The sequence below is a fragment of the Beta vulgaris genome, chromosome 9 (assembly GCF_026745355.1).
Source record: "Beta vulgaris subsp. vulgaris cultivar EL10 chromosome 9, EL10.2, whole genome shotgun sequence".
NCBI lineage: Eukaryota > Viridiplantae > Streptophyta > Magnoliopsida > Caryophyllales > Amaranthaceae > Beta > Beta vulgaris.
The window spans coordinates 51,090,372-51,144,268 of NC_079210.1; the positions used below are offsets into that span (position 1 = coordinate 51,090,372).

General features: G+C 35.3%; 3 protein-coding genes, 1 long non-coding RNA gene and 1 other non-coding gene across 7 annotated transcripts; 4 read left to right on the plus strand and 1 right to left on the minus strand.

Moving 5' to 3' along the window:
* Positions 1-6,364: 6,364 nt before the first annotated feature.
* Positions 6,365-10,677, plus strand: LOC104904599 (cytochrome P450 734A1). Its single transcript, XM_010692892.4, has 5 exons — positions 6,365-6,835; positions 7,492-7,715; positions 7,975-8,216; positions 8,336-8,759; positions 9,958-10,677. The coding sequence occupies exons 1-5, from the start codon at positions 6,532-6,534 to the stop codon at positions 10,381-10,383; spliced, it is 1,620 nt and encodes a 539-aa protein (XP_010691194.2). The 5' UTR covers positions 6,365-6,531; the 3' UTR covers positions 10,384-10,677.
* Positions 10,678-11,648: 971 nt separating this feature from the next.
* On the minus strand, positions 11,649-23,457 carry LOC104904600 (uncharacterized). 2 transcript variants are annotated; one of them, XR_791624.4, is made up of 5 exons: positions 23,318-23,457; positions 17,240-17,307; positions 16,709-16,758; positions 13,334-13,422; positions 11,649-11,956 (listed from the first exon to the last, which is right to left on the minus strand). It is a non-coding gene; the product is annotated as an uncharacterized LOC104904600 (long non-coding RNA). The 2 variants fall into 2 exon arrangements; XR_008967588.1 differs by lacking the exons at positions 11,649-11,956; positions 13,334-13,422 and having other exon boundaries at positions 16,207-16,758; positions 23,318-23,456.
* A 60-nt stretch (positions 23,458-23,517) lies between these two features.
* On the plus strand, positions 23,518-23,589 carry TRNAH-GUG (transfer RNA histidin (anticodon GUG)). The gene has a single exon. It is a non-coding gene; the product is annotated as a tRNA-His (tRNA).
* Positions 23,590-31,970: 8,381 nt separating this feature from the next.
* On the plus strand, positions 31,971-40,117 carry LOC104904602 ((6-4)DNA photolyase). 2 transcript variants are annotated; one of them, XM_010692896.4, is made up of 14 exons: positions 31,971-32,506; positions 34,032-34,103; positions 34,282-34,362; positions 34,634-34,813; positions 34,908-34,976; positions 36,632-36,718; positions 36,865-36,963; positions 37,038-37,121; positions 38,170-38,256; positions 38,355-38,426; positions 38,523-38,636; positions 39,055-39,142; positions 39,239-39,334; positions 39,704-40,117. In XM_010692896.4, the coding sequence occupies exons 1-14, from the start codon at positions 32,078-32,080 to the stop codon at positions 39,892-39,894; spliced, it is 1,749 nt and encodes a 582-aa protein (XP_010691198.2). In that variant the 5' UTR covers positions 31,971-32,077; the 3' UTR covers positions 39,895-40,117. The 2 variants fall into 2 exon arrangements, with proteins under 2 accessions (XP_010691198.2, XP_010691197.2); XM_010692895.4 differs by having other exon boundaries at positions 31,973-32,506; positions 34,905-34,976.
* Positions 40,118-41,451: 1,334 nt separating this feature from the next.
* On the plus strand, positions 41,452-48,244 carry LOC104904603 (cytochrome c oxidase subunit 5b-2, mitochondrial). Its single transcript, XM_010692897.3, has 6 exons — positions 41,452-41,845; positions 41,964-42,049; positions 42,157-42,207; positions 47,061-47,127; positions 47,255-47,334; positions 47,919-48,244. The coding sequence occupies exons 1-6, from the start codon at positions 41,695-41,697 to the stop codon at positions 47,979-47,981; spliced, it is 498 nt and encodes a 165-aa protein (XP_010691199.2). The 5' UTR covers positions 41,452-41,694; the 3' UTR covers positions 47,982-48,244.
* Positions 48,245-53,897: the final 5,653 nt, after the last annotated feature.

Below are 53,897 nucleotides of genomic sequence, written 5' to 3' on the forward strand. Positions count from 1 at the left end.
TCAATTATATCAAACACTAAGAACATTAGATTGCCACTACAAAATGAATGGAAAAGAGGATTAGGTATTTGATGATCTAATTGGATTGTGATTCTATCCTTTTACTTTTGTGGGTGATGATGAACTAAAACATCATTAAACAAGATAAATTTATTGGCTTTACCTACATCTACATGGCATGTGAACCCCCTAAAAAAAAGTGAAAGCCCCACCTCTTATAACCATAATCCAGGAGTTGGCGGATAAGAGAAATAAATTGGATCCAAAATAGTATTTGATGTGAGTGGTAAAAGGTCCTTTCAAATATATGGACCCAACATGTCTTGGGACTATTAGGACAAAGATTTGGGGGCGGTGCCCTAGCGTGGGACACCCTGTTGCTTAGGGGCTTCCAAGACATCTATTGTCATTAGTCACCAAGTATATTAAACTCATCCTTTCAACCCCAAGCTAACGCCTAGAGCTACTATATTTTTTCTATTTTGGCAATCATTTTATTTCTTGTTAATGAGATTTTGATCTTGTTATATCAATTATCAAGATAAGAGATAAATACTTTCCTATTAAAGATTATTGGATTTGTTGGCAAGACGGTCTTAAAAATTTTGAGCCGTTGTGCTAATTATAAAGTTGGGCCATATATATAAAACAATTATGCATAAATTGTTAAAATGTGATTTATATATATCATAAAATAAGCATTATTATCATATTGTCGTAAAAAAAAGATCAAATTTGGATAATATGACTTAAATTTGAGATTTTTGGGCCCTCTAAAAGACGGGGTCCTGTGTTGTTATTGGTCTCTTTGCACACCCTAATAGACTGCCTTGTAATTGTTGGTATCCCTGTCTATATATCTCCTAAAGGAAATTAGCGATGAAATTGTGGAGATAGCAAATGGAGAAAGGAAATAGAGGTGTCTTAATTAATATTTTGTATATTTTTTTAGTTATCTCATAATTAAAACAATTTGACTTTTACATTTGTTCGTGCTCAACTTTGAGTATTTCTCATATTGTTCTATGTTCTTTAATTTCTTGGCAAAGTAATAAAAAGTTATTGGGATTAAAGTGTATATATATATATGATAGTAATTTGGTATAGAAAAAGGATTGTCAAATAATGTTTGTTAATTGTTAATTGATTGAATACATAAACTGATAGCTCATTATGTTAATTATTTGATTTATCTAGTTAATTATACATATGTTAGTTGTTTGTGTTGAAGTATCTTCACACAGTTTTCCACTTCAAAATGTTCAGTCCTCTCTAGCCAAAATTCTACCAGTTTTTCAAATTTAATTTTATGGATCTAATCAAATTTTCCGATCTTTTAATTACAAAAGGACCAATATCTGATAATTTGACTATTATCTATTATGAGTCAAAAACCTTAATTTCATACCATTCCTCAATTAATCTAATAAAACCATAAATAAGATTCAATCAAGAATCTAAAAACAGCTGTGATAGACCTAATCTAAGAGGCTCACCACTTTACTTATATTTAAATTAACCTTCAATTTCCTTCAAAAAAAAATATATAATAACCTTAAATTGTGAAGCAAAATAGTAACAATAAAGTAAAAACAAGGGCAAAATAAAAGGGTTTAAAAGGCAGGAAAGAAACGTGAAAAGATGGCATGAAATATTTAAAGACCCACTTGTGTGTAAATGTTCCCATGTGCTAAATTTTAAGAGCAACCTTCCAAAAGTCCCCCCAACTCCCATAGTGCTCCCTCTCATCTTGAATCTTTTAAAGCATAGAATTTTAGACATTGTGGATGCTCTTACAAACTTTCACACATCTTTTACATTTATAATCTGATCCTTTGGTCCTACTATTTCTTTTGTCTTTTTTTCTTCTCTCAAAAAGTTTGTAAATTATATTATTACCTGGAAAAAAAAATTGTAGACACGTATATTAGCATGAATGAGTTGTTTGTGTTTTTCTCGATCCACCATTATGTACACTTTGAAGAATTGAATCGTTGTAACTAATAAGCATTTTTTTGACTTTTGATGCTAACTTTGTTGAATTATACATACATGATCTTTACTTTTTGTTTAATATCATACTAAGTAGGGGTATATCAAGCACTCATTGGTCTTATAGTATGGTTTTTTATCTTACCGCTATGAGATTGTCAGATCAAATTTCATTAGAGACATTGTATAGTGGAGAAAAGAGTATAAGGAACCTATAGCCTTGAGGGCACTGCATGCATGTGTAATTAAATTAAATCAGGTTGATCTGTGTAAAATTATGATTTATTTTAGAACATTTTTTCTTACCAATCGAAAAAAGTATATGTATGTGTATTTTAAATTATATCCCAACAACGTAATTTTTTCAAGATGTCATGTTCCTACTATAAAAGCAACATTGGAGACTTATTTTTCTCTATGTAAGATGATAAAAATGTGGAAAACTCTTGGACCTACTATCCTCAATGAGTTGTAAGTTGTACTCCGTAAGTTGTAACAAGGGATCTATTCTCATGGGGTAGTAGGGTGAGGGATTTTAAATGGACTAGACTTTTATAGGTGATCGACTCAGGACTCATGTAGTCATATGTACCAATGCAAAAAATAAAATCCCTCCATTATTTTTTAATTGTAATATTTTTTTTATTTGGACGTTTTATATGAATTGCAATATTTTCTTATTTGGTAATATTTCTCTCTATTTCCCCGGTCACATGGATCGTACTTTTTATCTATCTTTTCTTAACATAGATTTCTTAAAAAAACTAATAGGGTGTGTTGCAATTACTTTTGAACGGAGAAAGTATATAAAGTAGTTCCTTTTTATAAAAATAGAGCGAGTTCAACATGAATTTCTTTCAATCTATAAATTCTAAGGACTTAATAAGTAAATTTGAAGCGAAAAAGATGGAGGTGGCTATTATAGTTATTAGTCCCATATAATGGGACAAGGATAGGGGAGGAACTACTTTACTGATACTAATGTCTCTTTAAACTATATAAAATGGGACGAAGATAGTAAATAACAACTTTACTAATGCTAAATTTTCTTCAAAGGGAATATATGACAGAAATTGTATGGATATACATATACTAAGGTTATAATCTTTGTGGCTTTTACCTTGCTATAATATGTGGCCTGGTGAAGGTGATAACGGGATTTGGGAAAGGAAGCTTCAATAGACACTAGTGAAAGTTTGGAACCATCGATCAGTTTTTTTTAGCGTGCACCTATCCGTACAAACATGTTAATTGATGATTAGACTAGGATTTTTGAATAAGAAGATTTTATGATTATCACTCTTGCTTGTAGATTCGACCTTATTTATTATACTACTAATTTAGTAGATTAAGTTATAAAACATAACTTTGCACAGGTTTGACGATAACCTCACCTCTAAAGACAAAATTTGTAATTTCATCTTGCAATCACAAGAAGTTATGGACGAAAAGCATGTGTGAAACAAGAACTTTCGTTGTACTTTCGCACCTATATCATGACGTTGTCCACTTTCTTGAGTGAAAGCATTGTTAAACATGCACGAAAAGGTTTCAAGACATGTATCAAAAAGGTATATATAGTGATATGGGGTCTCCTTGAGGCTCGAGAATGGTAAAAAAGTTGGATTATTTATCCTATTTGGGAAGGTGGAAGAAGAATTGTTAAACATGCACAAAAAGCTTCCAAGACATGTATAAAAAAATACGACGATACAGGGTCTCCTTAGGAAAAGTCTCGAGGGGAAAAGGAGGTTCGAATTTGTCCCAATCGGGAAGATGGAAAAAGAGCGATCCATATATAGGTCATAAGCTTAAGGACTTCTCATCAAGTTTGTGGAATAGGAGGTTCTCCCATACAAGGATAAAGGGATGACAATGCAATAATATTGGTCAAATATTGGTAAATTTAGTGCTTATGGACTTCCTTTAGACTTTTAGACTCTCTTTCAGACTTATTTCATTACAAAATTACAACAAAATATTATCATTGTGCTTCTAATTCTATATTTTCCATACTAATATGTCATTTACATGTGTCCCTCCGCCACAAATTTTGGCTTGATGGGTGCGTGCTTGAATTGGTAGGATCATTTCCTAGCGCTTGCGGTTGCGGCTTGACAATTGACATGGTTAATATAGGCACAAATATAGTGTTTTCCCTTTTGCTTGGTAATACTGAAACTAGCCATAGAAAATTGCATATTAGATATATATTTCAAAAAAAATAGAACTTATTAAACTACTCCCTTCATTCTATACTATGATTTTTATTTTTCTTAGGTATCCTAAAAAATGTTCCTATTTCAAATCTTTATACTTTAATTATGCATTTGTTGTCATCCTATTGGTTCAGTTCAATTCAGCTCTGGACAATACTTTATTCTCACATATCACTGTTCATTTCATTTCAGTTCAGTTCAACTGTTTATGCCGGAAAAATACAAGCACTTAGGGCATGTTCTCTTCGGCATAAAACAACTGATCTGAACTGATCTGATCTGAATTGAACTGAACTGAACTGAACTGAATTGAATTGAACTGAACTGAAATGAATAGTGATATGTAAGAGTAAAAGTATTGTCAAGAGCTGAACTGAACTGATTTGATCTGAACTGATCTGATCTGAACTGAACTGAACTGAATTGAACTGAACTGAACTGAAAATAAGCTGGGGAGAACAGGCCCTTTCCTAAAGGGCTTGTTCTTTTCGGCATAAAACAGCTGAAGTGAACTGAACTGAATTGAACTGAATTGAATTGAACTGAACTGAACTGAACTGAATTGAACTGAACTGAATTGAACTGAAATGAATAGTGATGTGTGAGAGTAAAAGTATTGACAAGACTCAAGAGATGAACTGAACTGAACTGATCTGAACTGATTTAAACTGAATTGAATTGAACTGAACTGAATTGAATTGAACTGAACTGAACTGAAAATAAGTTGGGGAGAACAAGCCCTTAGAACTGAAATGAATAGTGATATGTGAGAGTAAAATATAATTCCCAATTTAGTTACATCTAATATTTGAGACTAGCACAATTCTTAACATACTTGTGTATAATTTTTTCTACTATTTCTTTCTACAATCATAATAGTGGTGCGATGTGGATAATAAATCAATCGATAGCAACCAATATAAAATATAAATTATCAGGCAAGACAAAAGTTATGAAGAATTTTGCACCAAAATTAAGAGATGTGCATAATTTATGGGATTTGTTGTGTGGAAATAAGGTTGAGCTTATATTCATTAAGGAGATTTACAACCTATACATAATACAACCAGTAGGAACTAAACTAGGAAAAAATAAGTTATACAAGGAAAAGATAAGAGAGAAAAGGTCAGTGAAGATATACAATTATATCATATACATAATAAGAGATGATTACGTATCATGATTTATATTATTTCCTATACTACCTCCATACCTTTTTAGTTGCACAATTTGATTTTGTGGCATTACACCTCCAATGGCAAAAAAAACCCTCCCCATATGGACTCTCTCTCCTCAAATGGGGCTCCACATGAGTGGGGTTGGTTCCCCATTTAATGAGGATGCTCAAGTTTTAGGGGAGGTGCCCAAGTGAAGAACAAATGGGGAGCTTACACATGGCGGGTGAGAGAGAGAAAAAATATTGGTGGGGTATGGGAAAGTAGGAGAGAGAAAAGATAAATGGGGAGGTAGATGAGTGGAGGTATGTGTTTCAAATTTGAGTAAGGTAAAATGAGGAGGTAGTGGAAAATGAGGTGGACAAATAAGGTGAGGAGAGAGAAAAAATGGGGTGCCCCATGAATGGAGGTGCTCTAATATTCATCAATCAATTTTGATAAGCTATCTTGCATTATTATATCAAATTTTTATAAGTTTTGCTTACACCTAAATAAGAGATATTAACGTTTAAAGAATCGTCTCGATAAATATGAAAAAGCAAATGGTGCAACTAAAAAAATACAGAGGTAGTATTTTTTTTATTAATATTAGTAAATTAAGTCAGCCCAAGGGCTAACTCCTACAAGGATACTAGCTTGTAGGAAACACCAACACATTGGCTGGTAAGACCCCAACATAATATAGGGGTAAGGATCGAAGTATCGAACTCTTGACCTTAGGAGCCAAAGGGGAGCGCTCTACCCATTTAAGCTAACTTCTATCCTTAAAATACAGAAGTAGTATGTTGTTGCTAGTTTGCTAGTTTGCTACTATCAAAAACATCCCCACAATACCAGGGCTATTTTTGTCTTTTCACTCTCCCAAAAAATAATTTCCTTCAAAAATTACAAAAATTTGCCCTCACAAGTTGACTACTCTAATGGCGGCCTTTATGCCATGCTCTATATAAAACAAACAGAAAAACATTTCTTCTTCATAATCATACCTTCTTCATTCCTTCTCTTTCTCTCTCTTCTTTCTCTCTCTAACATTCCAAGGCAAAAAAAACAAGGGGAGTTAAAAAAAAAGCTGTTTTTGTTCCCCTTACTTAAGGAAGCTAAGCAACAGTTACAAAAAAAAAAATAGTACACAAGAGAAAAAAAATATGGATCATGAAGAAGGTAAAAGAATGATAATGAAGGGTATATGGCCAATATGGGTAAATGTAGTTATACTTGTAGCAATAACAGTTGCAGCAAAGTTAGTAGTTCAACTATGGTGGAGACCAAGAAAAGTTACAAAACATTTTTCAGAGCAAGGAATTAAAGGTCCTCCTTATAATTTCTTCATTGGAAATATGAAAGAATTGGTAGAATTGATGCTTAAGGCTTCTTCTCAACCTATGACTTTTTCACATAATATACTTCCTAGAGTTCTTCCTTTCTACCATCATTGGAAGAAAATTTATGGTAATTTTATTTTTCCTCAATTCCTACTCTTCGTTTTTTTGTCTACACAAGGTTGCGTACATCTGATCCCCTCGTATGGTCTAAGTGAGACATACATCTTTGTGTTTTCAATACTTGTCATATGGTTTTGTCAAGTTAAAAGAAAACAAAACTTTTGATCAAAAGAAGCCAAAATATTGATCATACTTTTGATTTGAAAGGATGGAGGGGTCTCAAATATAGATGAAGAAAATCCAATTATTACATCCCAACTTTTTTTTTGATGCCAAAAAAAGTTTTGTTTGTTTGTTTGTTTCTTCTTTGTATGTTGTTGCATCAAAACAATGCATAATATTGAGAGGAACTGTTTTTTGAGCTGTCTTCTTTCTATACTACCCCTCACTATCATCATAATAACATTATTCTCTTTCTTCAATTCTCTTGTGGTGGTTGTATGTCACTACTTCCTGTTTCTTAATTTGCTAACTAGTTATCTACCATTTTTAACCTACATGATCAACTAATAAAATTTCCTTAGTGCAACTAATTAATTAGAATTATGCCATTTTTTCTTAGACTTTTAAATTTATTTTTTCCATATATGATATTATCATATGTATACATACATATATAGTATATGGTAAAATTAATTATTTTTTTTTGGAAATTGTCAACAGGTGCAACTTACCTAATATGGTTTGGACAAACTCCAAGGCTAACCATAGCAGATCCAGGTCAAATAAGAGAGATTTTCTCCACGAAATCAGAATTTTATGAAAAATATGAATCTCACCCACTTGTAAAAAAGCTTGAAGGTAATGGTCTTATATCCCTCAAAGGAGATATTTGGTCTCATCGTAGAAAGACCATTACACCCATCTTCCACCTCGAAAATCTCAAAGTAAGTCAATCACATAAATATTTCATATGAATTATAATTGTATAGAGTATGTACTTCTTCCGTTTTATAATAAGTGAAACATTTCTCTTAAAAAGCTCTCACATAAAAGAGAAAAGTATTTTACTTATTATGGAACGGAGGAAGTATGTAACAATAATGATCAAATATAAAAGATGAGTAGTATTATCATACATGATTTACTAGTGTACTCCGAGAAGTATATATTAACTGTTGGTTAAATTTGGCAAATGTTGCGCAGTTGATGATACCTATAATGGGAAAGAGTGTGGCCCATATGTTGGACAAGTGGTCCTTGATGTGTAAGTCAGGGAAAGTTGAACTAGAAGTCTCAGAATGGTTTCAAAATTTGACAGAAGAGGTTATTACAAGGACTATTTTTGGGGGTAGTTATGATGATGGCAAGAAAATTTACCAATTACAAGCTAAACAAATTGTGTTTGCGGCCGAGTCCTTTCAAAAGGTGTTCATCCCTGGATACAGGTAATGTATTTGCGTTATAGTTTTATTACTGCTCTCAGTCAAGCACGCTTAACTTTTCTTAAAAAAAAAAAAAAAAAGAAACACGCGTTTTATGTTCTTGTCCTTTATTTCGTTTGCAGATTCCTGCCAACGAAGAGGAACAGGACGACGTGGAAGTTAGACAGGGAGATCGAGGCGTCATTAATGAAGCTGATTAGTCAGAGAAAAAAGAGTCTTCTCGAAAATCGAGAACGAGGATTATTGGAGGAGGTGGAGGAAGAAGAAGGAGAAGAATGTTATAGAGATTTATTGGAGGTTTTAATAGAAGCAAGTATAAACACAAAAAAAGATAGTAGGAAAATGAAGATAAGTGAGTATGATATAGTAGAAGAGTGTAAGAGCTTCTTTTTTGCTGGGAAACATACAACTTCAAACTTGTTAATATGGACAAGTATTCTCTTAGCAATGCACCCTCAATGGCAGCAATTGGCACGTGAGGAAGTTATGAGGGTGTGTGGAGCACGTGATATTCCAACCAAAGATGATGTTTCAAATCTAAAGACGGTAAGTGATAAGTGCTTCCCCAAAATTATGCCCCCATTTTTCTCTTTTTCTTTTTGTCAGCATGCATTCTTGTCTATTTCTAGGAGGAAAAGAAGAAAATATCCAAGATAAATATAAAATTTTATTTATTTATTTATCTTATAAAGAAAGTACTTATAAACTTTACTCTAAGGCTTTGGTTGGTAGGGCGTAGAATATTTTTATGTAAAATGATTTTCAAGGAAAACAATTTATAAGGGAAAACACAATTCCAAAATTAATTTTTCGTTGTTTGGTTCAATATAAGGAAAAAAAATGAAAGAAATGTGAAAGAAATTGTAAGGAGGTAGCTAGTGAGAGGAGTGTACAAGAGAAATAAGGAAAACTTTTTTCCCTTCATTTTGAAGGGAAAATGATTTTCCATCATTAGGAGAGCAATTTTACTCCAAGAGAAAATGGTTTTACACTCTTTTGCCAACCAAACGATGTAAAATTGAAAATAGAGGAAAACAGTTTTACAGGAAAATGTTTTACGCCCTACCAAACAGAGTCTAAATGAAAAAGTACTTAAAATATAGTAAAAAAAAAAAAGGGTCTTTGGACTTTGGCTAGTAAATATGATCTTAATGCTAATTATCATTTATTAACTTGGTATATTAATATACTACTAGTAAATAAAAAACTAGGTTATAAGCCAAATTCTAATGGTCTAAAAGATAGATATGAATAAAGTGTATCTTTTAGATGTCAAATTGTCAATATATTGTATATAATTTTTCATTTTTGTTTCTATTATATATAATAAGTAAATTAAGGCGATTTTTTTTTTGTATATAAAGTTTAGGTATACATTTCTATCACTATGGTTAAGAACAACCTAGTCGATGTCATTATGTTGATCTCATGTGGGAATAATCTTCTAAAAATGTGTTCATATGACCTCATCAAAAGAGTTGCTAATCTTTTTCTACTGCTTTCATACTATAATAGTAATAGAGTGTTACTTTTTTCCATAAGTTTTACCCATAACAAAATTAAATCACTCCAAATTATAAGATCGCAATAATAAAAATCTTACATCTATACGCATCTTGTTTTTATTTTCTTTATAACGAGTATAGTTTAATAGTAAAAGTGTGATTCGTTTTATTAACCCTTTTAATAGTTCTTTTCATAGTAAATGAAATGACATATTTTCTCTATAAACAAATCTATGCAGTTAACAATGATCATATATGAAGTCCTAAGACTCTACCCACCAGTGGTAGCAACAATCCGACGGGCTAAAAAGGAAGTAGACCTTGGAGGCCTAAACATAAGAGAAGGAACCGAGCTCCTTGTCCCAATCTTAGCCGTCCATCATGATCCCACAATATGGGGCCCCGACGCCTCGGAGTTCAACCCAACCCGTTTCGCTCAAGGCGTGTCTCGGGCTGCTAAACACCCGACCGCTTACATGCCATTCGGGCTCGGGGGCCGCCAATGTATTGGACAAAACCTAGCATTGTTGCAAGCCAAGTTAGCAATAGCCATGATCTTGCAAAAGTTTACCTTTGAGCTATCCCCCAATTACAAGCATGCACCCACTGTTTTAATGCTCCTTTATCCTCAATTCGGAGCCCCGGTCATATTTCGGAGCTTGTAAGACCCAAGATCCGACCCTAACGTACGTATTTTTGAGTCCTACGTATAAAATCCCCACATTACATCAAACTTACAAAAACATCTTGGCTCCACTTTCTTTGATTTTTTTTCCCTACCCTCTTGTGATTGTTTTGATGATTTGCTAACCCTTTTGTTACACTAAACCGTATGTGAAAAATCTAACAGTAGAACTTTTTTTTCATTAACATTTTGTGTCACTCATTGTAATTAAGTATATATATGTATACATTTGCTCCTGACTGACACATTGTAATATATGATAATTGTTGGAAAATGTAAAATGTGATTTTAACAGTATGTTTTACGCATCTCTATCTTTTCCATGGGAAGAAGCATTCTATCTTAGAATATCCCACTTTTATTTTATTTTTTGGATGACCAATATCCCATTACTATCGGCAATCCATATAAAAACCTAAAATTAAGAAAGTGTATATATATCATATATGACTTTTTCAAAAGGTAAATTAATCTTGAAACTTAATTTCAACAAATTATTAGTCAAGCAGTTAAACTTCCAAAAATTGCTATTTGTTTGTTTAATTTCTTAGTATTAATAGTACTCTCCAAGTCTTCATCCTACAATAATTTAAACACTTGTCATCAAAGTATTATGAGAGTTATCACAATTGATTTATCTATTGTTATTTTAATTGAGAAATGTGAGAAAATAATCGAGTGTTTTCATTATGGAAAAATATATGTGAAATGAAATAGTGGGTATAAGGGGAAAAATGTTCGAAGATCAAGGAGATACTAGCCCTTGCTACATAAAGTAGCTATTTGTGATGTTTAGAATAATTATTTAGTGTATCTAAACTAAGGCCATGGATCAAATTCTCTTTACATCACTATTTTTGTAGCTTCCTAAAAAAAAGCAAAATAAGGCATTCTAAAATACAAAAATTATTAAAAGAGACATTCTAATTTTAATATAAAAGTAAATGTAATCACTAAATGAATTTAAACTAGTCACCGAAAAAAATTAACCTAGTCACTATTGAGCTAATTCTCTTTTTAATATTGGGTTACTATTGCCTAATTTTAATTTAAAAGTAGATGGTCTTTTACAAGACAAACTCTTCAAAATAAAGACTTGTTCACCCCAACTTATTTTCAATTTAGTTCAACTCAACTCTAGACAATACTTTTACTCTCACATATCACTATTCATTTCAGTTCGATTCAGCTGTTTTATGCCGAAGAGACCCCCGATTAATTTTACCTTTCTGAGAAAAAAAAATGTAAAAAAGAATAATTCGGTCCTTGATACTCAAAGAAATGTGGATAGACATGTGAATTTGACAGAATCCTTGAACTCCATATATATAAGTGGAAAGAGATATTCCAAAATATAGTAAAAAAAAAAGTCAACGCTCATAATATAATGGTCATGTACACAATAATGAAAACCCCCCTAACTCCAAAGAGAATAAAAGATGTGTTACGTTGATGAATGATGATGCATTAGAAATTGACAATTAATATATGAAATGGAAGTAGGAAGTAGGAAGTAGGAAGAAGGCTGAGTCTTCAACGCGTAAAGAGCCTAACTGCACAAAGGGAACATCACTAATGAGGCCAGCTTATCATGCCAGATGAGATAAAACTATTAATATAAGTCATAAGATTTGTCATTAATTATACAATAACAATAACAAGATGATATTAAATATATTTCATTATTATAGAACATCAGCAGCTAATCATCATCTAATACTGTTTTAGCAACAAGACATCAAACACAACTTGCATGCTTCAAAAACTATTAGTTAAAAAAAAGAATTGACTTTACAATTAACAAGGGGTTGCAATTGTAAATGTAGTAGGTGTCTTAAGATTATATGGAAGGGACATGAATCTTATTAACATATAATGATGCAGGGAAGTAGGTTTCACATTTTTATTGTTAGGATGACAAAAAGGAGAGCACAGCTATTTTTATCAGATAATGTCTAAAAATATAGTAATAGTAATAGTAATGTTTGAGGAATCACTTAGTCAAAAGAGCACATGATGTCACATTAACCATTTAAAACTCATAAATCAAGGATTGCATATTATCAAAGTTCAGAGCAATTGTAACGTAAACCATAACAAGTAGTACTTGGTCTATTGGTAAAGAGAGCATCCTTCCAACCTCAAGGTGGGTTAAATCCCCACTAGAGGCACTTTGAGGGTAGGGATTTCCCTTACCCTTCCACCTTACTCTCAAGTGTCTAGCTCATTAATACCCGAACGGGGTCCGGGCCACTTCTTACCAAAAAAAATAAAAAATTGTAATGTTAACCATTATCTCCCTCTCATTTGGATGGTGAACAGATTAATAAAAGGAAGAGATTCAGATATAGAGGTAGTATCAGCAAAATCTTGTATCATAGTCCCTTTGTTTCTTTCTAGTTTACTCATTTTTACTTTGGAGATGAACTAAGGAGAAAGTACAAAAGTATGAGAAAAAAACTAAAAAGATGGAAAAATAAACTAAAAAAGTAGATTAAAATATTAAAAAGTGGATAATATGGATGGAAAAAGAGGAGAAAGTATATGAGACATATTACCAAGAATATAAAGAAGCATTAGATTAAAAAGAAAGCGACCAAAAAGGAAAGTGTATTAAAAAAGCAAGTGATACTTGGTGTTAAGGTCATGAGATCAAATCCCAATAATTAGCTTATCCTTTCCCCACTATTCCAAAATAATCTGACCTACTAAACTGGATTGGTTGAAGTGAGAGAAGTTTCCGTCCGATAGAGTCTTCTCCTCACCACAAAACAAAATGAAGAAAATAATGTGTATATCTAAAGATAGATAAATTTAACCATTAAAAGTTCTAACTTTCAAACTTTAACATTCTCTAATGCTTTCCTATAGCAATCTAATTAAATTTCTGGTGCAACCCTTATAATAACATACATGACGCAACCAATTACCTTTCAACTAATATCGAGAAATATGCTATCATTTGTATTGAATATCTTCCATAGCAATCATTCAGAACTTCTGAGCTGATCATAGAGACCTGAAATTTTTAAGTGAAGAGTAAAATGAGAAAATTGGCAGAGCTCTCAGCTGTTTAGGGCCTAATATATGTATCAATATGATTAAAAGTTCATACATCAGCTCAGCATAATGTCATTTACAAAAAATTTAAGGACAAAGCATCATGTGCGTAAACCAGTAATTGTAACACAAATCTCAAGGGAAACTGCAAAGGTTTCATTTCAAAACAAGCATTCTACCCTTGACCTTGTAAAAGAAGAGGATAATTATACACTAAAAACACCATAATTTCGTACAACCAAGAAACAATAGACGAAAGCTTTTTACCATGAAATCCACAGCATGACAATAATGTCATTTACATGATTTAAGGACAGAGCATCATGTGTGTAAACCAGAAATTGTAACGCAAATCTCAAGGGAAACTGCAGAATTCATTTCAAAACAAGCATTTGATCCTTGACTATGTGAAAGAAAAGGATAGTTACACACTAAAAACACCATAATTTCGTACAACCAAGAAACAATAAACGAAAGCTTTTTACTATGAAATCCACAGCATGACAATAATCAGTAACGTACAGGTCCAGTAATTGCCATTGCCAGGTTTAGAATCAAAATCAATCGAAACATGAAAAGGATTTCTTGAAAAGTAAAATTACGATTTCGATATAAAGCATAAATAATTTAATAAATAGCAGTACAGATATCAAAATGCATATATGGAAGAATGAACAAGTAAATAAACATATTGACACAAAGCACAATATGAAGGGTAGGTTCAGCTAGTTCTACGAGACACCAGTTGTTGGAACAACAATACCCAGGTTTTCCACATTGTAACTTTCAAGACAATGATCTAGAGCTTCAAAACAACAAAGTGCTAGTTGTCTCCCTGCTTGTTAGTTAGCACTCTACTATGTTAAGTACAATAATGTAATTGGTTAGCACATATACCAATTAAACAGTCAGCCATGGTGCATGCTGGAGAGTTAAGCTTTTAATAAAATCATGCCAGTCTTAAATTGCTTAATCACATGAAGATAAAGCAGATACACAGTCACACCATAGAAACTGTCAAGTTTCCTTTGGAAGTAGGAACAACTTTCCCTACTTTTAAAGCATTATCATATATTACATTAATCATTTTGTCAAAATTGCCTTCTAACAAGGTGCAATTCAAACCGTACGCGTGTATGCATCAATGCAGCACACATATATTCAGCATGATAATTCACCCAACTCGACACCGAGCAGAAAAAATGAATTGAATGCCATATCTAAATCTATGTTATTTCACTTAATCATTGATGACTTTTTAATAAACTTGGACATTCATTTTAATATTTTTGGAAGATTATCATTACGACTCTACACTCTACAGAGATGGATCGATTATTTTTAGCAGGTCTTTAGAACAAAAGATGAGAAAGCAAAAAAAAAAAAAAAAAAAAAATTGATTCATAAAAACAAAAATCAATCTGCATAACCAATCGACAAATTAACCCGAACCCAAACTCTACCATTACACATCCAATCCAACCATGAGTTTGCCATCTAGCTCTCTATTGTATAACCCTTATCTGTTGCTTTGATATAATTCCCAGTAAGGACCACATAGGAACTCTAACTGCAATATACCAGTTTCCACGCCACTTTTACTTCAAACTACAGCTTAAAGCTGATTCAGTATATCCATAAAGCACCATAAGATAAGCCACATCCCAGCGAATCCACAACTAACTAAGATTTTCCATTAAGACAAAATGGAGGAAGCTCAATGTAGATGACTCGAGAGTCTTCATTCATTGTGTTCTTCCATCTTTCTGTTTTCCACAGTGAACTTGACATTACCTGGCAAGATAGCCAAATCTACCAACAATGTGCCTTCTGGGACCACGAGGTTTCTTCTTTATGATTATTCTATTGTCCTTAGAAGCTGTTAGAACTGAATACTAATTGATGGTCCCCAAAAGGCATGTGGCTAGGAGATCTACTCTCTGTCCTACTTGTAAAAAGAATGTAAAATCTTCACTTCCATTTAATGAACTAGAACTAGAAGCGTAATGGGTAGTTAGCTCCTAATTCCTACTTATTTAATTTCCTAACCAGCCTCCTAGCTGCATACAGCTTATCTTAACATCTTTGATAACAATGGTCTAAATTATACAAAATGTAATGATGAGCGCCAATTCGGCAAGAAATGTGCAGCTTCTGAACTTTCAGTATCACTAATATACTGTATGAGTGACTACTTACAATCAAATTGCATAAGAAAGTAATCAGTAACAATGACTCTGATACTAGTATTCCCGCTTGTATAAACAAGTTATTCTATCAGTATGTTAATTTAAAATTCAAAAATAAAAATAAAAAAGTAAATGCTACATCAATACTGACTACAGGGCATTGAGAATGTGATGTTCTTTTTTGCCTACACGTCTGTAACCTGAATTGAGATAGACTAACAAAAAAAATCATGTAAGCTGCAGATATATGGACAATTTTTGCTAAGCTTTATGAATGATAACAACGAGCGGTAACATCATCAGTATTCAGAGTGTTCCCTAAAACTCCAATGTGTCAGAAAACATATACTTAGCAGCGTCTTCTTATCCCTTTGTTTACCAACATCTTTTCAATCAATGTTAACATGAAATGTATGTAGCCTAAACAACGAGCCTAACCCAAATCTTATCATATGCCAGCTTTCAGTTGAATTCCAAAGCACTATCCTAATCTTCTAATCTAAAGCACCTTCGTGGTCTTCTGACAAGACAGTAGGCCATCTGATGCACTGAACTATGCAAAACAAACATCAATATCATTCAACTTAGATAGTTTAGTTTCAACCAGCGCAAGATACAAGACATTTTCTACAAAGTTATCTTTTTCCTGGTCTTCCAAAAAAGCTCAATCTATTACTCCTATTACCTAAATTTCTCCTTTACCATTAAATACAACATTTGACATTATATATTCATTCTTATTATCTATACCTCCAAATCCATTGTCAACACTTCAAATTAAAGGCATCGAGGATCCATTATGTTTCACTCTGCTTACTGATACAGCAGCTACTAAAACTTATCATATCTCATGAGGGGTAAACTTGTTCCAACACTCCCTCCGCAAGTTCAAAATTTAACAACTTAATTCAATTGATCTTGCTAAAAGACAAAAGCCTCAAACTTTCCCTTGAATCTTTCTTTCAGTATTTGCAAAGGAATTACAGGTCCTAGCAATTTTAAAAAAAAATCCACCAAACGCACGCATCCATTAAATGTTAGGAACAGGAATGTAACCTCTCATGTTACTTGAAAGCTTGGAAACAAAGGAATACTTCTTCTGCCTTCTGCAATATCATAAGAAACCATAATGTCAGAAAACAAATAAAAGACAAAACAGCAATTAATAATTAACTCAAAGATTGTACATTCTTCTCGGATGTATCCAGCTCATTAGCTCATTTACCAATTAGGCACGTCCACAAATCCCTAGTAAATCCCTTAAATCCATGGTTATAGATGAAGACGTTTCCACAAATCCTAATACTTTAAGAAACATTGTCTCCTTTTGTTACCTAGGGCCAAAGCATTTTAACTGGCTTTGTCTATCCTTAATTAAAGCCACCTTGTCGGGCTTTTATAATTCTCTTCCTATGATTGGCTGTCACCAATATTTTAATAGGTATGGCAGCACCAATCTCAGAGGGACTTGTAGTAGCAGCTACTTTATTTTAAAATGACTATGGATCCTTTATAAAAAATCAAAAAAACACCTTGGATTTTTATCAGTGAACTTATGTGTAAGAAGCTTTAGTGCTTAAAACTTACTTCCATTAAGATCACAGCAGTGCAGAAGAGGTTGCCATGTCATTTTCACCATAACTAGCTGTAAACAACTGAAAAAAATTATATAACTAGAAAATTTGAGTCTATGTTACTAATTACATAGCATTAAAAAAATGCATGATCTCTGCACGTACGCGTGGCCAGAAATATGATAACTGTTTTAAATCATAGAGGGTAACCCCTATAGACCTAATCATTACAGTATAATACCAATATATAAACAGGCAAAGGATTACGAACTCCAGAGCAGAGCAGCAAATATTGGAACAGCAGCAACATCTCTAACAGAAAATTTAACTACCAACCAAAATAATGAGAATTGTTTAGAATTAGCTAATATAGTAATACGTCCCCGGAGTCTTTATCATTAACAAATGTCCCAATACTTTTCTGCTTCACCAGGAATTGTCATGTTATCTAAAAATAATATTCCAATACTTTTCCCATAAAACTTCCGAGAGAACGTCAAGTTTCAACTAAACAACAAGGAAATAATTCCTTTCTGACTTCTTGATCTTGAAGTCATGTGCACATTTCAATTGTCGTCTTCTTGGCTTGCCAGTTGCAAAAAGGGAATATCTCTCTCATGTGACCAATGGTATGTACCTATCTGATAAATGGGTGTTATCACATGGTTCACCAATGCCATCGACATCTAACGCCTGTCCTGTTTACTCATTATGCACCATTTAGTTCAGTACTCAATCCATTTCTCAGTCATTTAATGAAGGTGAACTACCTTGTAAAACCTCCATATAAAAGAAAGAAAGATGGAAATATGATTCTAATTCTAAACATCAAATGTCACAGGTGACAATCCATCATACTGCCATCAAGCACGAGCATAGAATTCTTCATTTCATCTGGAAGTACCACACGAAAAAAAGTAAAAAGTTTCAGGCAGATGGAAGGGAATGAATGAGTATGTTGCCCACAACATTGGTGCACCAGCATAGCATATAAGTGAAGTGATCCTTGAAGATTTCGCTCAATTAATGTACACATGTTAACAAAAACAGAAGAGATGAAATAGAACAAATTGCAAAACGGTAGAAGTGTATTCGAAGAAATTATTTGGCACATAATAGTGAAAGTGCATAATGGTAACGAAAGAATCCATTACAGCAACCTATTAGGAGAACAATTTAGTATAATTATCTATGTTATGCATTAATCAAAACTCAAAAATCAAATATTATGCTGCCAAGAGGTTGCAAATGCACGTCAAAACTAGATAATCATATCCCTCTTTCTTTCGGTTAAAAAGTCATAGATGAATACCCTTTACTGCTTTATACTTTATATCAGCCAAGGTCAGACAACGAAGATCTGGACCTCCGTATACTTATGCTTTTGTGCGCAGAAGATACATAGTGAAGAGAAGGAAGCTACCCTCATATAAGAGGCACGGAAAGGCCAAAGAAAACCTAGAAGATGATAAGAGAGATCTCATACAGGATAAGGTCCTAACTGGAGTTGCCATTAGAGGAACCACGTTGAAGACAAAAAAAAGTTCTAGCTCCCATAAATTCTGCGTAGATACTTCCTAAATTCTGTTTTCATTCTTTTCAAGATGTCTTCATTTCCTGACTCCTCTGTGTACTTGTATTGCAACTCCTAACTCAACAGGAAGGATCAAGGGTAACCCAAAAAAACAGAACCTCATGGTTCTCAGGCACCTCATGCAAGAGAATCCACAGATTCAAACTTCTTAGAGGGCTAAGACTAAGACTAGGTTAAGACCTTCTGGTTCGTAAGTGCGGAAGTGCCCTTGAAAAATCTCGCATACACCTTAAAGCAAACATAGCTAACAAACATACAACTGCATTTGAGAAAAGCCGCATACATAAAATTCAAAATATGTAATTAATGCAGTTCCATTCAGCCAGAATGTCCACTTAATATGTCCGCATTACTCTATTACTCACTAAGACATATTAAAACTTCTACAATTTAGCAGCAACCGTTTGACAAAGCAGCATGGAGTATGACATCTTGTATAAGAGCAATCATTCGACAAAGCAGCTGAAGTATGACATCTTGCGTAAGATAGTATTAATGAGGTCAAGATCTTAGACTAATCTCAGATTCTTAGCATTGAAATTATACAATCTCTCTAACCCTTCATGGGCCACTGGAGGAAGTTGTTTGTTGTTTCAAGTGCCAAAAAGGAAAAATGAATCAGTCTCTTTGTCCAGCTAGACTAACGGTAAGGTTGTCGAATTCAACACGGAAAGAAACCATACTCAAAATGTCAGTATGTATTTGTAGTGTGGACAACACATGCAAGTCTTTTGATTCAAACATTGTGTTTCAGAAATGCTATTTCCCAGCACGTGTCTAATTTAGGACGAGGACACCTCGTTCCCGAAATTTTGAGACTTGATACGCCTAACACTTGTATCTCATAGCCAATACTCATACCCATGACTAAAAGACATAGGTTATCTTTAATTACTTTCTGCGAAAAAGGTCTCCATCATACATTTAACTTTCCCAAAGGAGAAGATTTTGAAGCGAAGCAAGAGAACTGGTTTGGAGCAAGGGAAAGGACAAAAACAAAAAAAGCACAAATGATGGCAAAGGTGGTGCCTTATGCACCTCAAGTATGTCTTTGCATGCCTTCGGTGTAGCTCCCACACCTCAGGTGCATCTCATTAACCTAGCTGCACATAAACTTCTACAATTTAGCAGCAATCACTCGACAAAGCAGCATGAAGTATGACCTTTTGCATAACATAAAAGTATTAATGAGGTCAAGACCTTAGACTAATCTCAGATTTTTAGCATTGAAATTATACCATCTCTCTAACCCTTCATGGGCCACTGGAGGAAGTTGTTTGTTGTTTCAAGTGCCATAGGGAAAAAATGGAGTCAGTCTCTTTGTCCAACTAGACTAACGGTAAGGTTGACGAATTCAACATGGCAAGAACCATACTCAAAATGTGAGTATGTATTTGTAGTGTGAACAACATATGCAAAAGTCTTTTGATTTAGACACATGCAAAAAATACTGGAGGAAGTTGTTATTGTTTCAAGTGCCATAGGGGAAAATGGAATCAGTCCCCTTGTCCAACTAGACTAACGATAAGGTTGTTGAATTCAACAAAGCAAGAACCATACTCAAAATGTGATTATGTATTTGTAGTGTGAACAACACATGCAAAAGTCTTTTGATTCAGATATATGTTTCAGAAATGCTATTTCTCACCACATGTGTCTAATTCAGGGTAACATAATTCCCTAATCTCCCCACAAATTGCGATCCCAAAAGCTAATTATGGTCGTGTTTGCCTATTTTTTTTCCCATTTTGGGCCTACCGCAAACTGAGAAAGCGAATTTTTATAGCAAATTATATTACACTGGTCTAATTTAGGACGGTGTCCTTGGGCCTGAAATTTTGAGCCTTGATACGCCTAACACTTGTATCCCATAGCCAATACTCATACCCATGAGTCCATGACTAAAAGACATAGGTTATCTTTACTTACTTTCTGCAAAAAAGGTCTCCATCATACATTTAATTTTCCTTAAGGAGAAGATTTTCAAGAGAAGCAAGAGAACTGGCTTGGAGCGAGGATAAGGACAAAAAAAAAAGCACAAACAATGCGCAAAGGTGGTGCCTTATGCACCTCAAGTACGTCTCGCATGCCTTAGGTGTAGCTCCCACACCTCAGGTACATCTCATTGACCTAGCTGCACATATATAGTTGCAGAAAATGATCACCTCAAGTATAGGCATGCTAGACAATTGTCTAAAACTACTAGTTGTTCGATGCCACTGCCAGCATTTGGTTTTTGATTTTAAGATTTTCAAAAAACATATGGTATAGAATGCATAATGAACTAAAAATTAGCATTACATAAACTAACACCAGTTTATATTGAAAAGTGACGACAACAAAAATAGAAAAATCTGAGTGCTGGTTTCAAATTTTGTCTTTAAGATTTTTATAGTCATATGATATAAGCTGTATACCAAAAGTAAAACTAGTCATACTTAAATCGATCATGGTTATTTTAACATCTAATACCAAAAACAGTAACTACTTTAAGTTTCCGATATCTGGGTTTTTGATTTTCACAGAAGTTTAACACTTTTTGTTTTCAGAAAACTCAAAACTGAAAGCAAAACCAATCAGGCCCTAGGTTGTTGATTTCTTTTCCTAGTATTCTGTAGTCGTAAATTGTATCAGTTGTAATAAAGAAGATATCTTCACTGGCGGTAAGATTAACAGAATACAGAAGAAGATGACAAGCCTCAACTCCACAAACTGGTGGGAAAAGAGTGCCTGATAATCTAGAACAAGTCCTCAGGCATGAGAGAAGGCCAAGACCACGACTCTATCCCCAAAATAAGATTCACTGAGAAGCCTAACGCTAAAACGTCTTACAAATCCTTTACAGACGATGAACGAAATAGGCGAACACACAGAGGGAAATAAGATTTCTTAGGCTTCACTCCTGTCCAAACCACAAATAGCTCATGCACAAATATCCTCTATCTTTCTGGAATTGCCTACCTGGTAGCAAATTTGCAGAGACATCAGAAAGTGATTAACCTAACCGACTCCAGGACCACAAATCGAAGAGCATAGGCTCAAAGAGCCTAGGAAGCTCACAACAGCAATATAAGTGGCTCCATTGGCCTCAAGTCACATCATTCTCAAAACTTCCACCACATGACACACAAAATATAATAGGCTTTATTGGTCCAGTAAAACATTAAGAGTATGCTTCACTTCAACAGCTACATCTACATGTGAAGCAAGCACTCAAAGCTAGCAATATTAACCGAGCAACTGTGCAGAAAAAGTTTCACTTCAATCACTTTTGCAGGCAATTTTGAAGCTCCGATAAAAGGGAATGGAGTAAGGAACTGCAGAAAATGAATACAAAGATAGAGTTCCAAACTTCCAACTTCAAATCACTCTTCTTGGATGTAACTAGGAAGGAGGTCCTAATTTCATTTTTAAGAAATTTATTTTAAATATATTTGCAAAAAATGTGCCTTCAATAATAGTAATTGGAGTATTCCACTCACATGATCACTCTTACTATATGGTGAAGAAGTGGAAGAAATTATATGTGTATGGAAGAGTGGTAAACGATCTCTCACCTCAGATAAAGAGATTGAGATCTTCTTAAAACATCTTTCTACGACAAGCACCCATGAGACATTAACGATGTTGTAGTAATAATGAAGCATACTACCAAATACCAATACTAAAATCTGTTCTTATATATTACACACACTGCATCCACAAGTTACAAATTTCAAGATTCTTTCTACTGAATGTTCAGAGCGGTGTCACCATAAAAATTGCTTTTCTTTCTAAACCCTCAATATGCTGCTTAGTAAGTGTAAATGTCTAACCTTCTCCTTCATTGAATGATTTAATCACATCCCTCCCTAGTGCAAAATCAATGCAACCTCTTTTTGCACAAAACAAACTCAACGAAATTTCGATCAATTTCAAGCCGAAACCAATCCCATATGTCTTAATTGGTCATCAAACATTTCCAATAACCCTCTCACTTATCCTCAAAAGAAGAAGGGTCTGTAAAGAGCAATGCAGATTACCTAGTAATGCTCACTATACATAATCTCACACAAAAAAAAAACCGAAAATTCAAATTCTCATCCCTACGCCTTTCCAATCAAACAAAAACCACGAATCGGAATAAGAAGACCATAAATTGCATATTTACAACAATCATGATTGTTCCTATACGTTCACTGAAGTACCATTGATAAGACCATCTCAATTCTCAACCAAATTAATTTTATGAGCATTTTTTACGCAATCAACTAAAAGAATTTAACCTAAATTTAAACAAATAGTGAATTTTTACCACAATTTCCATTCTCAATTGCATTCAACAATACAACAATAGCACAATAACAGTATATATGCGCTTATATTATAAATTTAAATATTAATGAAGTTAATAATCAAATTAGGGCAAATTATGATATGAAAATTCTTAATTTAGAATGATATAACAATTAAAGGAAGAAAACAAATGGCAAAATAATAAAGGATGGAGGATCGTACCTGTGACTTCTGAAAATTGATCTCCGATTGTTTGCGAGTAAAATCTTCGGATTTTTCTGGCAATTTCCAAGAAATTTTTACCCCTTTTTTTTCTTTTATTTACTATGGAATTAAAAAAAAAAAATTGGTAAGGCGGTAAAAGGAAACTGAATAATATGTTGTGATATGTAATCATATCGATTTGATATGATATCAATAATGTGGCTGTAGTTTAGTGGTAAGAATTCCACGTTGTGGCCGTGGAGACCTGGGCTCGAATCCCAGCAGCCACAAATTTTTTTTTTCCCCCTTACGTTAATAAAAAATTTACAGCATTTGTATATATTTTTTTTAAATCATTTGTATTAAATGATCCTATTTAAATAATATTTGTATCCATTTTTATATTTATTAATGTTATTATTGTGTGAGTTGACTATATTAGTCATTTTACGTAAACACCAAACTTATCAAATGTTTAATGTTTGGATAAAAATTTCTATTATTTCATTTTGTACGTTTAGAAATGCATATTTTATATATATGATTATATATAATATAAATCACAAAAGTTAAAAAAGTGAAAGTTTGTTGCTTGGGCTACATTAAGTTTTTTTAAAACCAATGGGCCTAATACGAGAAAACCAATCCCTTTATTTCAAATTTGACAAGTTCTCTATTCCCGTTTTACTAAACGCGATGGGATCGCCCAACGGGCTAAGGGACTATAAAATCCTTTATAAATAAATTTTTAATTAGGCTTCTAGATTATTAACAACAAATTATGAATGGAAAAACTCAAATTAAATGATATTGTTACTCCCATATATTGCGAAGATTGTAGATGGAAATAAGTGAATAATTTTATACTTCCTCCGGGTTTTTTACATGTCACACTTTTGAAAACACGGTTATCTAAGCAAAATTTTAATTGAAGATTAAGCAAAAGTAAGCATGGGGGATTAAAGGGAATGGGGGGCCACCAGTGACCCACCGCTTCGACCACCACAACCAATTAACACCACCAATTCGACCACTCAAAACATAATTCAAACACCCACTCCCCTACAGCCCCCTTCCCCTGCTGAACGCACAACCCCCCTTCCCCTGTTGAACGTGCGCCCCCCTTACCCTGTTGAACGCGCGACCCCCCTTCCCCTGTTGAACGCGCAACCCCCCTTCCCCTCCCGAATTGCGCAACCCCCACCTCAGAAAAATTCATCGCCATTGTTCCTCACATCTTACAAAAGCTCACCTCAAAAAAGATGCAATCTCTTACTGATTTTATGTAGATCTTATCCCCAACTTTTTGGGGTTTTTTTTTGAATGGAGTGGGGGAGGGGGCTGTGGGATTCAAAGGGCTGAGGGAAAGGATTGCGGGCTGGGGTCGGGGAAGGGTATTTGCATGGGTGGAATGTTGGGGGTTTTGTGTGGGCAAGGGATGGGTGAAAGGGGTTGTTGCGGTGGTGGGGAGAGGGATGCGGGAGTGGGGGAAGAGATTGGATTGCTTGGGTAGGTGGGGGAGGGTGGTGAAAGAGATAGGGGAGAGTGGAAGTCGGTGAATGGTAGTGATGGATGGAAGAGGAAGGTTAAGGGATTATTTATTTGGATTTATTAATTTAGATTAGTATATAATGAGGTTAATTTAAGTAGTTTTAATTTTGCATAATTGTTATAAGTAAAGGTTAGTTGGTAATTTTACAACATAAAACTTTCTATTTTGGAGTAGAAAAAAGTGTATCATGTATTTTGTGACTCTCCATTTAAGGAAAGTATAGCATGTAAAAAAAAACGGAAGAAGTACATAATTGTTCAAAACAATTTTAAAAAAAATTATACTTAAAGTGCTAAAATTAGCCATGACAACCTAGTAGGTACGTCAAAAGCAAAAAGAGGAGCAAAAAGAATGAGAATTTGGACTTAAAAACAAAATTTATTTTTAAATAGATAATAGGTCAACATGGGTGAATATAGTAATATATCACCAAAGTTGCCATTTTTAAAAATAGGTAAATCAGATTTGAGATTAACATGAATATAAACATGTATATTGAGATTTATATATGGTGACTATATTTCCTAAAAAAAAAGTTAAAAAATGACATAAGATAAAACTAAAAGAATATGTTGACATAATGTTTTTTGATATCAGCCTTGACACATTTTAAGTAACACTAAAATGGGTCAACAGTAGGTAGGTTCGCAATAGGTTCCGACAAATCAGATCATTAGCCATCTCAAAGTTGAGTCATACTAGATATTTTTTGAGTTTAATAGTTCTTAGGTGATTTCTCAGGTGTTGTCAAACACTTAAATGGGTATAGACTGTTCATTTTCCACTTATCTAGTTTAGTTTCGGTCAATTTGTCTTCGCATCGAGTTTAGATGGTTCAAGTTGTAGAGCACCAAGTCAATTATTATTTTTTGATTAATATAAATATGAATTATAGTTAGTTCACTGTCTCCATCAAATTATGTCATAACCAACAAATCAAGTAAATTAACAGTCAATTTATTGAATCCAGTCAAATTCTGACCACGATATAATTATATCAATGTAAAACTAAGGAATTGAAATAATTATTGACTAATATTTCAAAACCTAAAATTATTTTAAATCAATAGATTTTTATAGTTGTCTTTACTAATGACCACCATAGATTTTTCACAAATGCAAATCAAGGGCAAATCAAGGATACATCTCTATTATATAAGCCAATACATGGGGGACACAAAAAAAAAATAGGGGATAAAAATATAAAGACAATTTTTCTACCAGATTAATTTTATTTTCTACTTCATATATTATCACACGTTATTGCACGCATTGCGTACATGTAAGGCTAGTTGAGATAATGACAATAAGTAACTCTTGTTGTTGTCCCTCTAGGTTCTCTCTGTGCGAGGGTGTATCCCGGGGAATACCTAGGGTTTTGTCCTTCTGTGAAGGCGGTTTTCTCGATTTTCATCGAGAATTCAATCACAATTCATCATACAAACTGTATTTTCAATCATAAGTCAAGTAGCATCTTTATTGTAATAGTTCATAGCGATGGAAACATATGGTAGCGAAAAGGAGGATGGGAGTAAAGAAGATGAAGTGATTTGGGACATTGATAAAAGTAATGAGGATGAAGATAAGACTTCATTAATGCTTGTTGGAAAAGTTTGGGCCAGGAAAAATGTCAATGCTAATGCTTTAATGGAGACGATAAAAAAAATATGGCAACCAGTGCATGGCATGGAATCGAGGAGATTGGATAATAACTTGTTCTCATTTCAACTGTTTCACTGGCGTGATAAGGTCAAGATAATGGAGGGCCAACCATGGCATTTTGATAAGAATGCGATGTGTTTGAGCGAGATAACTGCAGATGGTAAGCCCTCTGAACTCCAACTTCATTCACTGCCTATGTGGGTGCGTTTTTACAATTTACCATTCAAAGGAAGAGATAATGATACAAATGTTCAAATGCTTGCAAGCAAGATAGGTACCCTTATAAAAATTGATAAAGAGGAGACTGTGGATATTACTAGATCAATTAGGGTTCGTATTGTAGTTGATATTAGAAACCCCCTCAAGAAACATGTTACACTCAAACTACGAGGAGGAGACTCTATGCAAATAAATGTGAAATACGAACGACTTCCGTTATTTTGCTGCATTTGTGGGAGAATCGATCATGGCGATCGGGATTGTGATGAGAATAGTGGGGAGCACACCCCTAAAAAGCGGTTCGATATTTCGATAAGGGCATCACCATGGAAGAGGGTTGGAATTGAAAGAAATCAGGTAGGAGAGACGCATGGGGGAGTAGCAAAAAAGCTGTTTGTAACTATGCCCATGAAAGTGAAGGAAAAACAATTGAAGGAAGAAGAGGAGATGGAGAAGCTTCGTAAACAGGTGGGGGAAATGATGCACAAATTAAAAACGGTGGAGTTAGATTCCACTCGAGAAGGTGGAGTGGGAGAACAATCTAATCAACTCATTGAAGGAGTGCATTCTGGAAAGGATAGAAGGGGAAATATGGGATCCCAGGAGGTGATGTTTAATCACATTGAAGGGAATAATGATATAGCAGGTCAGACTCAGGATCAGATGAAGGAACAACCACACATAAATCCTGAAGTTACGAAACAAGCCAGCCCTGGTAAAAACAGAAAAAAGAAATGGAGTAGAGTTGTTCGAGAAGAACCGAAAGATGGAATTGAGGCAAAAGGGTTAGGAATAAAACGAACCCATGAAGAGCTTGAAGTGGCAGGGCATGGTACAGTAGAAGGAGAGAATGGTGCTTCAGTCAAAAAAAGAGTGATAGAGATCACAAACCAAAATGTGGCGAGCCCCACAAAATGGGCTCTTAGTAGTCCATGATACACACCCTCTCATGGAACTGCAGAGGGCTGGGGAGTGCCCATGCAGTTAATGCGTTCCGACGCATAGTCATTACTGAACATCCCCATATTGTATTCCTAACTGAAACCAAACTAAAATCGTTCGAGTTCGATAATGTAAAAAGAAAAACACATTTTGACAATGCTTTTGTGGTTAGTTGTGAAGGGGAGGGAAGGAGAAGAAAAGGAGGCTTGGCTCTCATGTGGAATTCGCCCATGGATGTGACTATCAAATCATACTCTATGAACCATATTGACACTCATGTTGCGAACTTGGTGACGGGGGGATGGCGATTCACGGGGATTTATGGTCATCCGGAGGAGGAGAATAAAATAAAAACTGGAGCTTTGTTGCGTAGCTTGTGTAATGATACACCGATCCCGTGGCTGTGCGGAGGTGATTTTAATTTAATGCTTTTGTCATCGGAAAAACAAGGAGGAAGTGAGTTCAATACCAGGGAGGCTGAAATTCTACGCGAAGCTGTCGATGCGTGTGGGTTCCTTGATCTTGGTTTTGTGGGCCATGCTTATACATGGACTAATAATAGAGGAGGGGAAGACAATGTGCAGGAAAGATTGGATAGATTTTTTGTTAACCAAACTTGGAAAGATTTGTTTCAAGGTGCCTTTGTGACACATCTTACTAAGAGACGATCAGATCATCTGCCACTATTATTGTGCATTAAGAAACAAGTTCACACAACAAAAAAGCCATATAGAAAGAAATTGTATCGATTCGAAGAAATGTGGCTTCGTGATGAAGAATGCGGAGTAATTGTTAATAACGCCTGGGGTGCCGGGAGGGATGTGCTAGCCAAACTCAATCAAACAGCGAACCAGCTGGGTTCATGGAGCAAAAAGACATTTGGGGAATTTTCAAAGGAATACAGGAAGTGTAAATCCCAAATGGAGGAGTTAATGAGTGAAGAGCAAACTACGGAAACTATTGATCGGATGAGAGCAGTGGATGATAGGATGAATGAACTGGAGACTAGGGAGGAACTTTACTGGAAACAACGTAGTAGGCAAGAATGGTTAAAGAGTGGTGACCGAAACACGGCATTTTTCCACGCAAAAGCTAAACAACGGGTACGACGGAATAAGATTGAATCTATCCGAGATGAAGCGGGCAATGTGTATGATGATGAAATACAAATTTCTGAAGTGCTTGCTAGCTATTTTGAGAATCTTTTCACGTCTGGGCTTACTGTCGAACCAGAACCGGTCCTTAATACGGTTGAACGAGTTGTGACAGAGGATATGGTTGCTATGTTAAGTGCTCCGTATTGTGGGGAAGAAGTTCGAGAAGCTTTGGCCCAAATGCACCCTACTAAAGCTCCTGGCCCTGATGGAATGCCAGCGTTATTTTTTCAGAAATTTTGGAGTACGGTGGGGGACGATGTTACTAGCACGGTCTTGGAGGTCTTGAATAACGGAGGTGAGGTAAGTGCTTTTAATCAAACTCATGTTGTGCTTATACCAAAAAAGAAAAAATGTGAGTCTCCTGTTGATTACCGGCCCATCAGTTTGTGCAATACTGTGTATAAAATCATTTCAAAAGTGATTGCTAATCGCCTAAAAAAAATTCTCCCTCACATTATACATGAGTCACAGAGTGGTTTTGTTCCTGGGAGGTTAATAACGGATAATATTTTGGTGGCATACGAATGTTTTCACTATCTCCGAAAAAAGAAAACGGGCAAGAGAGGTTTTCTGGGACTCAAATTAGATATGAGCAAGGCGTATGACAGAGTGGAATGGGTGTTCCTAAAAAAGATGTTACAAAAGATGGGATTTCCAGATCGATACATTGATAATGTTATGAGATGTGTGACATCAGCCTCATTCTCGGTATTGGTGAATGGGCAACCTACCCGATGTTTTTCTCCCAGTCGAGGGCTTAGACAAGGCGACCCGCTTTCACCCTTCTTATTTATTATATGTGCGGAGGGCCTCTCGGCGCTTTTGCGAGATGCAGAAGCAAAACAGATGATTCATGGGGTTAAAATAGGAAGGAGGGTGGAGTCTATTAGCCACTTATTTTTTGCGGATGACAGCTTGTTGTTTGTTCGAGCTTGTGAGGAGGAGGTTGAAAAAGTTATGGATATTCTTTCTATCTATGAAGCTGCTTCTGGACAGAAACTGAATATGGAAAAATCCGAAGTCTCGTTTAGTCGAAATGTTGAGCTTGCAAAGAGAAATATGCTTCAGATGAAGTTATCTTTTAAGGCTGTTGAGGGACATGACAAATATTTGGGATTGCCTACGTATCTAGGTAGTTCTAAGAAAAGGATTTTTCAAGTTATTCAGGATAGAGTGTGGGAGAAGCTAAAAGGATGGAAGGCAAGTTATTTATCTCAGGCTGGCCGTGAAGTATTGATCAAGTCGATAGCGCAAGCAATTCCAACTCATGCTATGCAGTGTTTTGCGCTACCTCATGGGATCCTTGATGCGATTGAGAATGCTTGTAAGGCGTTCTTTTGGGGTCAAAAAGAGGAGGAGAGGAAAATCACTTGGATTGCGTGGGAGAAGATGTATGGCTCAAAAAAAGAAGGGGGTTTGGGTTTTCGCAATATGCGTCTCTTCAATGAAGCTTTATTAGCGAAACAAGGATGGCGTATCCTAACACATGGCGAATCACTCATGGCAAAAATTTTAAAAGGTAAATATTTCCCTCATACCTCTTTTCTGGCAGCAAAAGAAAATCCTCAAGCAAGCTACACTTGGAAATCGATTTTAAATGCAAGGAAAGTGCTTGAAAAGGGCCTAACAAAGGTGATAGGAAATGGAGCTACAACTCAAATATGGGAAGACCCGTGGGTACCATCATTACCACAATTTAAGGTTCGACAACCACAACATCTACAAGATCATGACCCCCATTATGTACGTGATTTAATAGAGGGGGGAAAGTGGAAAATTGGGAGCTTGGCAGCCTTGTTTCATAGTGCCGATGCCGCGGCCATTCTTAAAATACCTCTTCCCAAATATGATACATCTGATGATTGGACATGGAACTTCTCGAAAAATGGCGCTTACACTGTAAAAAGCGCATATCATATGTTGTTGAAAGAGCGAAATCGCAATCACGCTTCGGGGTCAATGGTGAGGGAAACTTTTGATTGGCGAAAAGTGTGGAAAGCAGGAGTGTTTCAGAAAATCAAAATGTTTGTGTGGCGTGTATTGAATAAGGGGGTGGCGGTTCGAGAAGCTCTAGAGCGGAGAGGAATGCCACTAGACACGACATGTCCCATGTGTGGGGAAGGGAAAGAGACAATAGAACATGCACTGTTTACGTGCCCGGAAGCGCGAGGAGTGTGGTATTACTCCATTCTCAGGCTGGGAGTGGACGGCTTGGTGGTAAATACTCTATACGAGTGGATTGCTGGGCTCGCAAAGGTGTATAGGGAGGATGAGTGGTGGAGTCATTTTTGGGCTTTGATGTGGGGTATTTGGTGTCGCAGAAATGCTTGGGTGTTTGAGGGTAAAAAATGGGAGATGATGACTATCCATGATAAAGCTACAAGCATTGTCAAAGAAGTAGAGAAAGCTAAAGAATGTAGCGACACTCTTGGGACGAGGAAGGAATGGAGTAGCAGATGGAGCAAGCCGGAGTCGGGAAAGTATAAGATAAATTCGGATGCAGCTATGTTTAGTGATAAGGTGGGATTAGGAGGCGTGGTTAGGGATGATGTGGGTGATGTGGTGGTGGCAACCTGCAACCCAGTCGAAGGAACTTTTGACGTAGAGATAGCGGAGGCTATGGCGATGCGGCATGCTTTAATGATCACTCTTGAAGCGGGATTTAGAGACTTGGTGGTGGAAACAGATAACATGAAGCTATATACACACATGTATAAGGGTATTAATGAAGCTACAGCTTTTGGGAAAATTACAAATGATTTTATGCATCTAAGCAAGTCTTGTAATTCATGTGTTTTCTCTTTTGTAAAGAGAGGAGGTAATTGGGTGGCTCATAAATTAGCCAAATACTGTAGTAACATTCCAAATATGTTAGTTTGGCTCGAAGATTATCCTCAGATAATAGATCAGGATGTAAGGATGGATTTGGAGTTATTATCTGAATAATATGGTTTCGTTTTTACTGTCAAAAAAGAGATAATGACAATAAGTAGTTAATCACTCTAGCAAATCTAGATGGAACAACGTGGCACTTCCCAAAACCAACCATCTCACCTCCCCTCACTAACCCTTCTAAAATACACACCACGCGCATGCGCATCCTAGCACTTCAAACCCACCAATTACAACACTTACAAGCCCAACAAAAGGATAACCATCACCCAGGGCGCACGTTAGAGAAAACCAACAACAAAATACAACTAACCCACTTCAAGGGCGCCAAAATTAACTTCCCACATTTTCCAAATGCGCCTCTTCCATTCTCTCTCCTCAAAAAACCCCATTTTCATACCCGCCAATACTTCAACCGCCAAAAATTCTCCTTCAACCCGATTTAAAATGACGGGTGCGAGTACGGGTATGGATACGAGTGCGAGTAATTGTAAGTCTTCCCTAATGTGGTTCAGAAAGGGGCTCCGAATCCACGATAACCCGGCTCTCGAACACGCTGCTACGGGTTCAAATTTTGTGTACCCGGTTTTTGTGATCGACCCGCATTACATGGACCCTGATCCAGATTCGTTTTCCTCCGGTTCGACGAGGGCCGGGGTGAACCGTATAAAGTTTTTGCTTGAGAGTTTGTTGGACTTGGATACTAATCTTAGGAAGATTGGGTCTAAATTGTTGGTTCTTAAGGGTGAGCCTGGAGATGTCTTGATACATTGCTTGAAACAGGTTTATTCTTTCTCCTTTCTTACTTTTGGATTTTATTAAAGTAAATTTCTACCAAACTGAGGCTCGTTGGTTTGAAGTTGGGAAGCATAACTTCCCATGAATTTGCATTGTCCATGTAATTTTATTTTTTAGGAAGTACATTTTTTTATTTGATTGAACATGGGAAATTCTTTTTCTCACGAGAAGTTCTACTTATTTAAAGGGGTCTAGGTAAGTTATTTCCTCCATTTTATAGGAAATAGAGCTTTCTAAGAAGTTCTATTTCCCATGTTTTTGCCAACCAAACAACAACACATATATTACATCGCAGGAATTCTAATTTTCCATGCATTTGAAGGTTAACCAAACAAGCTCTAAATTAGTTGCATAGGAAATGGTATGAAAGAATAAAAATGACACGTGTAAGAATCGAGTTCACTAAGCATGGTACACCCAGGGGTATTTTTGTAATAAATTAGAACTTCAGGTGCTCATTTGATACCAAATTTGTTCATATGAGTATTTTGCTCATTTACTCATTTGCTCATTTTGCTCATTTTGTAATAATAATGTTTGCTCATTTTCTTAAATAAGTAGAACTGTTTGCTTATTTGCTCATTTGTTCATTTTGCTCATTTGCTCATTCGTTCATTTTGTTCATTTGGAGAAAATAGTCTTGGGTGTACTATGATCATGATACAGGTGTACTATAAATATTCTCGTAAGGATCTATTAACAAATGAATTAAATTAATGTTTCTTTTGATTATGTAAAGCAAGTGTTCCAACTAATTTATCAAATCAAAAATACCATTGTTTTAGTATACACTCGTCAAAATCTTGGTATTCGTAATACTATTTTTGTTTAAGAAACAATATAATTGGTTGGAGTCTTGGAGACTTACACTCTCTCTCCTTCTATCATGTGATTAAGGCTCGATTCTTACTCCTTAGAAAGCGGGACTCAAATTTCCCCCACTATCCACTGATAAGAAGGTGCAATACAAAAGTGGAAAGTTTTTGGAGAAAAATGAAGTTTGGTTTGTTAACAAACTATCTAAGAAATTATTAATGATACAATTGTGTATAACTTTTGTTCCATACTTCAAACAACTATAATCATTATCTAAATAAAACGAGCTCGAAATATGCTATGAAATTAGACCCACATATTAGCATCACTTGAACATGACTATGCTAGGGACCATCGCACACTTCCTCCTATCCAAACAAAGTACTACGATAAACTTAAATATCTTTAAACTAATTTAGAATCATTACAAACTTATTACATAATACCTACCAAAATAGCAACATCATATTATATTACTTCATAATTTGTAGTTTTTTGACCTTAAAAGTCAAAACATCCTCTTTTAATCTGAAATTTTTGAGTTCATTGCATGTACCATATGAACAGTTCAGATAATATGGCATAGTTTCACATGATTACATTGATTTTATGTAAAAGAGTACAACAGATGTTTTACATTAACTTTACATAACATTGATTTTGCATTTCTTCTTCCCCCTTTGGTTGTGTGCAGTGGAACATAAAGAAGCTTTGCTTTGAGTATGATACTGATCCATATTACCAGGCTTTAGATGCTAGAATTGAGGTAATGTTGAGCTTGTTTATTTCTTAAGTTCTCTAGCATCTACATACCCAGGGCAATTATATTACTAGAAACTCTTTTGATCTCCCTCGATTTAATTGTGTATAAAATGGTGTCATATATTGGGATATTGTTCTTTTCAGCTGATCTTATTCTAACAACTAGAAGTTGCTATTCACAGAAATATACATCTCTAGCAGGAATTGAGGTTTTCTCTCCTGTGAGTCATACGCTTTTCGATCCTAGAGCTGTAATAGATAAGGTAAAGTAGACCCTGTTATTGACAAAGATAAATTGATTAACATTGCAGCATGTGTTGTTGCAAGAAGGTACTTCTTTTTATTGTATGTTTCGTCTCTTGTATTGTATTGTATTGTATTGTATTGTATTGTATTGTATTGTATTGTATTGTATTGTATTGTATTGTATTGTATTGATGGTGGAGGTTCACATTGAAGCTCCCTTACTTTGGTTGAAAAATCGTTTAGGCTAATTTTGGTGTTTGGATTCCTGTTTCCATTACATTGCAACAGAATGGGGGAAAGCCACCTCTTACTTACCAGTCATTTCGGAAGGTTTCTGGTCAACCTTCTTGGCTATCTTCCCCACTTTCAAATGGACCGTTGTCGATTCCTTCCCCTGGGGATGTAGAAGATTTGCAGATTTCAAATGTTCCTACATTGGAAGAACTTGGCTACGTAAATGTTGGACAGGTTTGAAATCTTGAAACTGCTAGTTATATAGGGGCTTTTCCCTTTTAGTTTGTGTTTACATGAAGTATCAATTATGAATTGCACTTTGCAGCAGGAATTTTCTCCTTTTAAAGGTGGTGAATCTGAAGCACTGAAGAGGTTGAAGCAATCACTTGATGATAAGGTATGATGCTACCATTTGGAGAAATTTGATCGCTCTTTTTTAATATATTCAAGTGCTTTATTTTGATGTGTAACCTACTTGGGTGCATGCTTCTTTTTGCATTGGTGGAGTCTCAGTCAAATAATGTGTATGGTTTGCTCAGCTTTTTCTTTGTTTCTTATTGTATGAGGTTGATGTAAATCTAGCATTAATGTCAACATTGCAAAGATATGGCAAGGTACTATTTGGTTTCTAGTTTGTAATAAGGGTAACTTAACAAATTGAAAGCATGTCACTGTGGTGGGTGAGTTCTTAAGTAACTATGGTGTTATAATATAGGGAGGTCAGAGGTGCTCTATACTATGAAGTTGGACGAAAATCTCACTTGGTGACATAGTATGGAATTGATGTATATAACCCCCATATCTTCAACTAGTAAACCTTTTATTCTATACTTCCTCTTCTTCCTATATCACTTCTGTTCCCTTTTCCTTTTTGTCCATGGCGTCCTCCTCTGTCATCACTCCCACTCCTTGGAGTGTTACATCCACCACCACCATCACACCTAGTCACCTACAGACCGACTCCTTTAATATCCACCCTTCTCTTGGACCTCCTCCTATTCTCTCCCTTTGCTGCCCACTATAATTATTTGTCTCCATGTATACTATCTTGATACCGTTATTTGTGGTGTTGTGGTGTGTAGTAGCTAAACATTGAGAGTGAGAGAAAATTATCTTCTTTTCTTATTCTATTGGGTGGCATGCAAATTTATCACCGTTATGGTAACAGTAATACCCGTGGTTACAGCTGAAATGTTGTGGAAGCAGCATCTCACATGGACAAAAATTGGAATTTTTTTCACTTTGTTTGCATTATAAGAGTTTGGGAACATACTTTTGGATTACATTTGAATATATAATATTTTAGCATCTTATCCTGCTGTCTTATGAAGAAATTAGAGGTTCTAATTATTCCAGAGTTTTGTTTTACTTATGTGAATCTGAATAGTTTCAATGCTCTATAAACAATAACAAATGGCCGAGGTGGTGAAACAACAGTCTACAGGGGACACCTATAGTTTTGTAACGCTTTTTACAAGATTGTTTTTCTTGGAACTCATTTGTGAAAATCCTTTGTGAAACATCTTGTACTTAAGTTTGTGAGGGGTGGTTTTGAAATAAAATTGTGATCTTAGTCATATAACTTTCACAAATAGCTAATGCATAACAAACTTTACTGGAATTGAAAGTCTTACTGAACTTCTGCTGTAAAACCATCTTTCTGAAATTCTAGAAAGTTTCGAAATAGTGACATGTAAGTAGATAAAACCTTAAACCACTCCCCTGAACTTTTTCCTAACAATTTGTGCTTTTGTCACAGAGATGTCTCCTAATGGAAATATTATCCTCTTCATAGCAGTTATCTTACAAGCAGCTCTAAATTTCCTGTTTTGACTAGCTTGACTAGAGCCAGCTGACAGTTGTTCTAGTGTTTCTTAGATCTGTGTGTTTATTGTTCTTCTGTTTCAATGGAGGTATGTTTGCATAGTTTTTAATGGTCTTTCAAACAGTTGTCTTGTATTGTTTCTTGGATTAACTACTGAGCATTATGAATTTCTTTTTGAATGAACATGTTATTTGCTGAATTGTTACTTTTTCGTTCCATCGCTCCAGGAGTGGGTGGCAAAGTTTGAGAAGCCCAAAGGGGACCCCTCTTCCTTTCTAAAGCCTGCAACTACTGTTCTATCACCATATCTGAAAGTAAGTGACGAGCTAAGAGTTGCATCAATTACTATAATTTCTGCTTCTGAATTGTGGCGTGCAAGTCTGAAAGATCGGCTGGAGACTGATTTTTTTTTTTTTTAAAAGAACACTTCTGATGTTTCTCTTTGTTGTATCTTGTGCAGTTTGGCTGTCTATCTTCCAGGTACTTTTACCAATGTATTCAGGAAAGTTATAAGAATGTCAAGCATCATACATCTCCACCTGTTTCTCTTCTTGGACAGGTTAGTTCTGGAGTTTGTGACTAAAGATGCCTTCAATTATGTAACTTTTCTGAACTGTAGTTCATAATGTACAGCTGTTGTGGCGTGACTTCTTCTATACTGCAGCTTTTGGCACTCCCAATTTTGACCGCATGACGGGTAACAGAATATGTAAGCAGGTATGCTACGAGGGGTATCTAATATAGTTCTGCCCTTCACAGGTTGCCTTTCTGTTTGAGGGATTTGCCTACGTCTCTTTATTGCTAAAGTTGAATCGTGTAGGTGAGGGTTCTGCAGATTTGTTCTTTCAGAAAAGTTGCTTGATGATTCTTTTGGCTGTTTCATTACTTGACAAAGCGCTTGTGTGTTGTCCATTTTCTGTATTGTACTTTGTAGGATCATGCTTGCATTTGCTTGGTAAAGACAAGAATAATCCCTGAAGCACAGTTTTTCTTCGAACAAGACCAATTTGATCATCACTGCCATACTTCCTTGTCTTACAGGACCATGCTTGCATCTGCTTGATAAAAAGCAAGAGAAGTCCCTGAAAAGTAGTTTTGCTTCTAATGAGACCAATTTTAATTGTTACCATCATGTGTCCTAGACACCTAGGTTTATCCTGATTCCTTAACCCTTTTCTGACTGATTACTCTTTGAGGGACTGTTACTATTCCTTTCAGTAAAATATGTCTACTTTGGGGGAGCGGTTTGATTAGCCACGAACCTCTTTGATTCTGATGGTCCCCAGACTTTATGCGCGGAACTGTCTGCATAGTAATCTAAATTCGAATTAGATATGAAATTCTGGTATAGCCTTATAGGGGATAACATACGCTTTCGTTGGTTACATCATGTCCTTGGTGTTTGTTTCTCTTGTTTATTTTGTGAAGTAAAATGCAGTGGCTGTATAGGCTTTAATTTCAAGATCTGTAGCACTCTCAGACTGCAAAAATATCATCTCTCTTCTCTAGCTCCTTTTCTTGATTATAACCATCATTTGTCTTTAGATTCTTTGCATGAGAAAGCTAAATTGTTTGCACGTGGTCTTGTCACTAGTAAAATTTATTGCCAACATGAATTCCAATCTTAACTGGTTTCAGTGCTGTATTCATCTTTACTTTGTATCTGTGATTGAATCTCACCTATGTTTATCTGTCACATACAATTACATTTGCATCTTCCCTTGCCTACTAAAGAACTAAGTCTGTTCACGTCTTCATGACATAGATTCCTTGGAATGAAGATAGTCAGCTTCTTGCTGCTTGGAGAGATGGAAGGACTGGGTATCCTTGGATTGATGCCATCATGGTACAGGCAGGTATCTTCTTTTGATGTTGGTATACCGTATACGTAATCTTTTAGAGTTTCTGTAGCGTAGTTCTATAATGCTGAATTTGATCAATGTCTTGCAGCTTCATAAATGGGGCTGGATGCATCATCTTGCTCGGCATTGTGTTGCATGCTTCCTTACCCGTGGTGATCTGGTGGGACTTGAAAGCTCGATCTATTCTTCTTTTATTCTTTTGTTTCTTGTATATCTTGTTCTATTCTGGACCTTTTAGTTAATTCTTTTCTTGCAGTTTATCCATTGGGAGAAAGGTCGTGATGTTTTTGAAAGGCTATTGATCGATTCAGATTGGGCAATTAACAATGGAAATTGGCTCTGGCTTTCATGCTCCTCATTCTTCTATGAGGTACTTTCAACTTCTTCATGTTATATGGTTTACTTACAGATTCTATCAAGTATCAGCATAAAAAATCTTAAGAAGTTGCCAGCTTCTCATGGGCGTAATGCATGCAATTGGTAGTAGTTTTTTCGCTTCTCCCAACAGCACTATGAATGAAGTTTGTTTTCACTGCTTTATGCTATATTTAGATTTTAGATGAGTGTAAGATCTCTTTTATAATTCTACAACATATTGAAGATTTTTCTCGTTTCAATGAAATTATGTGAATCAAATATTCTATGCTTCAGACACTACAAAAAAAAGGATATCTGGTTTAGTTTGTTTTTATGTAAAGTTGATATTTGGGATCGGAGCTATCAACGATCATAGTTATGCACTTATGCTACTCGGAGAATGATATGTATGTCAATTTTTCTCTTTACAGTATCACAGAATCTACTCGCCGATCACATTTGGAAAGAAATATGACCCAAATGGGAATTTTATCAGGCATTTTCTTCCAGTATTGAAAGGTATCATCGAGTTCACTAACATTTTGCTTTGAGATACGTTTTGTATGATTATAAATGGTATGATTATAATGAATTCTGAGTCATTTCATTGATCAGATATGCCAAAAGAGTATATCTATGAACCATGGACAGCTCCCAAGAGCATACAAGTAAAGGCTAAATGCGTAATTGGAAAAGACTACCCAAGCCCTGGTGAGTGCTCTAACCATATAAACCTCAAGATGCATCAAGCTGATATGCAAATTTCCTTGAAATCTCTTCCAAATATTTTTAGTTGGTTGATTTAATGACAACTCCTTAGAGCAAATATATCTTGCAGTTCACTATTCGCGCTTGGAACCTGATTTGTGGTGAAGATAACTTCTATATCTGAAACAATCGATTTGCTTCGACATACCTTTTAGTTTTCTGTTGCTGCTATGCCTTTTTTGCCTCTTATTGTTCAAGCTTTCTTGTACTCTTCCCAAGCATAAGTGACTCAACTTTCCAAGCTATGACCTTGTTTTTCTTTTATACATATCTTTGTGGCTTATAATATAATCTTGTGCTTTATCTTACCAGTGATTTCCCACGATTCTGCAAGCAAAGAATGCAAAAGGAAGTTGGCAGAAGCATATGCGTTGAATCGCCAGTCAAATGGCTCTGTTAGTGAAGATGACTTAAGTAAGTTAAAACGGAAATTCGACGAAGATCAGACGCAGGAACCAAATGTTAAAAAGCTAAAGCTAAAGCAAAAGTTGATTTATCAGTAGACGATAGACAGAGCAAGGCCGATACTTTTGACTGAGATAGTTGTGCACTTCTGCATATCCAAAAACTTGTCTTGTGGAAGTTCTTAGCCCAAAGGGAGTTCTGTTCTAGTGTTAAGCTGTTTAAGAAAATACTTCACTTACCATTACACATTTATACGACTCTTTCTCGTTTTCTGTTGGTTTTGTTTTCTATGTATTGTAAGAACTCTTAAAGTTTCGTTAAGTTTGTTTGCTTGTTGTAGATGTAGTTGTATTAGTATTAGGCTGTAATTCCGTTTTTATTTAATGTACGATTTCTTGATGTCAAAAAAAAAAAAACAAAAAAAAAAGACTTTGTACGTTGATCTTATCAGCTAGATTAACTTTTATCCAAGTTTAGTTGGATAGTTTTGTCTTCTTTTAATCTGTATGGCTTTTATATTGTTCCTGTAAGTCTTGCAAGCTACTCTGATTGCCTCTAAAATAAACTCATCAAACACAAACGCTTGGCCCTTGCTGCCTTGCATCAGCCACCCGCTATGCACAATTACTCATGGACTATTATTCACGAAACTAATGGAAAATTGTTTCTATAATTCAAGATAATAATGGAAAAACAAACTAAGAACCTGTTTTAAAATCATTTTCAGGAGTTATTCCCTGGGAGTGTTTGGTTCACATGATTCTGGTATCAGGTATGGGTTTAGAGTGAGCAAAACCTATACCTAGTGTTTGTTTAATTATTTGATAGATTTAAAACCCATACCTCAAACCCATAAGGTATGGGGTTTGGAAACCCAAGGGGAGGTGGGTTTGGCTCATACCAATACCTTTAGGTATTAAATAGAAGAAAAAATTTCATTCCCAAATAAAAATCAAACACATGGTATTAAGTATCAAGTTCCAAACCTATACCATCTTATATTTGGACGAGTGATATGGACTGGCCCAAAATATTTAACAATGCAAATTATATTTGTTTGTTTTAATTTGGATATTTTATTGAGGTGGGCTAAATTAATTAAATCAGGCTAATTATATTTATTTTAGCTCAACGATAATTAATTTATTTTAATGTAAAACACTAAAAAAAATTTAGTGTCTACAATCACTTATTGAGGAAAGGAAGAAATATAATGTTTACTTTATGGTATCCTATGTTCTCTTTTTTAGCGACAAATCCATACCCATTTACCCAAACATGTTCCTTTACCAAAATCCGTGCAACCTAGAAGAGAATAAGGGGCATAAATAAGATGAGATAATTAGCAAGCTACTCAATAATGACTTGGTTGGAACTTGATTCCGGAGCTCGTCTCTAGACGTTATATCATCTACTATAAAGATGCTAACAAGACAAGTTAACTTACAATTACTCGAGACCAACTCGATCAAATTCAATCAAAACTCGGTCAAATTTAAGTTTGACTCAACTCGAACCCCACTAAAAATACTAGTGAATATCAAACTATTCAAACTCGAACTCAAGTCGTATCATCTCCACCCGATAAAGCTTGAGTCAAAACTCAAGAGTGTATGAGTGATATTATACGATCCACTTTGCTTGAATTCCTCTTCCCATGATCCAAAGTCCAAAACCCAACCTGGCCCAACCCCCAAAGAGCCGCCCTCCTCCTCTCCCTCTCTCTCTCCTCAAAAAGTCACTTCTAACAGAAGAAGTAAGAGAGAGAAAAACAATCGTTCCCATTTTTCATCCAACTTTTGTCGATTGATTCAATTTAAACACACAAAAAAGGGGTGACCTAAAGATCCAGAACACAATCTCATCATCTTCATCTTCTTCAAATTCGAATTTGAATCATGTGGCGAAGACTTGTTTTCTCTCACCTCAAAACCATTTCTTCTTCATCCTCCATTGCTAAACCTTCCTTTTCTCTCGCTCCTCGTCTTTCTACTTCCTCATTTCGCTCATCTTCTTCCTTCTTCTCTCGCTCTTTCTCCGCCGATGCCGGTAATTTAGGGTTTCTCAATTTATTCTCAAATCGATTGATTTTTGTTTCGTTTAGATCTGTAATTGATTGATTCATTGATTGATTTTCGTTTTCGTTTGTTTGATTGTGTGTAAGCAGATGTGTTCAAGTCGAAGCCGAGGGCTGAAGATGTGATGCCCATTGCTACTGGTCATGAGCGTGAAGAGCTTGAAGCTGAGCTTCAGGTTTTTTATTTTATTTATTTTACTCTATTTAATGTTGATGTTATTTGAGGACGATGAAATTGTGTATAATATGATTTGTGATGGTTTAAAAATGATGTCATTTTTAGGGGAAGGATATTCTGGAGATTAACTATCCTGTAGGTCCTTTTGGTACCAAGGTCAGTTTTAGCTCACTCACATTTATATCATTGCTGTAAAGTTCCGGGATAAATGGATTTTGCTTTCGTGATTTGTCAGTTCACTTATTAATCTTGATGATAATTTGGCTATCTTTGAAACTGATTTTGTGTTGAGTTAATGGAAATACTGCAGGACGTTGGTTTTCCGTTCAATGATCTTAAATGTATTTAGCTGTTGTTCGGGTTGTAGACCTCGTTGAAGTTGGCATTGGTTGAGATTTGATTAGTTTATCGGAGGGGAGGGGAGGGGAGGGGAGGGGAGGGGAGGGGAGGGGAGGAGAGGAGCAATATGTTCCAAGGTTTTGTTTTTTGTTTGGGTAAAATCTATAAGAGAATTGGTTGAGTGAGAAAGCTAATTTGTTATATGGCAAACCTCTTAGTTTTCTTCTTCCTGTCTATTCTAAGTGCAATTAGTTATTTTCGAGTGTCCTCGTCTTTATCCCTACTTTCACCACATGCGGTCTGGGTTGTTTGTTGTACTAGAATCAGTGTCCTGAATCAACTGCATGGTTATGCTGGTTCCTGCAACCATTATGGCTCTGTTTGGTAGGGCGTAAAATATTTTCAGTGTAAAATGATTTCTATGGAAAACAATTTACAAAGTAAAACATAATTCCAAAATTAGTTTTCCGGTGTTTGGTTACATGTAAGAAAAATGAGGAAATGAATGGGAAAGTAAGGAGGTACTGAGTGGAGTATACAAGAGAAATCAGGAAAATAGTTTTCCCTTCATTTTGAAAGGAAAATGGTTTTCCATCATTGGGAGAGTAATTTTACCCCAAAGGAAGTTTTACACTCTTTTCCCAACCAAACAATGTAAAACTAAAAATATAGGAAAATAGTTTTCCAGGAAAACGTTTTACACCCTACCAAACGGAGCCTATGATTTCTGTGCTGTTGTATACAAAAAGCAAGAAATAATTTAGAGTTGGAAATTGGAATTTCGGCTGACTGAATCTTTTTATGATGGTTCTTCACTTCTTTGTGATGTGTTCCCATTTTGCGTTGCTATTATCTCTTACATTTAGACGCCATGATGCTAGATATCTAATTATGTTAGGGAGAGAGATATATGCTTTCTCTAATTCTTTATGTAAATCGCTTTTATGCAAATGTGCCTTTTTTTGGTGAATAAAGGTTAACATTAATCATAAATTAGTTTTGGCTATCGAATAGCCTCATACAATCTTTAGATAATAGAGTTTTACAAAAACTAGGGAGATAGGTTACATCTCTAGTTTCATTGATTACATCCAAATTTTTCCTACAATCCTTCGTAAATGTGCCTTTTGCGCGTGCATTTCTCTCTTTTTATAATCATCAATGCATGGGTGATATTTTGTAGACATGCATTTCTCTCTTTTCATACTTTGCGCTTCTTCTACCTTATACTTATAAACCCTGACATATGTGCTTGGGTATTGGTGAACACAAAGTTTGGATTATCTGCTTTCCTCTTACATTTTATGTATAAACGACGATATTATCTTATCTCCTTCAACTGGTACCTCGATCACACTTATTTTGTGAACTATGGTACTATTGTTATTCTTTGATGGAAGTGGTGATTCCTAGCTTGCTGAGGACATGGTTCTTTTATGGGGAAGAAGAATTTTACTGAGATTGATTCTGTGTGAAAATAGGGCAATCTTGTGTAGTTATATGTGGCAATATAGCTCCGGGATGGAAGCACTCACATAGTGGCCATCAGGGACATATGGGTATGTATGGCAGCAAGCCAACGGTCAAGCTGTCTCTTTGTGCTTGCACTACAGGGATTCACTTTTGTATTTTAGTGATCCTTGCTTCACTTCATATAATTGTGGTGGCTGGAATTTTCCCAAAAAAATTGTTATTAGGTCATATATACTGAAAAATATGGAGAATTAGCACTTGTGCTCTTGTACTTTGCGCGTGAGTCGTGATGATCAAATTGTGGTTACAAACTAGAAACAAAAATTGGTTTACTGTACTGATGCTTTTTTGGGTGTTTCAGCCAAAGTAAAGCTGAAGACAATTGGAAACAAGTTTCCTGTTGTATTTTTAAGACCTTGATGTGTGTTAAAGGGAGATAATCAGTTTTTGTATGGACCCAGGGTCCTATGTATCTGAACCGATTATACTCTGACCATATGAATTTCAAGACCACTTTGTGTGGTTGACCTCTACAATACTTCTAGAGAGAGAAAGAGAGAGTGCGAGAGAAGTGCTTGTTGGATTAGAATTTTTAGAGAAATCATCAATTATTGGGACTTTCTTTAATGAAAACTGGTCTCTCGGGCTTGGTTAAAGCCATTTGCGCTTTCTCTCCCCCCTATTAGTTAAGCTCGAGAAATCAGCCAGAATCACGTTCTTTTCTTTTGAATGCTGGGCTTGTGGAACAAATAGCCAGAGGAAATGACAAAAGTGTATATGATGTCTAGGCCTGAAAAATGACCAAAATTTTGGGACTTATATTTGTTGCACGCTTGTACTTAACTGGAAGTAAAGAAGCACACAAGGCACTGACTCCCTTCTTCAACACTGTTGTGTGTTATATCATGTCCAAATTGTTTTTCTTTCTTTTTTGGCGGACTAGAAAATTATCTATTTAACACTCTTAATGTTGAATTTTTTTTACTAGGCAACCTTGTGACAATTTGAGTTTAACTACTTTTTTGGCCATTTTTGTACGTGTATTTTTTTGGGGGGTATTAGCTTACTTGTACGTGTTATGTTGAAGTCTGATTTTATATGTATAAGGTACACTATCCTTTAAGGATTTAACTAGTACTTCCTACATTTCTTTTCAGATGCAAACTTTATTTTTAGGGACATGGAGACTTTTCTAAAGCCAATAACATGTTTACATCTACTTTACAAACTAATGTTTAAAATTAATAACCCATCCCTTCCCAATTTCCCCCTTCCTCTCATCATTCACCCCTCCAATCCCTTCCAATTTCCGCAATCCGATCCCCAAGCACCACTGGTCCACCACCACCACAGTCGCATCTGCCACAATAACCACCCTTCTGACCTTGGCATCATTTTCTGGCATCTTTCTCATGTTTTAGGGTCCTTTCCTCTCTTCTCTGGCGTTGTCTATCTAGAACTTGCTCAAGCTCCATGTAGGAATTCATGGCTGAATTCGACCATGATAGCTGCTGATATGGAACTTTTATGGTCGAATTTGACCATTCAACGCCTCCCTCCCATACATGCGATTTTATAGGGTTTATACCTATGTTTCATGGTGGCAAGAAAAGGGGAGGAGGTGGGAAGAGAAAGAATTGGGGATATGGCCTGATCGAATTGTGGATGGAGTCCGTACAACTTTGTCGAAGCCCATATGCTCGAGTCAACTGTATTTGATTACATAGACGAAAGTGAGCTCTTATCGATTGCCAACCCACAAATTTTATCAGCACCATTAAAGATCTTATCATCTGATTTTATTTTATTTTTTTTGATTTTTCTAGGGTTGTGGGTTCTTTTGTTTTGGTGGTGTTGGTGGATTCTTTTTTTTTTCTTTTTGGGGGGGGGTGATTTGGTTTTGGAGGGGTGGATGAGTTTATTGGGGGGGGGGGGTTCAGATGGGTTGGGATGGTGGTTTCAAGGATGGGATTTTTTTCAGGTTGAGTGGGGGTTTTCCCAGGTGGGTGGGGGAGGTGCGTGGATTTGGGTTTATGGGGTGGCTTATATGGCTTGGGTGGTGGTTTCAGTGACTGCAATGGTGGTGGCTTGGCCATGTAGTTAACTTTGTTAATTTTATTTTTGTGATGAATTAGCATTGTTAATTAGATGGGATAATGTCCTTTTCAATAACGTCTCTCCTTTTTCTTGGGTTGTGTGAGAAAGCCTTGGTTGTATCTAAATAAAAACGGAGAAAATACATGAATGGTTTAGGTAAATGTACCATCGTATTTGTCCAGATTTACCGGTGTTTATAAGACAGGGTCTTAAGATTTACCAGTATTTTTTGGTCTAGGCTTTACTCTTTTATCAATTTTTATTTATACAACACAGAAGTCCTATACTTTTTACTCTTAGGAGTTGGGTGTTTTGTGGCATAAATCCTATCAATATTTGGATTTTCTCAAGGTATTTAAATCCATTTAGTCTTTCTTCAAAAGTTTTTATATTGGAAACTAAGGAATTTTATTTTTTCAAATCTTACGCCAATGTAATGTTTATGATTCTAGAGCCTTTTGTAGCGAAAATTTATGTAGTCTTGATGTGTATGATTTAGAAAGGTATTATATTGCTCAAGGATTGCTTTTGAACTAGCGTTCCTTGTGAAAGTTTTTTTTTTTTGGACTGGCTGAAACATTTTAATTATTCTTTCTGTTTGTCCGTCCTCAAATTGCACTGTGATCTATGTCTTTGCATTAATACCATAGTTGAAAAGCCACTTCTTTGCTTTGAAATACACTGAACTAAATAAATGTGTCATTGTTGCTCTCTAGTCACAATTTGTTGCAAAACCGAGTTGCCTTTCAGCTGATGGGGACTTGAAAGAAACAGCATCAAGCGTTAACATAATTCTTCTTACACGGTTGAAGGCAGGGGAGTCCTTATAGGCATTGGGGGTAATCATATGGTGAATAATTGTCCTGAATGTAATTAAAGATAGTTGTTGCCTCTTCTCCCCATATCTAGCACGGAGTTTTGGATTGAACAGTAGCATTGTCCTTTTGGTGAGAAGTACTGTTGACTTTGTCGATGCCATGATCCTCACATGATAATTTTGAGATAACTACATGATGATGTTAAGCTAGCTTATCATGTCAAGAGCATTATTTACCTTTTTAAATCTTTGGCTGAGTTCAATCTGCTTAATTCATATGCAGGAAAATCCTGCTATTGTTCAGTCCTACTATGACAGAAGAATCGTCGGATGTCCAGGAGGCGAAGGAGGTCGGTACAGAATTTGGTTTATAATCCTCATCAAAATTCTCTCTCCATTTCTGGTTCATCGCACTTATCTTGATTCCTGGCATGTATTAAAATCCTTAAACTTTTTCTGGATGCCTTTTATTTCCAGAGGATGAACATGATGTTGTCTGGTTTTGGCTGGAGAAAGAGAAGTCATTTGAGTGTCCAGTGTGCACACAGTACTTCAAGGTTAGTGGGCATTACTATTGGTGATGACCAACATATCATCTAGATCGGTTGTCAAAGTCGTAATATTGGTGTAGAGGTGGAGAGTATACACTGGAAAATTATGTGAATTATGTGCTTCAAATCAAGCTGGAATTGACGTATACTCCTTTACTCCTCTATCCAAAATTAATGTCATTTAGGGTCACACATGAAAGTATGCACATATTATTATCTACATCATCTGAAACTGCATGTATTTTAGATCAAAAGGATTTGATAATATGAAATGCATATTGGAAAAGGATGCTATAGTAAAGATTTGATCAGCTATTACATGTTTTAGAGATTTTGTCACCTTCTGTTATTATTCTTGATCTGGTACAGGAGGTGATTTATGATGATATTGTTTTTTACAAACTTTAAGTTCTTGCTTCACTATCTATAGTTAAGGCCTAAGGGTGATGAAAATATTATTTTTTAATCAGACGTTAGTTTGTGCAGTTGAGTGTCTGTGGAATGATGTGCTTTTCATATGTGCATGATTTCTTGAACGTTTTTGTTTATGAGGTAAAATGGTATCTTATTAGCTGGTTACCCTATTGCAGTTGGAAGTCGTTGGCCCTGGCGGTGACCCTGAAGGACATGATGAAGATGATCACCACCACTGATTGTAGTTTATGATTGTAGTGACGAAATAAGATCTGGTGAGACAATGAGACAAGGTCTATGAAAATTCTGCTGCTGCTGCTTTCAAATTGAAAGGCGTAAAAGCTTGTTTTGTTTTTTCTTTTTTAATGGATCCTTAGATGGATGCCTGTTTGGTAACAATCTAGTCCAATCTTGCTCTATTTTTGAGAGAAATACGACAAAGAGTTGTTTCTTTACCATTGAGCTGGTAATTGGAAGTATAAATTCCATTCACATTTCTTCATTGCATGAGTGACTTTTTAATTGCCCTTTTGCTGCTTCACTCTGAGTCTGAGATATGGCCACACTTTCATGTCAGATTTCGTTCCTAGTCGAAACCATTGTAGAAGGTTTTAGTAATGCTACCTATTGTCGCAAGTAACTGCCAGGCCTGTGCGTATTCAGTTGGTAGAACAATTTGTACGTAATGCAGTAAAATTTTGAACTGATCGAGTTAAACTCAAACAACACGATTCTTATGTGATGCGAATAAAGGTAAATCTGATTTATCGACTATGATATGTCAATGTTTTTATTTTGCCAGGAACTCGCTTATGCTCTGAAAAATCTTGAAAAGCTGCTCAGCTATTCTGATGTTACGATTTGTGGTTTCTTCGATGGGGTTGGGGAGGAGTTCACTCATGGTACACCCGGGTGTACCATGAGCATGGTACACCCAGGGGCATTTTCGTAATTAATTAAAACTTTAGTTTCCTAATTTGTTCTTTCTGGCAGCTTTCACCACTATCATAATCTTCTTCCTCCATTTCTTCATCTGAATCTCCATGAAACCTTGAAACATGAGGCTGATTATCACCACAATTCGTATTAATCATCATCATCAACGCATCAATCTCTTTCTCTCTCCTCCATTTCATCTGCTCTCCAGTTTCAGTATTGTTCATTAATGGCGACGCGAGTTTTTTCGACTTTTTATTTTCATTGCAGTACCTTCACTCCTTCTCCTGCTTCTTCTTCGTTTTCTCTCTCATGATTTTTCCCCAATTTTTTTCGCCATTTTTCTTAATTTTAAGAAATTTCTCATGATGATTGAGGGTTTAGGGTTTTCTGACGCCATTATTGTTGCACATTTGTTATGTTGTTGTTGTTGTTTTAATCGTTGCTCATTTGTTCAATTAATCTGTTGTTGTTGTTGTTGTTGTTCGGTTGTTGTTGTTTCAATTCTTCTCTCTCCTCCTTCCAAATCTTCCAACAATGGAGATTTAAAATTCGCAAAATAAAAAAAAACAAAAAAAAAGAAAATTTCAGATCTGAAAATGAGGAAGATGATGATGAGCAAATGACAAATATTGCTCATTTGGGTAAAAGTGTTTGCTCATTTTCTTAAATGAGTAAAAATACTTGCTCATTGGCTCATTTTACTCATTTGTTCATTTGATCATTTGTTCATTTTGCTCATTTGCTCATTTGCCCATTTTGCTCATTTGTCCATTTTGCTCATTTGACGAAAATAGCCTTGGGTGTACCATGAGCATGGTACACCCAGGTTTACTATAAATATTCCCGTTGGGGAGGGTTCTATATTAAATTGGACGGGGCATCGGGAGTATTGGTTATGTTTGTTTAGGTCTTGTATGGTTGAGTTTATTTAGGGTTTGAAAACGGATTTAATAATTTGAATCAATTATCCTTGTTTAGTTTGGATAGTGGATTAACCATTATACTTATTTGAGGTATCCCAAACTTGCAAAATTTTATCCTCCAAATTAGAGGAGTAATAAAATCATTTCCATTTTCTTACAAATGATGTATTTTCATTGTTGAACCAAACACCTCATAAAAGTAACAATTATTATTTTCTTTTCTCTTCTCTACTTAATTTCATTTGTGTGTTTGATTTTGGTAGTAACTCATTTTCCCTTTAATTTAGGCACTGTTGGCATATGATATGCTACAGTTGTCTTGTTCTTGTGACCTATTTGATAAATATGAGTAGTTTTTATATATTAAGTGGTCGTTTGGTTCAAGGTATGGAATGGAAACAAATAGAGGAATGATAACGATAATGGTTATCTTTATTAGGTGTGTGGTTCAACCCACGGAATGAAAATGGAATAGTAACCATAACCACCAAATAATGCAACTTGTTACTTGAGGGGGGAAGAGAAATATAATAATTTGGGGAGTTCATTATGACCAAGTAATGGTATAGATTGATAAGGGGTTGAACCAAATAAAAAGAAAAATGCCCAAGGGCAAAACAAACATGCCCAAGGGCAAAACAAGCCAAGCTATTTTAAGAAAGAATTCTTTTTATTGAGGGAACTCAAATAAGGGGATCATATTATAAAATCCTCCCAAGCAAGATAAACAATATCACACGGAATATCATCCGCCAAAACACGTTTACCAATTTACCAAGGTTGGAAATGAGCTAACAAATGAGCAACATGATTCCCGAAACGTTTTGACAAACGATCTAACTATATCATCAAACAAAGAAACATCTACAATGTCATCAACAACCAAATGAAAGAATTTTTAAGATCTCAATTTTGTTATGGGAAACATCTAAATTCTAAAAGTTGCAAAGTCAGTATGGTCAATTAATCGCACTATGGTAATGTAGCTCTTGGCGGTAATAAAAGTAATTATGAAGGATTAAGATATACTCCATCCGTTTCCTAAAGATCTTCCCACTTACTGTTCCTACAGATACCAAGGAAAATCAAGTTGTGTGGGGCATGGTGTGAGTAAAGTAGGAGAGAGAAGGGTTAAGATAAATAAACAAATAAAAAGGGGTTAAAGTAGGAGAGAGAAAGGGAAGTAAAATTGAATTAATAATGTAATGGTGGACCATATGATAGTGACATGAGAGGGTAAATAGGGAAATTTGTTTTGCCAAATAAGGAATAAAGCAAAATAGGGAAGATCTTTTGGAAATACCCTTAAACGGAAAGAGGGAATATCTTTAGGAAACGGATGGAGTAATACACGATACATCATACATGCAACACCGTTTCTGTCATCTATTATCATCTAGCAAATAGACAAACACATACTTGGTTGGAGTTTTATATCACGGAGTATTTAGGCAATATATCATAGTTATCATGAGTAATTATATTATAATTATCATAAACCAATGCAACAACGTTCTTTGCGTGAAATGACGCATAGATGTGACTTTGTATATAATTTTTACAAGGGATGTTGAATTTTAGTATTGATAATATAAAGATGAAGAACTTTTTTATAGAAAAGAAAGCAGCATCTTTAGTAGTGGAAATGCATAAATGTATATATTGAAAAGCCAAATGCGTTGTTGGCTCTAATCTATTGCTTTTTTCCCCCCTATTGTAGTGCCTTAATTGTACGTGAAAACATTTCAGAAATGCCTTGATTGTTTCTTAGAGAGGGGAAAAAGAAAACAAGAACTTTCTTATGAAATACTCCTTGTAAGTTTTCTTAACTTTATTTTGATGGAAAAGTATACTTAACTTTTGAGATCAAACATAAGCTATTGGACATTTGATTTTTCGCTTTGATTCTAAAATGTGCATACCTTGTTATAAATTTTAGTAATTACTTGTTGGGTCCGAACAATGCCGCCCCAAGTTTTTCTAAAGAGATGACATGACATGGCTATATTTTTTTCTAAAAGAGAGGTGATTTTAGACTTTTAGTGGTCGAATGATAACACTCGTCAAGTCTTACGTAGCGGTATGTCAACATGTAAAAATTTGATGCATGTGGTGGACTCTAATACTCCTCCACACATTTTAATAATAGTATGTAGTTGTAAAAATGCCTCTAAAATCTTACTCTTATATGTTTTCCTTAATCTATATATCTCAATATATACTTTGATATAGCGAAATTTAGTCAGTTTTGATGGGGTAGACTTATAACAATGTGGTTTTCAATGAGAAATAATGGCAAAAATGCATATTCTTCCCGGTTTATGTCCTCTCTTGTATCCTTCCCACACTCTACCAAAAGACTCCACTCCATTAAATAAAGTGTGTTTTCGATTTTTATTTTTTGTAGGAAAGTGTTCCTATTTCTTGTCTCTTTCTATGTTGTCTTTGCTTTAATTTGTTCCCATGATATTTGTCAAGGAGGCCATTTTATGTTCAGAATCTACACAATTTTTGCACCAAAGAGAAATTCTATACATATTATTCCCATGGAAGCATTCAATCTCTATCACATCAATCATAAGGATTGATGGACAAACATTTTGTTTTTATTCTTTTGCCCTTCTCGCTTTGTGTCTCTGTCTCGTCTCGAAATATCTACGCACAATAATAATTGCACGCTTATATGGTGTACCATGGTTATCAACTCCATCAAAGGCGTCTGGTCCCCCCTTGGTCGATCGCACACATCATTCAAGATATTCAGGCTTCTCTCCACTTCTTTTCTTTTTGGACTATTTGACATGTCTATCGGGAAGCTAAAAAAGTAGCAGATTGGATTGCCAATGTTAATCACCTCATAGATTCTAGTTTTTGTATTGAAAATTGTACTCATTCACCTCTTCATTCAATACTTGTATTCTTAGAAAAATATTCTGGATTTTCTTTTTAAAATTTGAAACTTTTTGGGGTGAATATTTGTGCCTTGATCTAGGATAATTTTCCATATAACGCACACAATTCCAAATTAAGTGATTCTAAAACTAACAGGATTTTCCAAATATTGTTCCATTGGAGAAAACGGTTATGAAATATGAGAAATATTCTTCGAAGACATCTGATATGATTGAAACGATACAGAAAATACTTGATGACGCAACATTCTGAAGTATTGAAATAGAGAACAAACTTCCCAAAAGATGAACAAGAAGTGAAGGGTTGATGTTAACTATTAAATCTCATATATAATTAGCCCAATAGTAATTAGGTTAGTTTCTTCGGTGACTAGTTTAATTCATTTAGTGACTAAGTCTACTTTTATATTAAAATTAGACCGTTTCTTTTAATATTTTTATATATAAAGCTTTTGGCATCAATATTTTTTATAAAATCTAAATGAGGTGTTTCTAGAGCTTTCTACAACTTGGAGCACAAATGAGGTGCACATTTCGACATATGTCACCCAATATAGTAAAAGAAATAACAAACGTTTTAAAGTTTAGATAGAAATTCAAAAAGTGTTTCAATATACTAATTACACATATTAAAAGTTCTATTAATCAAATTGACGATATATAAAAAGTGTACCATAAATATCATTATTCTCCTCTCTTTCTTTTTTCTTATTTCTTCTCTAAAGACTTTAGTAGGAACTTTTCTTTCATAAAACTCGTATAGGGTTCACCTTCATATGAACATATATTTGTCATTGTATAGTACAGTGAAAAAGTTGAGAATAATATCTGTACATTATTCTAAATGAACCGTTGTACACTAAAATGGAAAAAGAACATATAAATCCGAAAATTGATGGACATAAATATATATCAAATTATTAGCTAGCATATTCTCTGATTTTTTTTTTAACAATTTATTCCTTTCTCCACCGTGTCAACTTTCTATAATTTCTATGTGCGAATTAGCTACAAAATGTTTGGCTGGAAAAATGGATCAGAATACCCCCAACTTTGGGCGGTCCGCTTTTAATACCCCCAACTTTGGGGGTGGTCCGCCAAAAATGCACCATTTACCTGTTATGACCGGATGAACTGGTAAACCAAAAAACCACCCCCTCTGCTCATCTCTCTCTCTCCTCTACCACCCCCTCCTCTCTCCTCATCTACCTGCACCCTTTCTCTCTCTTCTACCACCACCATACCACCCTTTCTCTCTCCTCTACCACCCCTCCTCTCTCCTTATCTACCTGCACCCTTTCTCTCTCTTCTACCACCACCATACCACCCTTTCTCTCTCCTCTACCACCCCCTCCTCTCTCCTCATCTACCTCACCACCTC

Excerpts from the sequence above, each read along its gene's own strand:
- LOC104904602 (XM_010692895.4), top strand. The coding sequence starts at position 32,078 with ATGCGCCTCTTCCATTCTCTCTCCTCAAAAAACCCCATTTTCATACCC. Across the intron at positions 38,427-38,522 it reads TCCTTACCCGTGGTGATCTG|TTTATCCATTGGGAGAAAGG; the intron begins GTGGGACTTGAA and ends CTTTTCTTGCAG. Across the intron at positions 39,143-39,238 it reads TTTTCTTCCAGTATTGAAAG|ATATGCCAAAAGAGTATATC; the intron begins GTATCATCGAGT and ends TTCATTGATCAG.
- LOC104904603 (XM_010692897.3), top strand. The coding sequence starts at position 41,695 with ATGTGGCGAAGACTTGTTTTCTCTCACCTCAAAACCATTTCTTCTTCA. Across the intron at positions 47,128-47,254 it reads ATGTCCAGGAGGCGAAGGAG|AGGATGAACATGATGTTGTC; the intron begins GTCGGTACAGAA and ends TTTTATTTCCAG. Across the intron at positions 47,335-47,918 it reads TGTGCACACAGTACTTCAAG|TTGGAAGTCGTTGGCCCTGG; the intron begins GTTAGTGGGCAT and ends ACCCTATTGCAG.
- LOC104904599 (XM_010692892.4), top strand. The coding sequence starts at position 6,532 with ATGGATCATGAAGAAGGTAAAAGAATGATAATGAAGGGTATATGGCCA. Across the intron at positions 6,836-7,491 it reads TCATTGGAAGAAAATTTATG|GTGCAACTTACCTAATATGG; the intron begins GTAATTTTATTT and ends AATTGTCAACAG. Across the intron at positions 8,760-9,957 it reads ATGTTTCAAATCTAAAGACG|TTAACAATGATCATATATGA; the intron begins GTAAGTGATAAG and ends AAATCTATGCAG.